The sequence below is a fragment of the Elgaria multicarinata genome, chromosome 3, assembly GCF_023053635.1.
Source record: "Elgaria multicarinata webbii isolate HBS135686 ecotype San Diego chromosome 3, rElgMul1.1.pri, whole genome shotgun sequence".
NCBI classification, from domain to species: domain Eukaryota; kingdom Metazoa; phylum Chordata; class Lepidosauria; order Squamata; family Anguidae; genus Elgaria; species Elgaria multicarinata.
Genome location: NC_086173.1, coordinates 56320286 through 56382429, shown reverse-complemented (window position 1 = coordinate 56382429; position 62144 = coordinate 56320286). Strand labels below are relative to the sequence as shown.

The 62144-nt window shown below is 44.0% G+C and overlaps 1 protein-coding gene across 1 annotated transcript; it reads right to left on the bottom strand.

The window, feature by feature from the left end:
• Nucleotides 1-8401: 8401 nt before the first annotated feature.
• On the bottom strand, nt 8402-40028 carry LOC134394710 (sulfhydryl oxidase 1-like). Its single transcript, XM_063120381.1, has 12 exons — nt 39676-40028; nt 37259-37359; nt 35337-35385; nt 31062-31167; nt 30399-30486; nt 28264-28409; nt 25211-25348; nt 22688-22817; nt 16483-16599; nt 11889-12027; nt 10366-10542; nt 8402-9380 (listed from the first exon to the last, which is right to left on the bottom strand). Exons 1-12 carry the CDS (start codon nt 39950-39952, stop codon nt 9211-9213), a joined length of 1638 nt encoding a protein of 545 aa, XP_062976451.1. The 5' UTR covers nt 39953-40028; the 3' UTR covers nt 8402-9210.
• Nucleotides 40029-62144: the final 22116 nt, after the last annotated feature.

Genomic DNA, 62144 nt, shown 5'->3' with positions numbered 1-62144 from the left:
CTACTACCACTACTACTACTACTTATTTGTACATTAAGAGAAAAACATTTCCTCTGGAATGGTCACTTTGCACACTCTTCCCCAACCTTCTGCCTTATGGGAGCTACAGCCCAGCACATCTGGAGGGTTCCTGGTTGGGACTTATGAGATAGATCATTTTGCAGCAAGTGATATATATCTGGTCCATCCAGTGCTTCTTTTTGCCTGTTTCATTCTTACAAGTGAGTTTACATCTCTTTCTCCCCCTGTATGTATTTGGCATTGCTTTATTTTTTTAACGCATAGATGGAATGTCTTTACAGTATTGCCTATATTAGGGCCTTAGCTAGACCTACCATAAAATCTGTGCCTGACAAGGGGAGAGCCTGCGATACAAGTATTGTGGGATCTTGCCCTCGTCTACATGCAAGGCGCGACGGGCTAAAGGAAAGACCCATTGCGTCTACCATTTTAATTTTTTTTTAAAGGGGTCAGATGCACAGTATTTTTTTTTTAAAAAAAATCGTTCTCCCCACTCCCCCCACCCTGCCCCCGATCCCCCCACCTTGCCCCCGATGGGTGCAGCTTCTCCCGGCTAAGCACGAGCCGGGAAAAGTGGCAGAATGGGCTACACGCTCGCGGTCTCGGGCTCAGCCCAAGACCACAGGGAAAATCGGGCCAAAAGTGGTGCCCGTTATCCCGGGGCAAGGGAGGGATGCACAGGGGCGATCCCGGGTATCAGCCCGGGATAACCCCTTGTCTTGCTAAGGCCTAAGTCTTTCAACCCATGGTCATTGGGGTGAAGTACAAAATCCTATCAATGTCTCATCAGGAATAAGTTCTATTGAGTTCAATAAGGATTGCAGCCTTAGGCCCTTTATCCCAGGAAAGTGGAGGGATTGTCTCTGCCTTCTCCTGGGTTCTCCTGTGTGTCATTTGCATGCACAGGGATGATCCTGGGATGATCCCTGGAAAAAAGGCAAGTGTAGAAACGGCCTTAGAGTGACAATACCGGAAGATGCACACAGGAAAATATTGTATTCTCTTTTTCTTTCCAGTTTTGCTCCTTTCTACTTCACTTTGTCTTGCCCCATTGTCTTCTGTTTTTCAAGAAACAGAAGCTGGTAGTTAGGTTGGACAGAGCCATTTTCATGGGATGAGAGATTGACATTGATGCCCATGTATGATTTGGAGATAAATGTATTTTTAAGAGAATGTAACTGTGGATGTAACATATTTATGATGTGATTTAATTGTAAGGATGTTATTTATGAAAAAAGAAAGAAAGCTGGTAGTTTGCTTAACCATTAATTAAACCATTTTGGTTGTTGTTGTTGTTTTTATTGTTGTTGTTTATGAAACTACTTTTAAAAATCCATCCTTTCCTTCCTTGGCCTTTTCTTTTAAAAAAAGGTGACAGTTCTTGCACGCAATTATCATTCCATGCAAAAATCATAGAGACGGAGTGTGGAGCAAAAACATTTCAAACTACTTAGTAGCTCTGTAAGGGGGAAAGGCCAGTGACGTCTGAATTGCACTGAGTGACTTACAAGAGGGAAGACTTACACCTCAACCCATCCCCCTTTGAAAGTAGTCAGTGCTTAGCTTAGCTGTCAATAGGTCACCTTGAAACAATACTAGTACTGTGAATGCATATTGAGCCAATATTCCATACCATTATTGGTATGAGCAGACAGTGGCCAAGCAAGTGCTTTTAAGGAAGATGAAGAAATACACTTGCTATGTTTACAGAAGGAACACACCAGTATAGGCACAGTGCAATCCAATGTTTATCAGAGTGAAAACAAATCAATAACTAAGTATATGCTTGTGTCACAATGTACTCACCTTTCCCTGATTATGTGGAGTTCCAGAAGACGAGAACAGGACAGAATTCCAGTCACAGTCATGGGCTATAAGGCACACAGAACTTTATGCAATATCCTGGTAAGACACAAGATGCGCTTTGGGCACAGCAATACCTCACCATCTGTTTAGACCTTTCTCTGAACTAGATTGCAACATACTTAGCTAGGAGAGGTGTGGAGGAGTGATCATATGTGACCAGGTCACATGTTGGGATCACAGCTCATATTTTTCAAGTTCCTGGGAATTGATTGGTGGGAGGGGAACCAAAGGCTAGCATCTGATTTTTTAGGTGGAGAAAAAAGTACCTTGTGGTGTTAAAAAGCAACAGAATCTGGAGTTAATACAAAAAGGCAGTGTACACAGAGATTTCCCATCTATTTTGTAGATTTGTACAATGACCTTCTCCCATTTTGGTTTATCTTGTATGGAACTAAGGATTGAAAAATACTAGTTGCTAAACTAGTTACCAACAGTAGTTAAGATTTTATTAATGGTACATACAAATTTAGGGCATGTCAATAGATCCGTTATATAAAATGCTCAAGACTTCTATTAGCTAGTACTGGCATCATGGAAGACTTGTTCACTTGCTGCTGCTATGGAAGGAGATAGAGTGATCCATCATTGAGCTAAACTTGGGTGTTTGGATGTTATATGAATACGGAACTACCTGTACTGCATATTGACTAGACTTTAAAACAGGCAAGAAGCAAAATATGAATCTTCTAACATCTGCGGACCTTTGTCCTTGAATGCATATGGAAATGTGCTTCACTTACAGGCCTTCCTATTTTCCCTGTCAAGATTCTCGGGTCAATATCCATGGTGACACAGGCTAATGGATTTAATAGAATTCTTACACAGTCACTTCCTTTCCTGCTCTCTTCAATCTTTCTCCTGCATATTAAGGAGTTCATTGTTAAATTGAAAACTTCTCTCCCCCACCCCCCATGTGGGATTGCTAACTCAGGTTATCAGATTTATCTATGTTGATTAATCAGGTTTACGCGGATAGTTGCTGTGGACAACTTCTGCCCAGTGAAGATTCAGAGACTGCACTTTGCTCTCTAAGAGTGGTCTACTATAATTCTACAACTTCTGTCCTGCCCAATAAACACTGTTTAACATCCTATCGAGCACACTAGAAGGTTTTATGGTATTGCTTTTTAAACTGCCTGAATTAATTAATGTTTATTCCCAGATTTTGAACAGTTTTTTCCCCATTCGGAAAAGTTGAAATGCCTCACCTAAGGCTTAGTTATTGGCAGTAAGAGCTTTAAGCTAAAATATGCTGATTTTTAAAAAATCTTTTGGGTCCGCCCCTTCTGCTTTTGGTCCCGCCCATCATTGGAATGTGGCCCTCAAGAACAACTCTGAAGTGGAATTCGGCCTGCAGACTAAAAGAGATTCAACATATCTGTGCTAGTGTGAGGTAAAGAGAGAAAGAGAGAGAAGAAAAGAAAAACAAAGCATCTGCTTACAAGTTTAAGCTTGACAGCATGATGCTTTTTCTAGAAAGGAAAAGAAGAAAAGATGCCTGCATGAAAAAAAAAAATTAAGAAAGAAAATCATTATGTGTGGTGCCTGGGCAGCTTCAGACATTTTTGGACGAAACACAGCTTCAACTAACTGGCAGTATAGAAATGTAACAAATAAATAAGTGAACATATTATTGATTCTAGACCATTCCTGTCTGTTTTTTTTTTTTGGGGGGCCAGGGTTTGGGATCAAAACAGCCTTTGTTGCTGTAACAGATGACTGCTTCTAAGGGAAAGACTAGAGAAGTGCAACTCTCTTGTTACTCTTGATTCTTTCAGTGGCTTTTGATCTAATCAACTATGGCAACTATGGGCATCTATGTGCACATGCTAGGGGGCATGGGTTTGGGAATCTTTCCTGTGTGCAGCTGGGCCTGCCCTACCATCAGGAAGAATAAGACAGTTGCTTCAGACAGCTGATTTTGTCTGCCATGAAAGGCAGCAAATGGTTAGTAATTTACTGTATTATTATTGTATTATTATTTTTTACTGCAAGGGAGGGTAAGAGGTGCATGTGAGATTTCCTGCCAACTTGGCTGGCCTTAGGTATTATGCCCATTGATTTGCTGCTCCAATTACATCTCCCCTGCATGTGTGAGGGCTTCTAGAGATAGATTATCCCCTGTACATTTTGGGGGAAAGATAGGTCACCAACTTATGCACACAGAGCATTTTATACTATCCTGATCACAGCTTAGCTGGAAAAATCCTAACAAAAGACATTTTCTCAGCAGCATGTGTTTCTGATTTGCCTCATGCCAAAAATATCTCATGCCCCCTGCTCCTTCTGGTGCACCATACTCCCCAAGGTTGAGGTTTATTTGTAAGGCAAAATGTGAAGTTCACCTACATGTTAAACTTTTAAAGTGTGCCTCCTTTTCAGGTCCCCAGGGTCCCATGCAGGAGCTTCCCAGTCCTAGCCATACAAATGTGTTATTATTTACAGCTACAGCAATCCTTCTCTTTCACTGACCCCACTGCCCAGAATGGGAATTGAATATTTCAGTGGAGGAAAGATGCTGTCTGCACTTAGCAGATAGGGGTTACTGTTTGGCTGTGAATATAAAGTCCAAATGAATAGACTCTCTACAGCGAAATAATGCTGTGAAATTGTTGACGACTCACTTATCTCATTGAAATCTATTTCATGCATCTTTTCTATAATTTAAAGGCATAGGAACAGTGGGGAAAAGGTTAAGTGTCAACAACAGAAGGGAAAAATTAATACCTATTTCTATAGAGCTGCTTGTGATCTTTTCAGATGTACTTGACTCTTTGCATGTATGACCTGTAAGTTGGACTTGTTACTTGTTTTCCCCCTTCCTTTTATGGGATTCTCCCTCCCTTTCCCCTTTCCAAAGACATCTTTGTAAATACCGCTTTCATCACTATGATGCCCACCCTAACCTCTCACGCCTATGCACAGCTTAAAGGGCAGCAGCTGCAACAAAGAAATTTGGGGATGGCAAGAGGGGGTTAGGATCTTCCTCCTCACTTCCCACCCCACCCCACTTCATCTGTTTCCCTGCCCAAAGTCACCTCTGCAGTACTCTCTGTGGAACAGAGCTGTGAAGTCAGCCTGAGGGCTGAAAGAGGCTCCCCACTTCTTGTATAGAATGTGATACTGAGTGTAAAATTCAGATCCCTGAAAATCACGGCTTTTTCTTTCTTTCATTAAAACAAGTTGCCTGTAGATAATGATGGCAGATACATTTCAAAGGCTGTGGCTAATGGCTGGTAACATTCCAGAAGATGGAAGGGTAGTTGAATAGTAGGGCTGTGCTCCGCTTCTCATCAGGTCAGAGAAGCAGTAGCTGATCGGGGTACTTCACCTCCCCTTAAGGCGAAGAGGATCGGGGGATAGCGGAGTGTCATGGAATAGATCGAGATGAAGGCGGATCCTTCGCCTTGATCTGGAGCTCCGAAAAAAGGTAAGGGGGCCTTACCTGGTGCTGCCATTGTCCTTGCGGTGACAGCGGCAGAGCCAGGTAAGGGGGCAGGGGGAGTCTTACCTGGTCCGTCACAGCTTGTCGCTGGCTTCACTTGAGCTCGTGGCTCAACCCGGAAGTGTAGGCCCCAAGCAGGGCCTACAGTTCCAGGTTGAGCTGCCGGCTCAACTGAAGCCGGCGACGGGCCACTATGGACCAGGTAAGTGGTGTGCGCGAGGGTGGGGGTTACCTGGCCCTGCTGCTGCCGCCCATGAGGCGCAGCGGCAGAGCCAGGTAAGGGGGCAGGGGGGTCTTACCTGCTCCGTTGCTGGCTTCACTTGAGCTCGTGGCTCAACCCGGAAGTGTAGGCCCCAAGCGGGGCCTACAGTTCCGGGTTGAGCTGCGGGCTCAAGTGAAGCTGGCGACGGGCTGCGATGGACCAGGTAAGTGGTGTGTGCAAGGGGGGGGGGGGCTTACCTGGCCCCGCCGCCGCAGTTTGTGTGGCGACGGTGGCTCAGCCAGGTAAGTCTATGGGTGGGTGGGGGAAACGGAGCTCCAATTCGGATCCGGAGCTCCGTAACAAAGCGGACCAGGCCACAGGCAGATCGTGGCAGGGCGGATCAACCCGATCCGCAACTTCCAGATCAGGCCGCAAAGAGGATTGGAGGGTCCATGCACAGCCCTATTGAACGGGTTAAGCTACACGTGAGGGTGATGCCACATACATTGATGCATGTGTCTGCCCTTCATGGATGCTTCAGTTACACTTTGGAAGTTATGGTAAGATTGATTCTCTATTGTGAGTATTTTAAGGGAGCTTTGGCTGGATCTACACTACTGCTTTAAAGCGCTTTATAACAGTTTTGACAACTGTATATGGAGTGTGTCCTGGGCCCCAACAGTTGTCAAACTGTTATAAAGCACTTTAAAGCAGTAGTGTAGATCCTGCCTTAGATTATGCTACTTTGAAAAAATTAATAAGGTGTGTTTTTCATTCCCCACTTATCTTAGAGATAGGGGGGACGCGAAGTCGCCCGTTTTTCTCTAATGCATCCTCAAGCGGATAGACACAGATAAGTTTCACAGGAGCCAACGCTTGGTAAAATATCTACTACCAGTTTAAATTTGTGGGTTTAATTTGGGGAAAGTACCAATAGGTGATAAGCATGAGACAGGCTCTGGTGCTATTGAAAAGTGTAAAACCTTTAATCAAATCTTTTTTGTATTAAAGGCTCGACGTTTCGGATTAAAACAAAATCCTTCTTCAGGAGCTGACACTAGACACAGGTTGCTGTAAAACAACCTGTTCTTGTATATTAGAAAGTCTTAAGCTTTTTTTCTCCAAGGCGTTCTGTGAACGAGCTGCGTTGTGCCGAAAAGTTCTTTCTTGTGAACACGTCTTTTATTTGAAAACAACAGAGCGTCTTGTAGCACTTTATTGATTTATTGTGTCATAGAATAAAACAGTCCATTTTGTGGACTAGAGCTCACTTTATCAGATGCATAAGTATTCTGAATAGGCAGATATATATGGATACAGAAAATAAATTGTAACCAGTGGGGCCAATTAACTATGAAATCCATGAAATCCATGGCTATTCTATGTAAAGCTTAGTGTATATAATAGGGATGTCCACTCCGCCCTGGAATTATTTGGTAACTGCAAACATCTGCGGAGCATTCGATCTTCCAGAGCAGAGATTGGCTGCTTCCAAACCCACTGATTAATATCAGAGCAGAGACATTCCTAATTGGAGCTTCTAAAGTCTCAGGAATTATCCTGCTCTCTGTGTGTGTCTAAACTGAATCTCCATATTTGGAAGATACTGAGTGGGATGAGGGGGGAGCTTTGATATTGACTTCTGCGGTTAACCAATAGGAATAGCCACAGCGCTGTCCCTGACCGTGTTCTCCTCCAATCGCAGTGTTTGGGGGAGTGGGAAACACTAACTGGCTGCTGATTCTGGCCATGGGGTGTGGGGAGGGAGAGAGGGAGCAGTTTCTGCTCGGACTCATAGAAGTCAATCAACCACATTTCCACAGTGTGAAAGTGCTGCTGGGCTGGCTGGTGAGTGAGAAAGCTTCTACACCTGAGTAAGGCACAGACAGGTTCTTTATTTCAGTGGCTGGGTGTAGGGGGTGGGCTCTGTCCAATAGGTTTGGAGGGCACCAGATTGGAGAAGGCTGGAGTGGGGATTTTTTAAAAAAACAAACAAATAAAAAACACAAGAGTTATCTCTGTGCCAAGATTTATCTCTTTATCTTTAAAAATGAGAGATCTGTAAGCATTTCTGTTAATTCTAGTTACCCGAATACTGAATGGTTCTTCGAGGGTAATTCAACGAAGTGGAGAGAGGGGGAGGGGCTCCGAAATAGAGGTAGAGAATCACCTCTACGAAGCTCCAGATCAAATATCGAGGCAGAGAAGACCCACTTTGCACACCCCTAGTATATAAGGTAAGCATAGTAATCATTCACAACAGCAGTAACAGGTGACAACAAAAGCATTAATACTTGTCAGAGAGAAAACTATTGGCTATTCAGGCCTAAACTAACAGAATCTAACTTCCTGATTCAGTCACTCACTGAAGCCCCTTTGTAGAAGAACAGCAACTTTCAGGTCAGCAACCCACTATCTTAGGAGACTGAAATTTGAAGTGAAATTTGAAAAAAGGACTGACAAGGCCATTTTGGTTCCCAGGAAAAACCTACTACAGGACAGATGCAGACAAGAAAATGACTGAATGCCAGTCTTTGACCTGAAAAGGCAGTTTTACAAAATTATGGTTTAATATTTCAAATGAGCCATTTTGTTCCTTCTCCTAAGTAACTGTCCACAAGAACTACATTATACTCCGATTCACTAAAGATTAAAATGATCTACCTAAAGGGATCAGGATGCTTTCAGCAAGCTGCCCCTAAGAACAGACAGAAACATAGGAGTTCTCCCACACTCCCCAGAGAATTAAAAACACTATCAGCACATGGCCTGAAATATAAACCCCAGCTGCCAAAAAGTAATGGGATTTGGCTATATATGGGACTTCTTGAGAAAAAACATGCCAGAGATGAGGAGGATAGCCATCGTGTGTTTGTGAAACTGCTTTATTATCTTTTAGGCACCGGGAGAAAATTTCAGATTCAAATGGAGGGCTGAAAACAAAAAGAGCCTGTGGCACCTTAAAGACTAACAGTGTTTTATTCTTAAGGCATGAGCTTTCTAAACCCACTTTGTCAGATGCAAGAATGGATAGAAACAAGATGGATGTCAGTTACAAGCAGATAGAAAGCAAACGTTTCATTTCCACTTAAACATCTACAATATTACAGTAAACCACGAGATGGAACTTGGACTCTACAGACTGGAATGACGAAGCCTTTGAGACAATCGGTTCAAGCCAAGTTCCAAGGTGTTAAATTTAACAATGGATGTCAACTCTAAGGTCTCATGCTGAATTCTGTATAAAGTTTTTCTGTTGCAAGTCAGTCATTTTGAGGTCTGTTACCGAATGACCTGGATGGTTGAAATGCTCTCCCACAGATCTGTCGATGTTATCTTTTTTGATGTCAAATTTGTGCCCATTTATTTTCTTCAGCAAGGACTGTCCAGTTTGCTCTATATACATGGCAGAAGGGCATTTCGGACAAATGATAACATATACCATGTTTGAGGATGTGCAGTGAAACCGAAAAACTTTAGAGACAGAAATCAGCATGAGATCTCAGAGTTGGCATTCAATGTTAAATTTAGCACCTTGGAACTTAGTTGTTACAATTTGCAGAGTTCAAGTTTCATCTTGTAGTTTAGGTGAAAATTTGGTTTTTTTGGGGGGGGGTTGGCTTTTGGTGATTTACTTGTCAGTTAATTTGATTATGGTTTGAACTGCTGTTACAGGCTAGTCTCTGAAGTCCATAGAAATGTTGTCCACTGAGAAATGCTTCTTGAAGAATTCCAAAACAGTTAAATTATTCCATGGATAATCCCCATCGGTTTCATGGCATAGTGGACATAAATTGTTGGGAGGCCACTGGATCTTGGGAAATTCTGGATCATTGCTTGCATCATCTGAACAAAAAGGTAAAGTGATATTCAAGATATTACCATCATGAAACACAAAGGATGTCCTCATGTAGTCATCTCAGAAGATATATTAGGCTCCAGCAACGGGGCCCCCATTGACAGAATTCAGAAGTGTGGAAGACCACTACCTGGCTCCCAAGGTGGGGTTAGCAGGACTGGTGGTTCTGCAGGTCTTTTGGAGGCAGTGGTAGGAACTGGACTGGACAACTGCAAATCTAGTTGCTGACAATTGTGAAATACGGATGAGTGATTCTTTGTATTCACCAAGGTGAAAATTTGCCTCACAGCCTTAGCATGCCCTCCTCTCAGTTTGTGTTGTATTTTTTTATTAATCTAATCTTTCTGCATAAAACATCTAAGGTTGATAACAGTAATAATAAAAACACAATAAAACATTTTAAGATAATGATAAATAAAATAAAACAGAAGAGCAAAGACACCAAGAGAAGCCACATGGAATGAGAATTGCAAAGCATCTTTTGCTTTGGATAGAGCTATAGGAGTGTTAGCCAATTACTAAGAGCTTCTCTAAATGAGTGATTTATTGCACACTCATGATTGGCCAGTCACAGAAGTTTATGGATCCATTATACATCAACATCAATGTCCAGGACATCTCCTGTGCTATCCCTTGGAAATCTAGCTTTTAAAAACCCCAGAGATAATGTAATATCTGGGAAACAGCGGGATCCCCCAGTGTATAAACTTGGTGTTCTGCTATAATTCCACCACTAGATGACACTGTCTCATTAAAATGAATGGAAGTGAATGGAGCGCGCAGATAGAGGAAGTATTTTATTCAAACAACATGGCTGCCCATGTAATGGTGCCGATCGTAATCCCAGAATGAAAGTGGAATCAGAAAACCCTGGTAAGGAAGCGGGATTTTCGATTTAAATGTAGAAAAGCTCTAAGAATAGCCTGAGATAGCTGCAGTCAACATGCACGCCAACATCAGTGAGACTCTTACCTTTCAAGCGAAAGTTAACATTGTTATGCTTTGACCAAAGCCAAAGAATAGCCTCATCTGTGCTCTTGACTTCATTCATAGATTCACTTGCCATTTTCTCAAAGTGTCTTACACATTTTGGGCAGCCATAGAAGTTGTTCATGAATTTTCTCAGTGTAGAAAGGGCCTCTGATGGTTCTAGGGAAAGACAGAACAGAAAGGAAGGGCAGGTTCATTACAATGAGAGTAATGAATGGGTAAGAACCCCCCCTCCCTTGCAGTCTTCTCAGCATTTGCAAAATATTTCTTTATTTATTACATTTTTATACCGCCCAATAGCCGAAGCTCTCTGGGCGGTTCACAAAAATTAAAACCATAATAAAACAACCAACAGGTTAAAAGCAAATACAAAATACAGTATAAAAAGCACAACCAGGATAAAAACCACGCAGCAAAATTGATATAAAATTAAAATACAGAGTTAAAACAGTAAATTTAAATTTAAGTTAAAATTAAGTGTTAAAATACTGAGAGAATAAAAAGGTCTTTGGTCTTTCAGAGTAAATTTAAATTCATTTCCCCATTACTTTTTGCAGATGTTAGCCCTCAGTGGAAAGTCAACTGAATCACTAAGATGGATGGTAAGTAAGTGAAGAACTTTATTGCTGAGAACTTACTGGTGGCATAAACTACCACTGTTTGAGGGCACAGATGTAAACACACTCACTATTTACATAAGCATCTTTAGTTATATTAATTTTTATTTCTGTTTGGCTCCCCAGAGAGTCTGCCTCTCAGTAGCCGGGAAAAACAGCGGAATGAGCTAGACGTCCTCAGTCTCGGGCTCAGCCTGAGGCCGCGGGTAATAATGGGCCAAAAGAGGTTCCGGTTAGCCCGGGCCGAAGGAGGTTTCAGCCCTGGCTCACCCTGGGATCCCCTGTGCATCATCTGGATGCACAGAGGTGAGCCTGAGGTCAGCCCGGGCTGAAACTTCCATCTAGCAAAGCCCTATAACTTGGAAATATCATCATCTGGACCTTCACCCTCCTGTAAAATTTTGTGAATCTGGCAGTGTGATTGCACAATAACAGCCTTGTCTGGAAACAGCTGAACCTAATATTCTAGTATCTGAAACACTGGTTGAGAACTAGAATTTTGGGCTTCCCTGAACAAGAGATTTATAGCACGCTGGTGACTGGCCACTCACAGAAGTTTGCAGGTCAATTACATAACGTTATGAATGACCAGAACATCTCCCCAAGTATCTGTTGCAAATTCCGCCATGAAAAGAACCACTTTTAAAGTGGCAACCTCCTGAAAAAGCAGGATCTTTTCTCACTAGATGGCATGGTCTCAATTGAAGTGAAAGGAGGGGAAGTATTCAATTCAAAGCATGTGGTTGACCCTTTCCGCCCATGTAATGCAGCCTGTAACAATTGAACTAAGAAACAGGAAGCACAAATGCCCTGGATAAGCAATGTGATTTCCCCTTAACGTAAAGACACTATTAGAATAGAAAACCAAACAGAAGATACATTACTTACCGAGTTCCTTATTGTTTGGCAGTCCTTCCTGCACAGTAAGGAAGTGGAAGAGAGTCCAGAGAGAGCATGGGTAACCTCGAAACAGAGTATTGCTTCCCTGGCATCCCACCCAGGTCCGAGTATCTGTCTCTCCTACAACCTAAAGGACAAGGTGGGTAAAAAATCTCATGGTACACCAATCTGGAAAGGGAAGAAGGAGACAGAACAGAGAAGCTTGGATTCCTGCATTGAGCAGGGGGTTGGACTCAATGGCCTTATAGGCCCCTTCCAACTCTACTATTCTAGGATTCCTCCATATGAATATTGCAGATTGATTATAGAAGAAGAGCTTTACCCTTACTCCTTATCTCCCTTACGAAGTGCATAGGGTGGGAGGATATTTCATTCTTTTTTCTCCGTTTTACGAGTGAGTAAAAAAACATAATACAAGAAATATCACAAATAAATGTCCTGAGAAAGAACAGCACAAAATTATCCCTTTATCATTTTAATTAGGGATGTGCTCCGCTCCGATTAGGAGCGTAGAAGCAGTAGCGGATTGGCCTGCTCCGCCTTACCCAGAGGCGGAGTAGGAGCGGACCGTGGACCCCCTAGAAGCAAGGCGAAGAGAAGCGACCATTTTTCGGAGCTCCGAGTTCAGGCGGAGCGCTCCGGTCGCCATCTTGAAAACATTTCGCCATAGGATTGCATTGCGGCAAATAATCGCGCATAACTACGTTGTTTTTGAAGCTATCGCTCTGGAAATTCTTGTGCTCAGAGAGTCGTGGATGGGGGTCATTTTGAGACCACTCTCACCTCTCTGCGTTGTCCGTGTCGCGTGCTATATTTTTTTGAAAATCGGGTCAACCGCGCGGCTCAAACTGCGTTTCGGCTTTTCGCCCATAGGATTGCATTGAGGGAAAGAATCGGGGATAACTGGGGGGGGGTTAAGCTATCGTTCTGAAAATTCTTGTGCACAGAGAGTCGTGGATGGGGGTCATTTTGAGACTACTCTCAACTTTCTGCGTGCTGTGGTTCACGTGCAATGTTTTTGTGAAAATCGGGTCAACCGCACGGCTCAAACTGCGTTTTCGGCTTTTCGCCCATAGGATTGCATTGAGGGAAAGAATCGGGGATAACTGGGGGGGGGGGTTTAAGCTATCATTCTGAAAATTCTTGTGCACAGAGAGTCGTGGATGGGGGTCATTTTGAGACCACTCTCAACTTTCTGCATCGTACGGGTCGCGGGCTAGAAGTTTTTAAAAAATCGGCGGGAAAAATACCTTTTTCAAAGGGCTGAGGGGCAGAGTCAGCTCCCGGTCATGATGATCCCAAAGTTGGAGGAGGGCATAGGCAAAACAGGTAACTTGGGATTCTGGGAAACTTCTCTTTCTTCATCTGAACGGGCTTTTCCCCGTGTTTTTTAACACAGTAGCCCCACCAAATGCACAAACACAACCTGAAATCATATACTAAGCCAAGAATAAGAGATAGAAACACAGCACTGCTCCCCACCCTAACCTTGGGGAACAACTGAATCGATGTGGTGCAAGGGGATGAGCTCCCCTAGGGCATCTCATCGTGGACGTGCCCCCACTCTCTCCTGCACTGGAAGGCCATAGAGCCTTCCAAAGAGAGTAAAACGGTGGAGCAATGCCTGTTCTGAGTCGAAGTGAGCGTTTTACTTCTTCTCGGAGCTGTTGGTGGCTGTCAGTGTCTTGAACTGGCAGCTACTTCCCCCTCCCCCGGGCACGTCCCCCTATTGCTGGTAAAAGACAGATATAGCCTTTTTAAAAAAATTCTTCTTGCTGTTTATTGAGCAACACTGCTGCTTTTAATTCCACCCCTCCTTTGTTTATTGATTGATTTATTCCATTTTATATGCATTACTGGCTTATCCTTGGCTCACTTCCTTATGCCCCCAGAAATGCCAGCTGCATGCCTGCCTGCCTTCCCTCCCTCCTCCCCTGCCCACCTCGCAGGGATGTTGTGTGTGGGGTGCCCGATTTTCAAAAATTCGCCAAAAATCAGGGGATGATGGGATTGCTTTGAAACTTGGCATGCGTGTGTATATCCCCATGAGGTGTCATGGTGCCAAACATGAGGTTTCTAACTTGAACAGAAAAAAAGTTGTATAATTTTTTAGCTTTCAATGCAAGCCTATGGGGGGGGGGGAAACGGAGCTCCGGATCCGGATCCGGAGCTCCGGGCGGAGCGGAGCGGAAGTGGGCGGAGCGGGGGCGGGGCGGAGCGGCCCGATCCGGAAAATGGAGGATCTGCAAGTGAAGCGGAGCGGGGGGTCCGTGCACACCCCTAATTTTAATGCAGTATGACGATTGACCAATTCTCTGTATATTTTTATTAGCTATTTATTTTCCTGTCTCTTAGGATTAAGAGATAGGCCCTTATATAACAAACTGAAATAATAAATTATAATTTTCATCCTCATATATTCTATACATTTTAAACTATTCACAAATAGTCTGGGCAGGAGGTTATGTGTGATTTCGCAGCTAATAATCTGACAGTGAATTTTTAAATAAACAATATTTGGACAAGGAATAGCTAGAGCCATCGTATCCTTACTGACATTGCCAGTAAGGAGCTGCATCCTTACATGAGCACCCTAGTACAGGAGTGGGCAACTTCAGAGGGTCCAGGGGCCAATTTCCACCCTCTGCGCCCTAAGGAGGCTGCACACACCACCAAAATAGCTGCCATGCTGAAAAATAATATAGTACAAAATTATTCCTTCCTTCCTTCCGTCTGTCCGTCCTTCCAGGAGTACACATAGAAAAGGATGATTTGCCATTAAAACAAGGCCTGTGTTCGCCACCTTGTTTTAAAGTGGAAATGAATCTTATTGCTGCTGCTATGCTGCCAGAACCTGGCGGTGCAGTAGCTACATCTTGGGGAGCAGTAGGCTTGCAAAGCAGGACACTCTGCCCTAGAACATGCCCCAGAATCCCTATGCATTGAAGAGGATATAGCACAATAGAGATACAACACACATACTCATGGAGAGAAAGTGCTCTGAAGATGACCATTTTAAAGGTACTTGAAGAGAACAAAAGCTGCTGGTTCAGATAGTGAACCTTTTAAATTTATTTATTACTAATTGCTGTTGTTCTGCTAGTACAATCATCCGGAACTCTCCTCCTTCTATATAATAAGAGTAATTCAATACATATTACAATATATCCACCTATGACATCTCTTCTCTGAATCACTTAACTAAGGTATGTACCATGTCACACTCAGGTATGTTTGTATTATATGTTTCATAGCTTTCTTGTGCAAAATCCAAAGTAATGATAAACAATTTTCATCTTTATATATCCTTACAGTTTATAAATAACTAAGTTGAGTTATTTAAAACAGATCTGAATAGTTGGATAGATTGTTTTATGTCTATAAAAAGTAAAAAAAAAAAGAGAGATCCCCAAGTTTTCACAAATGTATATCCTGTCTGGCTTTCACTGCAATTCTAACATAATAATACTAATATAATAAGTTAATTTTCACACACTTTTCATATACTTTTCTCCAACCACGCCTGCCTAGATGTTATTTGTCCGCTTTTATTTACAGTATTCTTGCTGAGTCAATTTATTTTAACCAGTGTTATACTGCCTTATCATCACCTTATACAGATTTTCTCTAACTGACAGATTTAATAATAAAAAAGGCTCTTATTCTAAGTTTCCCCAAATTTCTATTGGTATAATCTTTCCAATACATTTTACCCACTTTACCATATAGTTCTGTTTCTGTTTCATATTTTAAAAGTAATGTATAGATCTTAAATGATACATGTTCTTTGCCTCATTATCAGTTTGCTCAAACTCTATCATATTTCTTAGCAGTTGGTTCTATTTAAGATACTTGGTGATAATTGATCTGATTTGAAGAAATTTGAATCATGATAAAGAAACATAATTTAATTTCCTTTTTTATTTCTGAGTCCAATATTGCAATATTCTGCTCCATAACATTAATCTACCTAAAAAGGCTCTTTTCCTTCCTATTATTATTATTTATTTATTTATTATTATTATTACATTTTTATACTGCCCAATAGCCAAAGCTCTCTGGGCAGTTCACAAAAATTAAAACCATGAAGCTTACCCTGCTTTTAATTTTTCTGTCACTGATCTCAAAGGGCATACTATTTTTTTATATCAATCCCATACCCTTAATGAACTCTGGGGGGCACAGGGGTGCAAAACATTGGCCCTGTTCAGACAACATGCTGAACCATCCTGCTTAACCACAAAATGGTTAATGGAATGCATTGCATTAACCATTTTGTGATTAAGCAGCATGGTTTAGCGTGTTGTCTGAATGGGGCCACTGTGTATGTGTATGTGTGTGTGTGTGTGTGTATGCACGCAAGTGGCACAAAGGCTGTGTACTGCCCACCCCTGCCCTTGAACATGCCCCAGAACATTGCACAGGAAACATAAAAAGGTTCTTTGGCACATGGTCATGTGAATAGTGTGCTCTGGAGATGACAATTTTAAAGCTATTAGCGTTTTTTTTTTTTTAATAAAAAGGGGCAGGGAAACATGGCTGCTTCTTAGTTGGAAAATAACTTCTTGTTGAGATGGTGTACCTCTTTAAGAGAAGTCAAAGCTGCTGTCCAGTCGCTACGAGAAACATTTCTTCTCCCCTTAAGCCAGTCATCCAGTTTGTGAAGGTCATTCTTGACCACGGAGTATGCAGGAAAATACTGATGTAGAAATAGCAAGCAACAGGAAACAAGATTAACTGAAGGTGCCTGTTAACTCCTACTTGTGAGAGAGGAGAATGAAGAGGGAGTCAAGGTTTGAAGATTATGCCCAGTGCTGTGAATATACTGCAATGTTATGGGAGAATATGATAATGGATGCAGAGCACACATTCTTGAGAACCTCAGTTTTATTTTTTGCAGTCCAGAACTCCCCCTATCCCTAGGTAGGTTTATGGCTGCCCATACTGAGAGATCACAAGCATAAAGCAACCCTTCCCCAACTAATTTGGAGCAAGACATTTTTGGAGCTGAAATTCGTTCTCCCTGGATCCTGCTGGAGCCAACACTTTTAAAGTCTTACTGCAGTATTTACAAACCCATTTCGGCCTTCCGCCTCTCGTGGTGCCACCTGAAACAGGTCATACAACAAAAGGATAACTCTGAAGGGAGGGATTTGGGGAGGAGATGCATAGGCATACAAGGGTAAGCTACACTTTGCACTCTAAGCCTTCTGAGATTACTCTGGGGATGGGTGGGTTAGGGGTTCATAGAATAAGCCACTCCATCAATGGCTAGGGAAGCGATATGAGTAATTGTCTCTCCCCCACACCCACCCCGGTTTTTTCTCTTGGAATGCTCCTTTCTTTGCCTAGAAGGAAGTCCCTCCTTTTCCTACTTCTCTGCATGATGGGGCTAAGAGAAACCCCTCCATTTTCCCTCTCTCTGTGTGTAACAAACAGAAGCCATGATTTTAACAAGTTATGTCCTTACAGTTAAAAGTCATTTTTCTCCAAACTTCATCTCACGTTCATCAGTCTGATTCTGTTATCAGCTTCACCCTGCTGCATGCCAAGCTTTCTGAAGGGGAAGTGCAACCCCGCTGAAAACAGGTCAAAACCCACCATCCCTTTAGCCAATTCAGCCACCTACTGTCAGCACCCCTTTCTTCTTTGTATTGGCTATTCTATTTGTTTACCCTCATCCAACCCATTACTCTCTCCAGGTACTTCTCTAGGATAGTTGCCACCGCACCTGGATTAGATGAAAAGGAGAAACAGAACTGGGCACCATCAATATGTTGACAGCACTTCTCCCCAAGCCCTGGATGACCTCACCCAGCTGTTTCATGGAGATTGGGGTAGCAGGAAACTGTCAACTGAGTCAATAGTGAGGTGATTCTGAAGGGTGAGGGAGACATTCAGCCTGACAGACCAGTCTGATGAAGAAAAGAGGAAAAGGAAAACAACCATGCTGGAATCCTGTACAGACTTACTTAGAAGTGAGCTGTTCTGAACATTCAGCAACATCTCTATTCAGTTGCACAGAGCTACTAATTTAATGACTTGTTTGTGTTTGTTGTTGTTTTCAGAACATGCTAATAATACATTTTCTTTTTAAAAGCCAGGGAAATTCAATGATCTCAAAACTGCCGCTTTAAGTGATTCAATGATCACTTAACTGCCGAGTTAAGGCCATCTCTAGTTGACTCCAGCTCCTCAAAGACAGCAAATTCAAAGCTAAGGCTGACAGATGTGCCGTGTGATCTGTTATGGTGTTGTGCAATGTCACAAATTGTGCTTGCTTACAAGCAGCAAACAGGCCAAGGCCATCTCACGGGAGGATTTCTCTAGCAATATAGAAATGCTCAGAAGCTTCACAAAGCAATATAGGACCAGGACAATGTAGGGCACCTTCGCTTGTCCCAGGTACTCCACCCTCCCCATCTGGATTTGGGCCAGAAAGACAGAACAAACATGTGGGTGCATGGAGGGTACTGTACGTTGTAAACAAGCAAAATTTATGACATTGCACAACATCATCATTTATTATGGGGCATGTCTATTATTTATTTATTTAATTACATTTATATACCGCCCCACAGCCGAAGCTCTCTGGGCGGTTTACAACATTTAAAATAGTAAACATTAAAAGTATACAATTTAAAACACACACACACACACACACACACATAAAAACAGTATAAAAACAACAGTATCCATTTAAAAACAACAATTGTGGGGTCCATTAAAAACAAACTTAACGTTGTTAAATGCTGTTAAAGTGCTGTTAAAAATGCCTGGGAGAAGAGAAAAGTCTTGACCTGGCGCCGAAAAGATAACAATGTTGGCGCCAGGCGAGCCTCATCGGGGAGATCATTCCACAGTCGGGGGGCCACCACTGAAAAGGCCCTCTCCCTTGTTGCCATCCTCCGAGCTTCCCTTGGAGTAGGCACTCGGAGGAGGACCTTAGCTGTTGAGCGCAGTGTACGGGTAGGTTCATGTCGGGAGAGGCGTTCCATCAGGTATTGTGGTCCCAAGCCATGTAGGGCTTTATAGGTTAAGACCAGCACCTTGAATTGGGCTCGGAAGCATATAGGCAGCCAATGCAAGCGGGCCAGAATTGGTGTTACATGCTCAAACCTCCCTGTTCCAGCTATCAATCTGGCCGCCGCATTTTGCACAAGCTGCAGCTTCCGGACCGTCTTCAAAGGCAGCCCCATGTAGAGGGCATTGCAGTAATCTAATTTGGAAGTTACCAGAGTATGGACAACTGAAGCTAGGTTATCCCTGTCCAGATAGGGGCGTAGCTGGGCCACCAACCGAAGTTGGTAGAAAGCACTCCGTGCCACCGAGGCCACCTGAGCCTCAAGTGACAAAGATGGTTCTAGGAGAACCCCCAAGCTACGAACCTGCTCCTTCAGGGGGAGTGCAACCCCATCCAGAACCGGTTGAACACCCCCCATCCGATCAGAGGAACCACCCACCAGCAGCATCTCAGTCTTGTCTGGATTGAGTTTCAGTTTATTAGCCCTCATCCAGTCCATTGTCGCAGCCAAGCACCGGTTCAGCACATCCACAGCCACACCTGATGAGGATGAAAAGGAGCAGTAGAGCTGCGTGTCGTCAGCGTACTGATGACAGCGCAGTCCAAAACTCTGGATGACCGCACCCAACGATTTCATGTACATGTTAAACAGCATGGGGGACAAGACCGATCCCTGCGGAGTGAAAACTCTTTCTTTGATAACCCATTCTTCCCATCCTACCACATTTATCTATTAAAAAGCCTTCAGCTGCTTTTCAGGCAGCATAACTCCCTAGCTCCTGCACTTATCCTACTCAAACTTTGCAGGTTTCTTGCCTGGGGACACCTGTATGGCCTTAGCTTTCAATTTCCTGGCTTTATGGAACTTGAGTCAACATGAAATAACCTTAACTCTAGTTGAAATCAGATTTTTTTTTAACTGTTGAAAGGTCCCATAGAAAAATGGTTCTGTAAACAAGTGGGTGAAATACAAAAGTTACAGCCTGACAGTTCTATGTAAAATTCCACTGTATAGCTCATATACATTTTGTATACATTTGAGCTGTTGAAGAAATTTTGTATACATTTGTGCTTTGTGAAGAAGTTTCACAGAATATAGCTCTTGGATTTGATGGCCTTTTGACCCCACTTCTTTACATTTTAAAAACCAATGTATGTATTAATATTAAGGTGCTACAACACATTTTGTTGCTTTTGGTTTGTAAATTGACAGTCTTGCTGGGCTGCTCATATCCAGTGCTAAATCATTCATATTTTACCAAGAGTACTAAGCTTCCGAGCACAAAACAGAATATAAAAATAAAAATTTGTGTTTTCCATTCCAAACTAGATTATTTGATTTTGCAGAATTTAAAATTTCAGAGGAAAAGGTTATGGACAGAGAAAAATAGGATGGATTCTAGAAAGCTAATATAGATCTATGAGTAATCAAACAAAATTGAAGATATGAAAAGAAATTATATAGTGGAAAATTCAAACTTTTGAAACCCACAAAAGAAGAGGGCTAGAAACTGCACTCAACGCAAGATGGGACTCTGACTGGGTTCAGACAGCATGATAACCAGTGGTGGTTTAAATAGTTGACAGTTGGTTATTTAACCCACCATGGGTTATTTTATTGTGTGGAGGGAGTTTTTTAGCTAACATTTGGTTATTTGACTGAAATAACAACACAAATAACCAGTCCTGTGCAGGGTTGGCTACTTGAACCACCATTGGTTATCGTGTTGTGTGGAGGGCACCATTGGTTACTTCCTTGGCCATTGTTGGTTATTTTGTCAGCCACAGAGTTGCATGACAAGAGCGGTCAAAGCATTGGCTGCCGCTCTAATCCACCTGGCAGGATAGCTTTTCGGCAGCAATGGCTGATGGGATACTAGTGGGAGGACTGAGGGGGAGGGAGGGTGGGGGATGAGTGAGCCTCAGTGTGGACTAATAGTCAACTCAATGCTGATCTTAATCCACACCACAGTTGATTATTATCATGTTGTGTAGGGAGTACCCTCTAGATAAACAACTCTCAAATTGATTATTACCCGACCGTTGACTATCATGCTGTCTGAACGCAGCCTGTCTCCCATTCAAAAAATGGTCTGTTTCAGCTTGGACTGAGTTGAGATTCAGAAATCTGAGTGTTTGTTACTTGTTTCTGCTAACTATCATAAGATATTAAAAAAGAAAAGGCTATAACATTTTTTCTCTTTGTTAGAATTGCTTGAAATTTGCAAGCATAGTAGCCCTTGGAGAGGACTAACACTGCCAAAGTAATAAAAATAGATTCAGATTGTTCTTGTTTTTGCTACGCACCTTTATATCTTGTGGGTTTATTTTAAGGGAACTGTTGACAACTTTTTAATGTTTTGGCAGAACTGGAAGAAATTTGCAAAGGTAATTGACCCTGCAGAGAGGATCCAGCCTGCCAAGACTCAGATGATTAGGTGCAGGGGGTTTTGTGCAAGAGCAGTGCTTACGTTTTGATGGTATCCAAACAGGGCTTCCTTGTGCATCACTGCTCTGAAAATAACAGACACTCTAGAGCTTCCCTTAATTAAGAAACCTGCAAAGTTACGGAAGTATAGGAGCAGCAGCTTATGTAGAAAGGGAGTCCTCAAATTCTGGGAGTGATTCACTTCGCATTCCTTCCCTCACTGCTTTTGAACAATTTGTATGAAATTAGCAAATGCCATACAGGTGTCCCCAGGCAAGAAACCTGCAAAGTTTGAGTAGGATAAGTGCAGGAGCTAGGGAGTTATGCTACCTGAAAAGCAGCTGAAGGCTTTTTAATAGATAAATGTGGTAGGACGGGAAGAATGGGTTATCAAAGAAAGAGTTTTCACTGCAGGAGAAAGTCTGAGAGAAGGATCCAGGTAATATCTGACAAGGAGAAAGGACAGTATTTGAAATAATTAAAGAATTTAGAACTTAAAGCCACTCCACCCCCAACTCCACCCAGAACCTCTCATTTCCTATTTCCTTCAACTTGCTACAGTTAACAACTGAGAGAAATGAAATAACAGACACTATTATAATTCACACCATTCACACCTCTCCCCCGAAGTAGTGATTGGAAAGCCCCTGGTAAAATGTGCTCTAGGATTTGAAGGTGGACCTGTCACTCAATCCCACTCCTTCCCTCTTTCATTACTGTTTACAGAAACAAAAGCAAAAGATGGTATTTTCAGAAGCAGAACAACTATGTCTCCAAAGACCAAATGGTTAATGAAGCTTGTTGCAAGTCCTGCTTTGATTATGGTTGCTTTGGAGGGAAGCAGGCATTGAGTTGGGAAATAATAGAACTGGTCCAAAAGGCCAAATCCACTGCACTTTCCTACTAGAAGAAACCAATTATTTTAAGGAAGAATAATGTGCAGATTCCAGACTCCAAATTATGCACTAGATAATGGAGTTCATGCCATAAGGGTAATCCAAGGTCAAGCCCCATCACAGTTACCCAGGAATACAACACATCATCGCAAACATATGTTTTACAAACCTAATGACTGTTTCTAAACACCACTGAACAAATTGCCCAAGGAAATTGCTTTTCCCACTCCAACTGGTTTTTACAGCGGGACAAATATAATTATTACTTTTCTGAGCAAAAGAACAAATTGATAACTCACAAGAGGCTTTTAAACTATGAGAAAACCCAGAACGTAATTAATAGTGTTTGCAAAAGTTTAAACATGGCAACAGCAGACATGTACACATGTGTGTAGGAGTCAGGTGAGGGAGAAGGTGCAGTGGGATCCTGTGTGCTTACCTTGTCAAGTACATTGACATAACTCTTCAATGTATCAAATGTCTCTTTATCAAGGAAAGGGTATCGTAATTCAATTTGCCGTAGGCTACAAAACACTGCAGACTCTAGGTCAGCCATGTATATCTTTGACCTGTGGCAGAAAGAGAGAGAGAGAGAGAGAGACATTAGCTACACTGCACAAATCAGCAACTGGCATTCAAAGGGACAGATCCTCCTCCTCTTCAACACCACCAATGGTCATGTCAGAGGAAAGAGGGTGTGTATAGAACTAGCAGCTGTTGCCACAGAATGGCACCCCGGCTGTGGAATGAGCTCCCCAGAGAGGTCCGCCTGGCGCCTACACTGTACTCCTTTCGTCGCCAGCTGAAGACCTTTTATTCTCTCAGTATTTTAACAACTAATTTTAACTTACACTTAAATTTTACTGTTTTAATTCTGTATTTTAATCTTATATCAACTTCTGCTGCATGGTTTTATCCTGGTTTTATCCTGTATTTCATATTTGCATTTTTAGATTGTTGGTTGTTTTATTATGTTCTTCATGGTTTTAATTTTTGTGAACCGCTCAGAGAGCTTCGGCTATTGGGCGGTATAAAAATGAAATAAATAAATAAATAAATAGAATATGGTGACAATCCACAAGAGAAGGGAGAGGAGACTCTGACCTTTGATTCCCCAATACTCAAAGTGGATTTCCATTAAAACTAATTCCTGATCAGGGGTTTAGAGAGTTACTCCAAAGCATACACCAGAAGCCACCCATGTTCATCTGCTGGAGAAAAAAAACAATAGCAAGTGAAGTTTGTGGACCCCTGATGACTAATGAATGTATTGCAACATGTTTTGTTGGGCTACAGCCCACCCTCCCCATGCATCTGACAAGGGGCTGTCTATACATTGTCTTTGCCCGAGGTAGCTCTGAATCCATGCTGCATCAGTTATATGACGCAGCTGGCAATTTGGAGCCGTCCCAGGGTAAAAGGCCAAAGATGCAGAGTGGATTTAACCCAGAGAGCTTCGGCTATTGGGCAGTATAAAAATGTTATAAATAAATAAAAAAAAAAACTTTTCCTGGCCAAGTGAGGTTAGTGCAGCTCTTCCCCATCTGTCCTTGCTTGGGTGCTGCTCCAGGGGGCATTCCTGGGTGGAAGGCAACCTGCCATTGGTCACTGGAAGCTATGGGAGGGGGCAGGTCCTGCAAGCCTAATGGCCGCCGGAAAGCCTATGCTGCCTCCTCCTTCTCGCTCATCCCAGTGATAAAAACAAGTCATTTTTGCTTGTGACTTTTAAGAACATAAGAAGAGTCATGCTGGATCAGACCAAGGGTCCATCTAGTCCAACACTCTGTTCACACAGTGGCCAACTAGCTGTCGGCCAGGGACCAACAAAGCAGGACAGGGTGCAATAGCACCCTCCCACCCATGTTCCATAGCAACTGGTGCATATAGGCTTACTGTGTCTGATACTTTTGTCATCAACTCCTCCTCAACTGAACCATGGATGCTTTGTGTACTACTCCTACATAAGTTTGGAAATAGTACAGAAGTTTGGGCAGTAGAAAAATGTAATCAATAAATAAAATCAAGGCGGCAAATTTGAACCTTGAGGTACCCCAAACGACAGTGGTTGAGGGGTGGAACAGAAAATTGCCAGTGCCACCTTCTGGGTCCATCCTCCCTCCCCCACTGGAGCCCCTGCAGCACCATGCACCCCTATCTTTCATCCCAGATAGATGTTCCAGCAGGATACCATGGTCAATGACTTAAAAAAAATATTGTGACGTCTAGAACTAATACGGTCGCACTCTCCCCATCCTTTGTAAATACTACATACTTGGTTGTAAGGGAGGAAAAAGATGCAACAGATTAGGCTCTGCTCTGCAATGGCTGGGAAGAGTTTACTAAAGGGCTGTGCCTTGGTAATTAATCTGTCGGTCTTAGGATTCTCTCACCCCAAGTCTAGGAAAATAAGAGAGTGGAGAGAGCATCAAGTAAATAAACAAAAGAATGTATGTTCTAGACTAGCTGACATCCCAACTGAGATAAGCAGCTTTATTTACATTGACCTATCCTGGAAAGGAAAAAAGAAAAAAAATGGTAGTATTCTTGCAGCTCCACAAAATTTTCTGTGGCAAACTTACAAAGATTAGTGCCTCTGCATAATTCTTTTACCTGTTCTGTGTTACTCAATGGAGCTGCAGTGTTGTAAATTTAAAGGACAGCCACTAATGGGGATAGTGGGGTTAGGAGGTTAATAGAAAAGTCTCTTGTCCCCCATTCTTCTTTCATCAAAATGCTCCCATTCAATCACTCCCAAGTACAGGACTTGTCTCATGCACTGTGGCAGCCATTGCAAAAAAATTAAAATTTGCCATATACTTTCTTGAGCCATGGCTGGACTTTATTTTCCACTTCTCTCAAAACTGTGCCTGATGCAGTAATCGAGTATTGAGAGTGGCCAGTCTACATAAATGCAGAGAGGAGAAGAGTAAAAAGAAAGAGCAGCAGCTACGTTGGTTCTCACTTGTTTGCCACCTTCCAAAGTGTATGGTTAATTGGTGGTTCTGCACTTGGTGGCTCAGGATCTGTGAAGCTGATTTTTCTGTAGACCCCAGGTAGGTTCAGCAGTTGATTTACAAAATTGGTTCTCGATATGTCTCCCCTGTAAGGGAAGTAAAATATAAGGTGAGACTCTTATAAGACAATGGCCAGGTTTAAACTTCTAAACTAAAGTATATCAAACAGCCCCTCCAGTTGTCAGAAAATCTGTTTAACCCACATACAAGATATTCAAGGAAGAAACTGCACTTTTTCAGAGCGTCAACATGCACTTTTGCAAACAGCTGCATCACTTCTGCACTACAACCAAAACCATTTCAGATTTTGTCTCAAGAAAGGAAGGAATTTTGTCTCAAGGAATCAGCTCTCAAAATGACAAATGCCACCAATGATCTCAAAAGTAATTTACTCAGAATTATAGTGCTGGAACCCCAATTCCTGGGTTTAAAAGATTTTGCATCAACCCTAAAAAAAATCTCTCAATATTAATCTCACCCACAACTCTCACTGATTTGACCTGCAGTAGCCAGAGGATACATGCTACAATCCATGAAAAGAAACAGGAAAAATGTCGAGCCAGTTACCTATTTATGGCCCAGTAATAACTATTTTCTTCTGCAGGACATTGCATATGTCAAACAAGTTATCTCTGGCTAATGGTGACTTGTTTGTTATCCTACTTTCTGTCTAAACTGGACCTTAGGAAGCTGCCTTATACTGAGCCTGAGCCTTGGTCCATTTAGCCCAGTATTGTCGACACTGATTGGCAGTGGCTTTCTGGCATGCTGGGGACTGAACAAATGACTTCTGCTTGCAAAGCCTTTGGTGGACCACTGAGCTACAGCCCCTCCTCTTGAGCTCCACCTCTGAGTGACAGCTCTTCTCAGGTTGTGTGCAGAAGCAGCAGGGGGAGTTGGTACGACCTCAGAAAGAAGGGTTTATCCAGCCTTGTAGAACTGAGCTCCACCTGAGCTCGCATCAGTCGCCCAGGTGGGCTCTTACATGTCCTGGCATTAGGCATGCTTTTACCCAGCTCAGATTTCAAATGATGTCCATGGAGTATCCGACTGGAAGATTTTCTAATAGACCTGCAAAAGAGCGCTTTTGCATATGTGAAGCAGGACATATTGAAGATCTCATACATTATTTCCTATACTGTCCATTATATTATTAACCCAGGGCTAAATTTATTCTCTCTTTCCAGACCACCGCAGAAGGCCAATCAGACAATTTTAAAATTAGATGGCTGTTGGGTGATGTGGACAAATTCATCAGCTATAGGACAGCTTTTTTTGCGCTAGCTGCAAGAAAAATAAGAGCAGCCTTTCTAAACCATACCACTGTCAAATCCTAAGGGGGTTAAACAGGAGGAATGTTCTAAATCCTGATCATTTTATTGTATTCTTGTATCAAATGTTTCTCTGTTTTATACTTGTATGCTTTGTGTTTGTATTGTGATGGCCATTGGCTATAAACAACAAAATCTTGAGAGATGTTCCGGCATCCTCAACACTGTGTAAATTCCCTTGCTTGTTCCCACTCCACATGCGTCTGCTCCTTTTCTACCATCAGTACTGTTAAAAAGTCGGGATATAAATATAACAACAACAACAACAACAACATCCATTACACTCACAACAGCATTCCAGGAGACTCACGCCAAGCAAAGGCTTTGTTATTGTTATTCCAACTACTGGCTGGGCTGTCTCATCACTGTTGATCAACTGGGCTTGTGGGTTATTGCAGTAATAGTTTCAATTTTACATGGAATAGGGTGCCCGTCTGGAAAGGAGGACAGGGCTCCTGGATCTTTAACAGTTGTATAGAAAAAGGAATTTCATCAGGTGTCATTCATATGCAAGCAGCACCTGGTGAAATCCCTTCTTCATCACAACAGTTAAAGCTGCAGGAGCCCTGCCTAGCATGACCCGATACAAAAGAGGGCAGGGCTCCTGCAGCTTTAACTGTTGTGATGAAGAGGAAATTTCACCAGGGGCTGCATGCATGCAAATAACACCTGCTGAAATTCCCTTTTCTACATAACTTAAAGATATAGGAGCCCTGTCATTCTTTTTATAAGGTCACCCTAACATGGAGGCCAGATCTGGAGCTTGATTTGGAGTTTGAGGATCTTTGTTTCAGTTAAAATACACAGATTGTCCAATTTGGATGTGTGTTAAATCCCTGCTCATTCAGTGGCCTTGGGCATATCTGTCCTATCTAACTAGGGTTGTTGCAAGGATAAAATAGGATAAGCCCCATCCTCTCCGTAGGAAGGGCAAGTTACAAAAAAGATACTTTTTTTCCAAAGCATTTATTTTTAGTTTTCATGATTATGCAAGTGTATTGGAAAATAACAGGCAACATTTGGAAGAGCTCTGGTGTCTAAAGGGTAGAGCTTTTCATGGCATAGCTTCTCTCTGATTGGGTTCAATTTTTTATGCAGAGCCAAACATGTAATTGGTGCTACTATTTAATGGTGACCAGTCCCAACTGAATACCAACCAGACTACCAAGGCATGCCATGGATCTCCTGTTTGTCCCAATAAATAACTATGTTCTTTAAAATTTAATAAAAAACAGAATTAGTAAAGAAATAATCCATTCCCCTCTTTAATTAACTATAGCTTTGAAAAAAAAATGTTTAATGTGCCTACTTTCTTACAGGGTTAGAATTTGGTCAAATTCAGATCATTTAGTTCATATTCTGGAGTACTCAGAAACAAAACATGAATCTACCAAATATAACAATAATTTCTATGAGGTTTGCACAGCAATGCTATCCAAGCCCCACAAAGATGGAGTTTTTTTCACAGCAACGTGTGCTTGATGGGCTTCATGCAAATTCCCTTGGATGAGCCTTTATCAGTCATCATCTGTGAGCCTCAGTTCCCGGGCGATGTTGTAGGAATGGCGAATAGGCACGGGGCTTTAAAACATTTGTGGATTATACAAACACAGTAAAAACATTGTTATATAAACCAGCAAATAAGAAAAGCAAAAACAGCAGCTACTCACGAAAGGATGGGCACACAAGAGTCTTTGCTTGGAAGCAAGAAGAGAGAAGGGAAGGTGGAGACATCACATCCACTTGCTATCTTCTCATCACCCTTTAAGACTCTCTTCATGGTAATGTTCCCCAACTGGGACAGGTCTAGTATCACCTAAGATCAGAGGTATATATCACATTAGTCATGATTATGAATAGAATTGTTCTCATATAGCTATATGCCATCTGTCCCCCTCTAATACCCTGACTGCAGCACTGTAACCTTCATGACACATGGTGGAAAACGTTGCTTCTGCTCCACATTGACTATAAAGGGACTATAACTCCCAGGACCTGCATGGAAAATGATACTGGGGATTCCTGACTTTGGGGGAGCTCACCACCTCCTGCTACACGGCACATAGGAAGCTGTCTAACAATTGGTCCATCTAGCCTAGTACTATTGGCAGTGACTGGCAGTGGTTCTCCAGAGTTTCAGGCAGGCCTTTAACCAGTCCTACCTAGAGATGTTGGGGACTGAACCTGGGACCTTCCGCATGCAAAGTATGCACAGCAACAGGCCCTCCAAGTGGACCCCCTTTGAGGGTAGCAGGCAAAGGATGTTGTTGTTGTTGGGCCATTCAAGCGTAGGCAGCTAGTGCAGTTATTTTAACGCCGGTGTAATATGTTCATAGTTAGGAGTCTCACAGAACATCAAAGCTGTTTCATATTATATTAGCTTCAGCTTTCGAACCTGGCACAAGGGCAGCCCCAGAAATCCCCTAGACATTTTATTTATTTATTTATTACATTTATATACTGCCCCACAGCTGAAGCTCTCTGGGTGGTTTGAACTTTGCTCCTTTACTTACGCAGCACTTGCCAAGAACACTACACAAAAAGAGGCTTTTGAATTAATCTCTCCTCCTTCCACCCTTCTGATGGCCGTATTCCCACAGAGAGGCATCCTTCTGCAAGGCAGCAGAGAGAAGATGCAAAGCACCCCCATAATGCAACTTTGCAAATATGCTCTCAGATGTCACAAGCCCACCATGTTGTTTTTCTTCACTGGTTTGTTTACATACGCAACTGAAGTCATTTGTGGTATAAAATGAAAAGTTTTGTAAATTGTCACAATCTGGTTGAGTAGAGCGGCCAGATGCAAAGGAAGGCTGGGCTCTTACATCTTTAATATTTATGCAGAAGATGGAATCTCAGCAGGTACTGCTTGACATGAAAGCCACAACTGCTATAACTGTCTCCTCTGCATCACTATTAAAAGGTCTGCATCCCTATTAAGAGGACTTCCTGCCCTCTTTTGCATCTAGCCATTATAGCCTGAGAGCCAGGGCCTTGCTAGACCAGGCGTTAGCGCGGTGTGAGGCCCAGTTTCCCTCCTGTGCATCCAGATGATGCACAGGGGAATCCGGGGTCAGGCCGCGCTGAAGCCTGCCTTAAGCCGGCATAAGCAAATTCGCTTATGGCCGGGGCTGCGGAAAGTCTAGCAGGGTCCGTGGCTTTTTGCGGCTGCTCGCTTACTCGCGAGAAGCCGGGAAAAGCCACGGACTGGGCACAGTGCTCATACAAGCGCTGTGCCCATTGGGCTGGGGGGGGATCCCAGGGGGGCGAGAGAGGGGCGGGGGGGGGGAAGGCTGGACCCGGCAGGAGAGAGGGAAGGAGAGCCAGGGATGGCGGACGGGGGCGAGGGAAGGAGAGCCGTGGATGGCGGATGGGGGCGAGGGACGGACAGCCGGGAACAGGGGCGAGGGACGGACAGCCGGGGACAGGGGATGGGGGTGAGGGATGGACAGCCGGGGACAGGGCATCGGGGATGGGGGGAGGACGGCCGAGCGGGTGGGGGGGGTGGCGTCAGGAATTGTGTGTGGGGGGGATCAGGGGCAGGTGGAGCGGGGGGGCCCTTAATTTTTTTTAAAAAGCCCCACTTACCTTGCCTGACCGACGCTACAGGGCTTCCCGTTGCCCCGTCGCGTCGTGTGTGTAGAAGCCGGCGACGGCCTGTGCTAACTCTAGCACGCCATCGCCCCTCCTCCCTGCCGGCTTATCCGGCAGGTCTAGCAAGGCCCCCAGTCTTCATTCCCACAGGTAACAGTCAAGTGGCTTTTTGCAAGCCTGCTGAAATGCTTTTATTAATATCAAGAGTCACCTCTTTGCCCAAAAGCGAGTTTTCTTCCTCAAATATCAGAGCCACATTACTTTCCTGGAACTTCAAGGAGCCAATAGATTCTGCTGCACTACAAATGACAAAAAACAAAACAAAACCCGTATCATGAACAAAAATTGTGATAAATCCTTTCATCTTTTCAATCTTTGTATTGGAACAGTCTTTTATATTTACTAAATTATCTACCTGCTTCCTGAAATTTAAAGTACAATAACAACAAATGATTTTCACTCCCTTTTGACAGTTAAAAGACTAATATTATAACATTGGAAGAAAAAAGGCTTACCTCCAATGATGCAATGGCTTGAAGATCTTACAATGCTTTCAACATTTGAATGGGTGGCAAATAGACACCACCTGAGATTGGTAACTTATTTGGATATTTGCTTTTGTCAAAGTTTATGTATAATTCCTAAAAAATCCCCATATATGCATGCATATACCTACAATTTTTTATCTCTTTCTTGTTTGCTGAAATTTCATAATAAAAATTAATTTGTACATCTAACTGGTTTTGATAGGCTGATGTATAGCCCAGTGAGAGAGAACTAAACAGCCTTTAGAAATTCAGATTCTGAGAGAAAATACACTTTTGGAACTTGCCTAAAGTATTCTATTTTCTGTCATGTTCTTCTCTTACATTACCTGATTGGTTTCAGTGATGGGGCATCTTCGGACCAGAATGCTTTTTCATGACTCTCTACAAGTGTAATTATGGCTTCCTTCAGACTTTTCAGATCAACCCCAGTCTCTGTGTGAGGAATGAATGCATATTATGATTAACACCCAGGTCAGCTACAGTGCACTATAAATCTTACATGCCACTGACAAAGAGCTACCATGCACTACCAAAAACAGCAGGTTCTATCATTTCTCATTCCCAATGATTGTTATAGGGCAGAGTTTCTTAAACAATTGAATGTGAGCTCCCACAACAGCTTTTAAACTTTATACACACAGCTTACAGCTGTATATCCAAATCTGTGTGTCAGGTGAACAGATTTTACAGATTTCGGCATAAGGGTTAACCCTGTTCTTCACACAACAACAACACTCCCTTGTCTTGCAAAGACAACCCACTTAGCTGTTCTACACAATGATGTGACAGACATAAACAGAGCACAATTTTCCTCTAGTTGCTACTTGCAGAGTTCCTATTAGAGGCAGAGAGAGAGAGAGAGAGAGAGAGAGAGAGAGAGAGAGAGAGAGAGAGAGAGAGGCCTTAGCTAGACCTACCTCATAGTTTGTGACAGAGGAGGGAAGATTTCGCGTTGTGATTAACGCGAGATCCCTCCTCCGTTTACATGTGAGGCGCGACGACCTCAGGAGGAGAGGCGTCGCACCTGCCATTTCCCCTATTTTTTAAAGACACAGGAGCGCACGAATGCCTGTGCGCTAAAGTTAAGCTTTTTTTAAAAAAATTAAGTACTTTTCCCACTCCCCCCACCCTACCCCTGATGGGTGCAGCGCCCTGTGCATGGCTCCCGGCTCCGCGTGGGGAATTGCGAGGAGCTGGGTCAAACCGCGGCATTAGGCCACACGTTCCGCGGTCTTGGGCTCAGCCCGAGACCACGGAAAAAGCGAGCCCAAAGGGTAGGGCGAGATCCCGGGGCAAGGGAGGGATGATCCCTCCCTGATCCCGGGATCCCCTGTGCGTCATGTGGACGCACAGGGACAATCCTGGGGTTTGCCCCGGGGCTTTGCCCGGTCTAGCTAAGGCCAGAGAAGGAGGGGGGACTACCAGTATGTGCTTGTCTTCAAGCAGCAGCAGTGGCAAATCATTTTCCAAGGGCATGACCTTCTGAAAGTACCATTTAACCTGCCCCAGGTGACACAATCCATAGTTTGGGATTGAACCAAGAGTTTAGTGGGAAAGTTACTGTTGTCTTTTGGATATGAGATAGCACTAGGCTGCAAAAGCAACAATACCCTTAAAATACAGCCAGTGAACTACTCCCAATTGTATCCCATATAGCTGATAGGAAGCTGCCTCATGCTGGGCTGGTTCACACAACATGACAACCCACTGTGGCTGCAGGGGCTGTCACACTGCATTTTTCTATGGTGACCATGGGTGCCCGGCTGGCTGAATTATGGGAAGCCAGGCAGCATGGCTTGTTGGACTGGGTGGTAAACCAGCAACAGCCCATGGCTTGTTTGAGAGTTGCAGCCCACTCCAACAAGCTATGCCATCCAGGTTCACACAACACAACAACCCATGGTAGCAAGGACAATAAAGCAAATTCCACCATCACACCCAGCGGGGGAAATAAGCCCGATCTCCTGCTGTGACCATGAGAACTCGGTCACTGAGTCAGGTCATTGGTCCATCCAGGGCAGTATTGTCTATACTCACTGGCAGCATATCCCCAGGTTTTAGACAGGATTTTTTCCCGTTCTACCTGGAGATATTGGGGATTGAACCTGGGACTTTCTGCATGCAAGCAGGTGGAGTCCCTTCCTTATTGATAAGTTATTATCACTCCTCCTTTTCCCTCCTGCATGGGGATTCCTCACGTGGAGAGCACGAGACAATGTGGAGATATTTCTTGAGCAGAACTGTGCAAACTATGGGACAATTTAAGGGGAAAATAGCTGCTTGATCCAGTTCAGGTGTAGTTATCGGCTGCTGGGCTTTTCTAAGAGAGGGTAGCTATGCGCTGGCCTCCAGCTTTACAAGCCCAGTCATAATAAGGAGCTAAAAAAAAAAAAGCAACTCGAGCCTGCTAGAGAAAGAGGAAACGCTATATGTGCTCCTGCAGTGATTGTTTTAGATGATGGGATGCTACAACTAGCATTCCCAGTTGCTGACTGGCTCCACCTACTGGCCAGGACTAGTAGCCATTGATAGACTTGCCCTCCAGAAATGTATCTAATCCCCTTTTAAAGTCATCAAAATTGGTGGACATTATTACATCTTGTGGTACCGAATTCCATAGTTTTATGTGCTGTGTGAAGAAGTATTTCCTTTGATCTGTCCTGAAACTCCCATCAATCAGCATCATGGGATGACCCAGGATTCTAGTATTTTGAGAGAGGGAGAAAAATGTCTCCCTATCCACATTCTCCAAACCATGCATAATTTGAACGCCTCCTTTTTTCCAAGCTAAACGATCCCAGCTGTTGTAAACTTTCTTTACAGGGGAGATGCTCCACTCCCTTGATCACTGTAGTTTAACTGTTCTGCATTTTTTCCAGCTCTACAAGAGTCTTTTTTTCCCCCCGCCTTAACTTGCATCATTTTACACTTGCTTACATTGACCCACATTTGCCTTTGGATGCCCATTCTCTCAGTTTGGAGAGATCCTTTGGAGCTCTTAATAATCCCTTCTTGTTTGGTGTCATTGGCAAACTTGGTCACTCCTAATTCCAAATCACTTATGAACAGTTTGAAAAGCAGTGGTCTTAATAGAGATCCCTGTGGAACCTCACTATTTACTTCCCTCCATTTGGAGAAGTTACTCTTTATTCCTACTCTCTGCTTTCAGTTCTTTAACCAGTTACTGATCCATAAAAGGACCTCAACTCTTATTCCATTACTGCTAAGTTTACTCAGAAGCCTTTGGTGAGGGACTTTGCTTCCCATGCAAACTACACCTGCTGAAATTCCTTCTTCTACTCAGCTATGCAGGAGCCCTGTCCTCTTTTGCAACTGGCCACCCTACTATGCCTTTTATAGTGGCCTAATATTAGAAAAATAAAGCATCTGGATAAGTTATTTCCTCAAGGAATCTTCCTGTACATTACTATCATACACTAGCTAAATCAACTTCCTCAAGGAATTTACTTTTCTAGAGGAAGATACTGGAAGACATCTTGACCATAAGGAAGACAGTTATCAAAATACAAAAAATGTTGAAATAGTAATAAATTTTTATCTTTCTTTTGAGCATCACTTTTAGGTTTTTTTATCTTTTCTTTCTTTCAGGTGCTTCCCCCCCGCCCCCAATTTTCTCTGCACCATTAATCAATCTTAAGGCTAAGGTGTACATATACTTAAAGAGACCATGAATGTGCTCCTCAGCATCACAACATATCTAGAATCACCAGACCCAGCCACACACATTGGTCAATGCTAGATTTTTATAAAAAACAATATAGGATACATAGTTTTATCAAAACATATGCACAAATCAGTGTGTGTGTGTGACTATAATGCCCACATCAGGACTAGAATTCACATCTAATCTTCTTAAACATGTTTATAAGGGCTAGAATTATGTCCCCATGGCTTGTATTAATTTAGAAATGGATTGGGGGAGTTTACATATATGAATCTCTGTACCCCCCAATGAGAGTATGAATTAATTCCAAGTGACTGCTTTATTGAAGAGAGATATTTTATTATTTCAACTGGTGACCAAACAAGAAACAACAAGAATAGTAGGCACCCATAGGATCCTCAGTAGTAGGTAGAAAATTAACTGAGGCCATAGCTAGATGGGGCTTTATCCCAGGGCAAACCCCGGGATCGTCCCTGTGCATCCACATGACGCACAGGGGATTCTGGGATCAGGGAGGGATGATCCCTCCCTTGCCCCGAGATCTCACCCTCCCCTTTGGCCCTGGTTTTTTTGCGGTCCCGGGCTGAGCCCGAGACCGCGGAATGTGTGGCCCGTTGCCGCGGTTTGACCCGGCTCCGCGCGATTCCTCACATGGAGCCGGGAGCCGCGCTGCGCCCATCGGGGTAGGATGGGGGGAGTGGGGAAAATAATTTAAATTAAAAAAAACTTATCTTTTGTGCACGAGCATTCGTGCACTGCTGCTCCTTTAAAAAAAAAGGTGGGCGTGATGCCTCTCCTGAGGTCATCACGTGTTGCGTGTAAACAGAGGAGTGATCTCGCGTTACCCTCCTCCGTTGCAGTATAAAAGGTAGGTCTAGCTAAGGCCGGAGATAAAAATTCATTTTAGGATACATACCATTAATTTTTATGCCTTGACGAGAAAACGTGGCAAATGGCTCGAAAAACTGGAAGGAAACAGATCAGAATATCAGTTTTCACAGTTAAAGATCACTATAACTCATCTGACTACATACATTAGGTAGGCAGATGAGCTGATGGATTAAAAAGTCACGAATAGACTATACAGCGAGAGTTCCTTTATTGAACCCTAATTCCAGATATGTGAGAGCTAAATTGTTACAATTTAACTAGATGCTGCCTGGAAGCTTTTAGGAACATGCTGAGTAGGTTTTTTCAGATGAAAATAAACAAAAAAGAGAGAAAGTGAACCCTCAGAGCCAAAGAAGCACGAATCAACTTATGCTCGACATCACCTCCTGGCACAACTCCTGGTGAACAAACAGATCTTATGCAAATGCTGAAGGTCGTACACCTACACATTGGACTTTGAAAAGAAGTGTAGGATTTCTACAGCTGTAGGGGCCAAGCAGGGGGTGGTGGTGCACATTCCAGATGTTTGTCTGGTCTAGCCCAGGCTGCAAACCTAGTATCATGACAAAAAAATGGAGATTATGCTTGAAATGTTTATACAAACCTATTTCTATAGGGGGTATTCAGACCTAGTGAGCAGGAGAAACAGAAACAGGTATAGCTGTATTTTTGAGCTACTCTTAAGGACATGCCTCCTTATGTGCATCACCAAAAAGAAAAAAGGAAATGCACTATCAAAACAGGGGGCTGGAGGGGTCAGAGATAGGCATAATATCTGTGTACACTAATTTATATGTACTGTAGAGGTGCAAATTTAGAAACCATTACTATAATTTGAATTGGAATAAAATACATCATATCATAGTGGGGGAGACTGTGAGAATCATCACATAGGGGGAAATGGAGTTTCCTTACGGCAAACTTGCACGTGGCCCGTTCTGTGGGCCGTTTTGATCACTCAGCTTCTCCTGCACACAGCAGGAGATAGCAGCAAGTTCCATCTCAAAAATTAAGTCGGACTTACTGGGGTGGTTTTTTTTCTTGCATGAAGAAGTCTAGAAAAGGCGGGAGGCGCGTGGGAGGCAGATGATGTCATGAGAGGGACCCACGAAAATCCTTGAGTGCCCAGCAATGAGCGTGCAATAAAATGCTCATTTGATGATGCCCTGTGACCAGTTGACCCGTGAGCCTGCTCAGTCTGTTGTCCAAGTATTAACAATTGATGGGCTACTTCAAGGCTCTTGCTACTTTCTCTTTTTATGGATCTTGATTTTTAAACTGGACTTGGGCTGGGCAGCCTTTCAAATAGAGGACTGTCCTCTGTAAAGTAGGTCAGGCGGCCACTTTATCTTTCAAGAACTACATATGCTGAAATGTCAGGACTGAGCCACAGGCAGCTGTCAGAGGGGGACCAGGAACTATGCCAAGAAATCAGAGCTAAGAGACCTGGCCAAGTGTCCGAGCTGAAGCACACAATAAAAAACATCAAAATCTGGAAGACTGCTGTTGCTCAATAGGGTCTCAGCCCAACCAGGAAGTCTTTTATGGGCCCAATGGCCAGCATTGGTAGGTGGGGGCAATTCAAAGTATGGTGACCATTTAAAAAGAAGGACGGGGCTTCTGTATCTTTAACAGTTGTATTGAAAAAGGAATTTCAGCAGGTGCCATTTGTATGCATTCAGCAGCACCTGGTGAAATTCCCCCTTCATCACAACAGTTAAAGCTGCAAGAGCTATACTAGAGTGACCAGATACAAAAGAGGGCAGGGTTCTGTAAATAAACAGAAAAAAACATAATGAGAGAAAAGTCAACCCTGAACAATAACTGGACATTGAATTATCATCTCATATGCTATATTACAGCAGAAGGCAGTAAATAAAGCACTAGGAGGATCCCACTGAACTAGGCCTATCATTCTGTCATCCCCACATTTTCCTTAAACTTTACCATCAAAGTTGGGTAATTAGTGATTCCAAAGTTTGAACAGATTTTCTTATTGGACATCTCACCGCAGTCTATCACACCCAGCTTCACAGTAGGCCTCCAATCTGAAAAGAGAAGCATACATGAAGTCACATGGGTTAGACAGGGGAGGACTGAATAAGCTATAGCTGATTATTCTTTCACAAAAGACAAATTAAGAACAACCAATAACAAATCAAAATTTAAAACAAGCACACAAGAATATTAGCCCTGGTGTATTTTTTTGTTGATAGTGGAGCTACTGGCAGAAATTGATTGGCTGAATTGCCTTAATGTCACAGAGAGATGAGCAGAAGGAATTTTCAGCCATTGTGTGAGCTGCTCAGATCCTGCCTGACAAAAAATGCCTTCCAGATGTTTTGGGTTACAATTCCCCAACATTCCCGACCATTGCCCATGGTAGCTGGGGCTAATGGGATTTGAAGTCCAAAACATTCGTAGGGCAGCAGGTTGAGGAAGAGCAGTTTAGGAAAAGAACCAGGGCCATAAGAATAAAGTAAACAAGAGCCTGAGATGGCAGCCGGTTAAACCAAGTAAAGCAAAGGCAGTTTGAAAGAGCGCGTGGCCCAGCAGAATGAGTGGAGAAGGCAGAGGGTGGAATTTGAGAGGAGGAGGGGAAAAATGGCAGCCAAAACGGGCAAAGAAGAAGATCTGAGGAGGCAAACAAGGCTGAAATTCATATGTTGATTTGAAATAAATTCCCAACTTCTAATTAGAGTTTATATACGTTGAAACTGATTGCACAGGTAACTTGTGGCAGAAGTAATAATTGTTAGTAGTGTGACTGAGGTGTTTGGGATGGTGGGGCTCAATGCCTTGTAAACATAGTTCTTATGATGAAGTCCATTGTAATTGATAGAGGAGGTTTGGACCTTTAGTTCCCATGTTATGATCTTCCGCAAATCCAGCCAAAGTGCAATGGAGAATGCTTGTGTGCATTAGTCCACCAACTCCTGGACCTCAGCACTACCATGAGCACTTTCCAGACCTTCATGAAGTGTCAATGCCCCTGATATTTTGCAATTGCAAGTAGTTGAGAAAGAGCAGCAACAAACAGAGGGTTCTCATATATGTGCGCCCGGCATTGTTAACACTTTCTAAAGGACGAGGATTTGGCTGCAATTGACAATTAGCCTGACCAACGTAAGAGGATCTTGTGGATTTGAATACTGTGGACTTGAATACTGTGAAATCTTGCAGTAGTGTGGATCCTGCCTCTTATATACTGCTTTCATACTGCTTCATAGTGCTATATCCTGCTTGGTGTAGATCTGGCCTCTGTGGGTGTAGTGGGTTGGTGAGTATGTATCATACTGTTTAAAAAAAATCTTTTTAATTCTTTCCCATTCAGTTCCCATGTTCCACTTCATTGCCCAGAGTACCTGGGGGGGGGGAATTCCTGGGGGACTTCTCTCACTCACCTTTCCTACAGTAAGTGATGAGAGAAACTGTCTCCATTAGGAGCCACCACCTTAGGGAGAGAGGGTGTGTGTGTGTGTGTGTGTGTGTGAGAGAGAGAGAGAGAGAGAGAGAGAGAGAATGCCTGAATATTTGCTTGTGGGAATGGGAGCGGGTACCTGTTTGTGTGCAGAGGGAGGGTGACAGTCTATATGAAGGATTATGGGTGCCTCTCTGTGTGAATGGAAGTCTGACCATGTAGTAGTAGTAGTAGTAGTAGTAATAATAATAATAAATTATTTCTTACCCACCTCTCCATTTTGATTGAGGCAGGGAACAAAAATAAATGATAAATGCGGGGAGGTTACGTCTGTCTGTCCATAGGAATGGGGAGCCGTCTGTGAATGGTATGTGTGTGTCTATCTCTCTGATAATGGAGAGGAATTTCCTATATCCTTAGTAGATGAAAATATAGCAATCAGCGTTACTGGCTACATCCCTGGGTGTACAAACAAAGGACCACTCCAAGGGCAAGCTAATACTGGGATTGTTTATTCAAACAGCAAAGCAAATGGAAGGGGTGATTCAAACAAGAGACATGGCAGTGTCCTCAAGTGCTGGAATGGAATCTCAAGGGACAGAGCATGCTGGCATCCCAAGCACTGAGTGAGAAGAGGGAATATGTAGCTAAGTGTCTCTGAAGATGCAGCAGCAGCCCAGTTCTCTTGGGGTTGGGGGCTGGGTGGGTGGCAACCTTAGCTTCTTTAACCAAAGCTTAATTGCAGGCACAATCCTGATTATCCTGTGAAGCAATTATAAAGATAGAGAGCACCTCTGAGCATGCAGAATATCTTGACTCTCATTCAGCCACCGAGGGCACCTCTGATGTTGGAGGATGAATGTGACAGAGAAGGGCTCCATTTCCCAGGCAGCAAGCCGGCCTTCATGGTCCCACCCTTTGGAAATCCAACATGAGTACTTACCCTTGATGTCCTTGGCCAGCGCTCGCCAGGTGGGGGCAATTGCGACGGTGTCGATGCACCAGTGGGCGTAAAACTGGATCACCCAGGCGCTGCGGGAGAAAAAGATGTTGGCTTGCAGCGTGTCTGCATCCAGCACCTTCGCCAGGTCGTGGGGCTGATATTGGATGAAGCCACATGGCTGGGAAAGTGGCAAAAGCAGCGAGACGGAGGCGGCGAGGAGGAGGAGGCAAGCGGGTGGCGGTAGCCCTGGCCGGGCTCGGGAGAGCCACCTTAGCATGTCGGTGGGGAAGAGCGTGGACGATTAATAAGGGAGGGGGGAGCCAGTGGTCGAATGGTGGCGGGAAAGATTCAAGGGGCCTTAATAAAACCCGCAAGCCCCACCCCTGAGTGGCTCCCCGCTCTCCAAATAAGCCAACCCCCTTTTGCTGGAGCCTTCTCGAAACAGTAGCTAAGGGGGCTGGCTCAACCAGTAAGGGGGCTTACTGACCGCCCCCTCTCAAAAAAATGAATAAAATAAAAAACGGAGTGATGCCAGAAGCTCGTCCACTGCCTAGCGCCTGGCCAAACATTTGCTCGAAATGCGCAAAGCATTCTCGCACACCCCTTCCCAACCCCAGTCTTTGCCCCCAAGGCATCTCAGCTTCCGCAGGGGGGTTGTTGTCAATGTTGTGAATGCAAAGAAGGCAGGACGAGACTTCTGGAAGAAGCGGCCCCACACATCAGGAGCAGCGTTGCCGGCATCATAAGCAAAGAGAACAAAGTACAACATGCCTCGAATCAGGCTGTAGAGAAGAGAAAAAGAACAGGCGGCCCAGAGGAAAGGGGAATAAGCCCCATTGAAGTCAGTGAGAGGACTCTTTTTTCTTCTTCTTCAAGAAAATGAGCCAAGGATTGGGCAGCATAGTTTAAAAATATAGCTTGGTGCAAACAGAGTTACAGCAATAGATTTCTATCCTCCTGACCTATTTACACAGGGGGGAGTGGGAGAAACTGCTATGTTGATTATTGTCCTATTTTTGCTTTTGTTACTAGATATATTGGATGTTGTTGTTTATTCGTTCAGTCGTTTCCGACTCTTCGTGACTTCATGGACCAGCCCACTCCAGAGCTTTCTGTCGGCTGTCGCCACCCCCAGCTTCCCCAAGGTCAAGTCTGTCACCTCCAGAATATCATCCATCCATCTTGCCCTTGGTCGGCCCCTAGAATAGTGATGTGACAAGTCATCAAATTCTATATGTTCCCAAATTCTTGGCAGAGTGACACTTCGCAGGTGAAGAAACTTTGCAGTTTATTAAACCAACCATAGATGACAAACTTATATTAATTTTATACCTGTTTAATTATCATGAATTGCCAAAGTGCCCTGAGAAGTGCAGTTCGATTGATGGTTTTACAAAGTAAAAGATGAAACAGGTTAATCTGTAGAAACTGTATAGAATTTGTAATATAAACTAGAATAATGGGATTTGGGTTCAAACTAGTGAGAAAGATGAGAACGAGCCTGGGGTGGGGGCGAAATAGTGCATGGTGCCTCAAGCCCCTGACATTTCCTGAAAAGAGGTTGGGGGGAAAACAGTGGGCAACTTAATAGAAAAGGAACTGAAAGAACTAGGATTTTTTTAACAGTGAAGGGGGAAAGGGGAGGAATGCATAAGTGGGCATTCTCTTAAGAGTAACTCACATATATAGATGCACCTTTTTCTGTTTCTCCTGCTCATGAGATCTGAACACCCCATATAGATACAGAGAAATAAGTATGCATAAACATTGCATAAACAATGCAGAATGTATAAGTTTTCATCATAATAATATAGGCTTGCAGCTTGGGCCAGGCCAGAATTACACCAAGCAGGATATAACACTTTGAAAGCCATTTGAAAACGGTATTTGGAATGTATCATGGGCCCCAACAGTTGTCAATACCAGTATAAAGCAATAGTGTAGATCCTGCCAAACCTGTAGAAAGTACACCCTTTCTCCCTCACCCTGCTTGACCCCAACAGCTGTAGAATTCCTTCAACTCTTTGAGGTTGTTTTTTTTTTCAAAGTCCAGTGTGTAAGTCTGTGACCTTCAGCATTTGCACAAGAACTGTTTGTTCACCAGGAGTTGTGCCAGGAAGTGGTGTCAAGCACTAAGTTGATTCATGCTTCTTTGGCTCTGAGAGTTCTAATTCTCTTGTCTTTGTTCATTTTCAGTTGTATTTATTTATTTATTTATTTATTTATTTATTTATTACATTTCTATACCGCCCAATAGCCGGAGCTCTCTGGGCGGTTCACAAAAATTAACACCTGGGCTAGATCTAGAGCTCCATCAGACAAGAGTTTTATTGCACGCTCGTTACTGGGCACTCACTGATTTTCGCAGGTCCCTCTCACATCATCATCTGCCTCCCCAGTGCCTCCCACCCCTTCTAGCCTTCTCCGCAGCCTATTTCTGGCCTTAGGCCTGGGCAGCAGTTGAAGCCGCCGCACAGACCGCGGCAGACAATGAAACCAGGTAAGCCCCCCTCTCCCTTACCTGGCTCCGCCGCCGTTGCTGCATGGACCGCGGTGGATGGGGAAGCCAGGTAAGCTCCCCTTCCCACTTACCTGGCTCCGGAGCTTCAGAACGTTTCGGGCCAATCTGGACCTCCTCTACTCCACTCCGGAACTGGGCTTAGGAGGTCTGGATCAGCCTGCTCTGCTTTGGATCCGTAACAGAGCGGAGCACACCCCTAATTTTTACTGTTTCCTGTTGAAAACCCCACCCCTTTTAAGAAAAATAAGATCTAGTGTAAAATATCCCAGGCCACATCGGGAGGAAGAAAAGTCTTAAAATTTGTACAGTAACTAAAAATAAATGTTAATTTTTGATACAGTGAATGTCTCACTTGTTCTTTATTTCAGTGATTTTAATATTAAAATATTATGTAGAACAGTTTTGTCTTAATTGTAAGGTGTAGAATTAGACATGTGACCAAGGCCATGCCCCTTTGGGGGCCGGACTTGGGGGTCCTTGGGAGGTGGGCATGTTGGGGTGGGCATGCCTCCTTGAGGGCGACCATATTGTCCTCCTTTTTGGTTCCAAAATATGGTCAGCCTATCCTCTGAGGGGGATTCCTCTAGCAGGGGCATTGCTCTCTCTCTCTCTCTCTCTCTCTCTCTCTCTCTCTCTCTCTCTCTCTCTCTCTCTCTCTCACACACACACACACACACACACACACACACACACGCACACACACTAAACAAATTGTTAATTGTAGGATTATTGTGCTGGAAAGGAGAGGAAATTCTCACTAACATCTCTCACTCTCCCCCTTCCAAGGTTCGAGGCAGTTTTAAAAAGGCTACAATCCCCTACACACTTACCTACATACTAAGGAAATGTCTGTGCTAGAGCAAGCAGGTGACCATTTTATTTTCAACATTCTAATCTATCTGAGGCAGGAGGGAGGGGGAGAGCAACGCTACTGAGCATGTGTTGTGTTATCCCTGAAGAAGGCCTCTGTATTCACTCTAATAAGATGAATAAATATTAATTAAAAATCAACTGAAGTGAATTTTAAAAGAAGCAAAGCCACTCCACAAACTACAATGGAGGAAGAAGACATCGCCACTGGATTAATGGGTAAGGGGCTAAATACTCCAAATGTTGTGGATAAATTGCCAGCCTAAATTATCAAAACCATTTCGATTCAGAGATTTTTTTTCTTTTGTACTTTAAACTGCCCTTCTTCCCTCAATCTTTCCCCAATCTTCTTGAAATATTCAGAATATGTAAAACCAACTCCTCCTCCTGGCACATGTACATTTCAGGAAGATTGGTGAAACATTTTAGATTTCATGAACGTTAGAATGACACACACACACACCCCGCGCAATTACCCCTTTATAATGGTAGAATACTGTATTTACTCTCTGACCTTAACTACAGGGACACTCCTGTGTCCCTGTAAATAATTGAGCCAATTGCAATCCCAGAATGAAAACGGAAGCAGAAAGCCCCTGGTTAAGATAGGGTGTTTTGTTGTTGTTGTTTTTTGATGTAGAGAAGCTCTAACAGCCAGTTTTGTATACTTTCTAGAGGGCTGGATTTGGCTGTTGGAAACCCATCTTTAATCCTTGCTCAATCATGAAACTCATTGGCTTTGCCATGTCACTGCCTCTCAGGCAAACCTACTTTACAAGGTTGTCATAAGGTTAAAACGCTGCTCTGAGCTCTTTTGTACACCCTGGTGTAACAAAGCAGTTCATAGGTCAGAGAAGCCTATGTGTTTTTTCATGTGGTGATGTCACTGTAAATTGATTCCACCTCCCCTGCTTGCAATGTTCAGGGCCAAACTACCCATTGGCACCTCTTCCCATTTCTGGTATCATCCTTACCTTTGTTTCTATCCTCTGCTCCTTATCTGATGGCATCAGATTCTATATACAATATAACATTGATGTGTCAGGCTTTCTGCCCTGTGGTATCTGTGCTATTGCACTTCTTCCTTCCAGGCCAGCTTCTGCTGCAACAAACCTTGCAATTCCCAAGAGGTTCCTCGCTGAGCAATCTCAAAACTGGCTCATCGTACTAAAATCTGCCCAAATGTCAACTACTGGTGACTTTGCCACACAAGAAACAGGCACATTTTCCAGCCTGTAGAACTAGCTGGAAAAACTCCATCTGCAGGGAACACCGGAGTTTGCCTCTGGCCAGCGCATTGTCCCTTCCGCTGTGGTAGTATGTGCCATTGTACACTATACAAACAAATCCAGTTGTGATGTGGAAGAAAATAGGATAACCATGGAGAGAATAATTGCAACACAGCTCCAGAGTCTGTCTGACTCTTTTGAGAAAATGGCTCAATGAACCATAAGAGTCCAAATACTCATTCACATCAAAGGAGTATTGTTTTGATGTGTGCATCAAACACACATAGAATAACTAAGTAATGGGAAGTACGTCCTCATATCAAAGCCATGCATATGTTTCAGAGTAGCCTGCAGCTCTATAGGAAAATGTGCATGTTTCTATGAGAAGCTTACGAACTTCAGATTGGTATGGTTTTTAGGGGTGTGCACGGACCCCCTGATCCGCTTCTCTTCCAGATCCGCAGTTTGCGGATCGGGCCGCTTTGCTCCGCCCTGCTCCACCTATAGTCCGCTACGCTACGCTACGGAGCTCCGGATCCGGATCGGAGCTCCGCTTTTCCCCCCCATAGGCTTGCATTGAAATCCAAAAAACCCTACAACTTTTTTTCTGTTAAAGTTAGAAACCTCAAGTTTGGCACCATGACACCTCATGGACATATACACACGCATGCCAAGACTCAAGCCAATCCCATCATTCCCTGATTTTGGGGGAATTTATGAAAATCGGACACCCCATTTTCAGACATGGACTGTTCTCCGACATTTTGACAGATAAAAAAATTGGAGGCAGGCACCCTCACAGATGCCATCTAGATCCATATTCATTCCAAGTTTCAAGCAAATCCCATCATCCCCTGACTTTTGGCAGGGCTTAAACCTCTAACGCACCACCCATAACCCCAATTCACACCCCTTTCGATATCTCCGTCAAATTTCACGTTAAAAACCTCAAACTCGGCACCATGATAGATTATCCATGGATACACATGCATGCCAAGACTCAAGCCAATTCCATCATCCCCTGATTTTTGGGGAATTTATGAAAATCGGACACCCCAGTATCTCAGGGATTTAAAGCTGCAGACAGCTCAATGGGGCCATTTCAAAGGAAATCCCAACATGCCATGAATTGGGGAGTAGAGATAAACCTATATGAATCTTCTTCCACACTTGAAAAATTGATTTGGAACTTCCAAAAGTCTAAGTGAGCGCAGGAAGGACTTATCCCCTGAGTCAAAGCAAGACACACACAAACCATCCCTGCAAGGCGGGCAGGGGAGGAGGGAGGGAAGGCAGGCAGGCAGCAGACATTTCTGGGGGCATAAGGAAGTGAGCCAAGGATAGTTTCAAAGCTAGTAATGCAAACCATCCCTGTGAGGTGGGAGCAGCACAGAGAGATGCCTTTTCTTTTGCATCCCATAACTAACTAGGAGGCTAGGAGGATAAGAGTAAAGCTTTGTGATCCTTGCTTCAGAGTTGATTGACTGCACTGTGATCACAGCCATTATTAAACAACAACAAAATAATAATGTTAATAATAGCAGTACTAATTAATATTAATAGCAATAATAATAACAACAACAACAATAAGGAGTTGAACCACAATGAAAGCCTGCCTGATTCCACTGAAGAGGAAAAGCCAGGAGAGCTTGGGCTATGGGGTGTAAATATAAAATGGAATAAATAAATAAATAAATAAATAAATAAATAAACAAACAAAGGAGGGGTAGAATTAAAAGCAGCAGTGTTGCTGAATAAACAACAGGAAGATTTTTTTTTTAAAAAAAAGGCTATATCTGTCTTTTACCAGAAAGAGGGAAGTGGACGTGCCCAGGGGGAGGGGGAATTGTGCCAATTTTGACTGTCCCTGTCTAGGGACCAGTCTTTAAGAAGCAAACTTACGCTTCAACTCATGACAGGCATTAGCTTCAGTGTTCAGTCTCTCCACGGGTTACTCTTTGGAGGGCTTTGATGACCCTCCAAGGGTGGGAGAGTGTGTGCACTGGGCACGTCCACATGCCCTAGGGGACCTCATTCCCTTGCACCACATCTATTCAGTTGTTCACCAAGGTTAGAGTGGGTAGCAGTGCTGTGTTTCCTATCTGTTATTTATTTGCTTAGTATATGATTTCAGGTTGTGTTTGTGCATTTGGTGGGGCTACTGTTTCAAAAAACACTGGGAAAAGTCCGTTCAGACTTAGAAAGAGAAGTTTCCCAGTATCCCAAGTTACCCGTTTTGCCTATCCCCTCCTCCAACTTTGGGATCATGTGATCATGACCGGGAGTTGACTCTGCCCCTCAGCACTTCAAAAAGGTACCTCTCCCGGTTTTTTTACCCGATTTTCCCAAAAATTCTAGCAAGCAAACCGCACCACGCAGAGAGCTGAGAGTAGGCTCAAAATGACCCCCAGCCATGACTCTCTAAGCACAAGAAGTTTCAGAAAGATAGCTTAAAAAACAACACAGTTATCCCCTATTCTTTTCTGCAATGCAATCCTATGGGCGAAATTTTCCAAAATGGCGATCGGATCGTGCCGCGAAAAGAGAAGCGCTCCGCCTATGGGCGCTTCTCTTCGCCGTGCTTCTAAGGGTCCGCGGTCCACTTCTTCTCCACCTCTGGGCAAGGCGGAGCAGGCCAATTCGCTTCTGATTCTCCGATTCTAATCGGAGCAGAGCACACCTCTAGTTTTTATGTATCCGGATTCCCCTTTTAAAATGGCTGCAATTCTGAAACAGTGGTTCATTGTGCTAAGTCCCACACAGAAACAAAAGGAATCACCTACAAAACCATAACAAACAGATATGGTAAGAAATCCATGTGTTTGTTTCCAGAAGGATCTTCCTTGCCACACATTTGCGGCACACCCTCTATCCGGCTTTAGCCTCTTCTGTGGGACCTGCCACAGCAGCACCATTTCCCTGAGGTGCAATCTGATCTAGCTGTGGATGTAACCAGGGCCTTTGACGGGGTGACTTTTACTCTGCTTAAATGGTTGAGTTTCTATGTATGGGAATGTTCTTGCAAAGCTTTGATCATGACAAATTAAGCAGGAATCAATAAAAAAATTAAGTAGCAGATGCACTGAGAGAAATTCTGGCCCTGAACCCTAAACTCTAATACCTGTCAATGTTTGATTCAGTGGATGCTACAGGATGGATGCTTTGGTCCTACTTGCCTGGGGCTAGCTTCTGGGTTGAAGGGTATCGTGATTTTCAGTGACAATTCAGAAACAGACCATTCAGATGGGAGGACTCGTAGTTTTACATTATATTGGATAGGCAGACTACTTGCAGCAGTGGTGTGTCTTCTTTTTAACAAATTAATCTCCCAAATACAAAAAAGAAAAATAGTTGAATTTAAATCTAGTTATTGATGGAGGGTAGTACATTTATTCCCCCCTCCCCAAACACACACTTTTTACTTTACAGACAAAAATAAGGTGGAATTCATTGGCTGCTTATAGGTTTTCTTTATTGTTCTTCATAATAATAAATCGTATTTAGCCCCTTTCCCATAATCTGCAGAAAGGCTTTGTCAAATATTGTAGTGTATGTGACATGTGTTTTAATAGGTATATAGGTAAGAAGCTGCAGATGGAAAAATACGATGATAAACTTTGCTGGTTAGAAACAGGGAGTAGAGTGACCATTTGTGCTGGTGTGTGACCTATGAGGAGAATCTTTTCATAGTCCATTTGGCATGACTTTGCCTATCCATTCATGCCAGAGTACATCTTGGAGTTCTCCAAAAACTGAATGAACTTTCAGCACTTCAGTACAGGCTCCCAGATGGCATAAGAATTTTGCCAAATATGCGCCTCTTGACCGTTAATATCCATAGAGTCAAAGATTCTTTCTCATTATCCGGTTGGTGTTCCCACCACAGCAGTAGAGCATCTGCACAAGGCCACCTGTTGATAAAAAAAAGTTGATGTAGACTTTGGAGATAGTGGGTAAAATCCAACTTTATTTATTTATTTATTTATTTAATTACATTTATATACCGCCCCACAGCTGAAGCTCTCTGGCAGTTTGCAACAATTAAAAATGGTAAACATTAAAAGTATACAAAATTTAAAAACCATCAAAAACATAAAAAAGGTATAAAAACAACAGTATCCATAAACCCTACTTAGAGCAGACCTATTGAAATGTCATGACTAACTTGTCCCATTCATTTCAATGTGTCTACTCTTATCTAGGATGTTACTCATTGATTATATTGGGACTTGTAATTATGTTGTCATTTGTTTCCAAGTAAAAAAGTGTTAAGAGCGGAACTCAAAGCTGTTGAACATCCTGACATTAAGTTGTTTAACTGGGAACAAGTTTAACTGAAATTAATGAGTTTTACCGCAGAGGTAACATTTTTTAAGTTCAAGGGTGTTGACTGCAATTGCAATCAAATTTACTTGGAAGTATATTAATTCAAATATCAAAATCCTTGAACTGTTCATTCAAGGATGCATGCTTGGGATCAGGACATACAGGTATCATATTGCTACAGGTGGCTTCTTATTAGACACCAGTGAATAGGAGTGTCCTGACAGGCAACTCCTGGCAAGAGCCTTGGGCGTGACAAAATAGTGTAAATAGTCTGGTGATGTGTTTTTATGGGAACTAATTGATAGAGCATTTCCCTTATGTCCTCTGAATGGCTACGAAATATCTGAAAGGGGACAAAGGCAGCTTTTCCGCCCACCAAGCTGCTGTAATCATTAGCTGTGTCTCTGTGAGAAAAGAAGAAATAAGAGGCTGCAGTTTCAATCAGAGAGTGTCTCTACATCAAGGGAAAACACACACATTCTTACCAAGGTTTTTCTCCTTGGGTCTTTTCATGTTCATTATTGGCTTCTTTAGAAGGTAAACAACAATGACCATGCAATTTGTAATTGAAAACTTCCCCGAAGTCCAATGTTCCATAAAGTTAAATGAAAGGGTGACATCTAGTGGCAGAATTAATCTCATGACTATTTTAAATACTCTGTTACCCCCGTGGTATATTTTATTTATTTATTTAGGGTAAATAAAGCTGATTCCTTACAGCTGTCCCCTCTTCTAGTCCTTCCCCCAACCAGATGGTTCCTGGCGGCCTTATCAGCTTGCTCTCGGGTCTGGTGGTGCTGCTGCTGAATGCCAGGTCAGTCCAAAACAAAATCTCTCTCATCCATGATCTGATTGTGGATGAGGGGGCTGACCTGGTATGCATCACTGAGACCTGGGTGGGGGAACTGGGAGGGGTTGCTCTCACCCAGCTCTGCCCTCCTGGGTACTCGGTGCAGCACCAGCACAGACTCGAGGGCCGGGGAGGGGGGGTTGCCGTGATCTATAGGAATACAATCTCCCTCTCTAGGCTTCCTGTTCAGTCGAGTGCTGATCTTGAGTGTCTGTACTGTGTGTTGGGTACTCGAGACAGATTAGGGATTCTGCTGGTGTACCGTCCACCCCGCTGCCCCACAGTCTCCCTGCCTGAGCTGACGGAGGTTGTCTCGGACCTGGTGTTGAGAACCCCCAGGATGGTGGTTCTGGGGGATCTCAACTTCCATGCCGAGGCTGCTGTCTCTGGAGCGGCTCAGGACTTCATGGCTGCCATGACAACCATGGGGCTGTCTCAACATGTCATCGGCCCAACACACGCAAAGGGACACACGCTTGATCTGGTTTTCTCGACTGGGCAGGAGGATGGTGATCTGGAAGTGGGGGAACTAACATCTACCCCCTTGTCATGGTCAGATCACTTCCTACTGAGGTTTAGACTCTCGGCGGCCTTTCCCCTCTGCAAGGGTGGGGGGCCTATTAAAATGGTCCGCCCCCGGAGGCTAATGGACTCCGATGGATTCCAGAGGGCTCTGGGGGATTTTCCTGCTGGTATGGCCGGTGCTCCTGTCGAAGCCCAGGTCGCTCTGTGGAATGCAGAGATGACTCGGGCGGTTGACACGATCGCGCCCAAGCGTCCTCTCCCTCTGAGCAGAGCCCGGTCAGCTCCTTGGTATACACCTGAGCTGAGGGCGATGAAGCAAGAGGGGAGACGGCTAGAACGCAGGTGGAGGAAGACTCGTGCTGGGTCTGATCGAACACGGGTTAGAGCTCACTATCGAGCCTACTCTGTGGCGGTGAGGGTGGCAAAGAGGCAGTTCTTTTCCACCAGCATTGCGTCTTCTCAGTGTCGTCCGGCGGAGCTTTTCCGGGTGGTTCGCGGCCTGTTACACTCTGGGCCAGGGCGAGAGATGGTGGAACCCTCGGTAGCACGCTGTGACAAATTTGCACGGCACTTTGAAGATAAAGTCGCTCAGATTCGTCATGAATTGGACACCACACTTAATGCAGCTCCACTAGTAGAGGTGTTCAGAGCGCCGTCCGGTTCAGTTTTATTGGATGAGTTTCAGTTAGTGAGGCCCGAGGATGTGGACAAGGTGCTTGGCCAAGTCCGGTCGACCACCTGTGTGCTTGACCCTTGCCCCTCATGGCTCATTACATCAAATAAGGAGGGGATCGCCGGCTGGGTCCAGGAGGTTGTAAATGCCTCCTTGAGAGAGGGAGTGGTGCCGGCCTCTTTAAAAGAGGCGGTAATTAGACCACTCCTGAAGAAGCCTAATCTGGACCCGGAGGATGTTAACAACTATAGGCCGGTGGCTAATATCCCTTTCCTGGGCAAGGTGCTTGAGCGGGTGGTTGCAGGACAACTCCAGGCACTCTTGAATGAAACGGATTATCTAGACCCATTTCAATCGGGCTTCAGGCCTGGTTTTGGAACGGAAACTGCCTTGGTCGCCCTGTGGGATGACCTCTGTCGGGAGAGAGACAGGGGGAGTGCGACCCTGTTGGTTCTCCTGGACCTCTCAGCGGCCTTCGATACCATCGACCATGGTATCCTTCTGGATAGGTTGTCTGAGCTGGGAGTTGGAGGTACTGCGTTGCAGTGGTTCCGCTCCTACTTGGATGGCCGATTCCAGAAGGTGGTGCTGGGGGATTATTGCTCTGTGCCGTGGCACCTAAGCCATGGGGTTCCACAGGGCTCTATCTTATCCCCTATGCTGTTTAACATATACATGAAGCCGCTGGGGGAGGTTATCCGGAGATGTGGACTGAGGTGTCATCAATATGCGGATGATACCCAGCTCTACCTTTCCTTTTCATCAAACCCAGGTGAGGCAGTGGCTGTTCTGAACCAGTGTCTGGGCACGGTAATGGACTGGATGAGGGCTAATAAACTGAGACTCAATCCAGACAAGACGGAGGTACTGTTAGCGGGTGGTTCTTCTGTCCGGCGAGGTGATGTTTGCCCTGTCCTGGACGGGGTTGCACTCCCCCTAAAGGATCGGGTCCGTAGTTTGGGGGTGCTCTTGGATCCAGAACTGTCACTTGAGGCACAGGTGAACTCAGTGGCAAAGAGCACCTTTTATCAGCTTAGGCTGATATACCAGCTGCGCCCTTATCTGGACAGAGATAGCTTAGCTACAGTTATCCATGCTCTGATAACCTCTCGTTTGGATTACTGCAATGCGTTATACGTGGGGCTGCCTTTGAAAACGGTCCGGAAACTTCAACTGGTGCAAAACAGGGCAGCAAGGTTATTAACAGGGACTGGCCGGCGAGATCACATTACGCCAGTCCTTTTACAACTTCACTGGCTGCCAGTCCAGGTCCGGGCCCAATTCAAAGTGCTGGTATTAACATTTAAAGCCCTAAACGGTTTGGGGCCAGGTTATCTGAAGGAACGCCTCCTCCCATATGTACCTACCTGGACCTTAAGATCATCTACAGGGGGCCTTCTCCATGAGCCCCTGCCAAAGGAAGTGAGGCAGGTGGCTACTAGGAGGAGGGCTTTCTCCGCTGTGGCACCCCGGTTGTGGAACGAGCTCCCCAGAGAGGTCCGCTTGGCGCCTACACTGTACTGCTTTCGTCGCCAGCTGAAGACCTTTTTATTCACTCAGTATTTTAACACTTAATTTTAACTTAAATTTAAATTTTACTGTTTTAACTCTGTATTTTAATCCTATATCAACTTTGCTGTGTGGTTTTATCCTGGTTGCGCTTTTTATACTGTATTTCATAATTGTGTTTTAAACTGTTGGGTGTTTTACTGTGGTTTTAATTTTTGTGAACCGCCCAGAGAGCTTCGGCTATTGGGCGGTATAAAAATGTAATAAATAAATAAATAAATAAATAAATAAATAAATAAAATTATTTATTTAAAACACTTGTATCCCACCCTATATCACTAGGATCTCAGGGTGGCATATAGATGGATAGATGGATAGATATATAGATAGATAGATAGATTAGAGGATGAAGGGATGGGAGTTGTCCTGGAGGTTGATGGCATCAAGTAAATGACCCACAAACTTCCATGAGTGGCTCATCATGAATGTGCAATAAATCACTCATGTAGAAAAGCTCAGACATATGAAAATCTATTACCAAACAAAATCTATTAAGGAAGGAAGGATGGAATAGCTCCACTGCATAGGGAGGTGGTAGGCTAGCCATCACTGGAGGTGTTCAAACAGAAACTAGGTAGCCATCTGTCAGGGATGCTTTAATCTGGATTCCTTAGCAGCTCTAAATGGCCCCTTCAGACCATATGATTCTTTTATTTTAACTGTTCATCTGGAAGCATCGACAGAGAGCTGACTTTTGGCTATGTAGGCTAACAACTACAGATGTTGCAGGTGTTCGATTGGAGCTTGAGGTTTGGTGATTTCTTGATGGCTCGGCCCCTCAGATGCCAGTCTGTGGATCCCTGCACTTGCCCGATTTGGCCAATGCCAAGTCGGGCAAGTGCGGTAGGATCTGCTGCTCTGCCAAGCGGTTATTTGAACAAAATAGTTACTTGGCCTTTTCTGGAAAGGCTAATTTTAAATGGCTGTCATAAAGAAGCAAAATTACAGGCATAAATCCTATCTAAATAGGATTGGGTGGCCAGTGGGGGTCCAGCAAGCAGTGCGTAAGATAGGCAAAGATAGGTTTGCTCATTCCTACTAACAACATTTTGGGTTGCTGTTTGCCTCTTGAAAGAGATCTGATGTGAGACCTATAGATTTGGTAGCTGTTTGTTGGAGTGTTTAAGCTATATCTCCGCTCACATCCAACTGTATATTTGTAAATTCACTTGAATACTACAGAACGTCATGTGCCTCCAATGACCTCCTTCCAAAGGAAACTAATGTCAGATAAGCACAGTACTCCTGGAACCTCTCAGATGTGGGGTGAGTGTAACAGTATACTTCTGAGAGTAGGTATTTCCCCCACTGATTTCATTTCATTTATTACATTTCTATACCACCTAATAGCCAAAGCTCTTGGGATGGTTTACAAAAAACTAAAACCATTTACCTGCTAACAGACAGACAGCATAGACACATAGATCTAAAACAATTATAAACAATAATCAAAAAAGCCCAGGAGCTGATTAAAACCTCATCATAGGCTGCCAAATACCTGAGAGAAGAGAACCTCCACCCCAACCTTCCTCAAGTGCAGCTGGATGGCTACAATGGCATATCTTTGCTATGCTAGTATAGTTTTATGCTTTGCTTGTTGTATGAAGGGATTTTCCGCAGTTTTATCCTTACCCAATTGAAATAATTTGGGGACAGGATTACACTGTAAGTCCTTTAATTCTTTTCTTCTGTATTTCTTCCTTGTCTATGCCCAGAATTCATATTCTGGAGATAATTAACAAAGGGGAGGGCTTCCCAAAGAAACCTACAATGCAACCCAGCCAAAACTTTGATTTGAGCATATGTGTAAATCTCTACCTCTGAAATCAATGGGACTTGCAAAAGAATCCTTTACATGTACACTCAAAAGTAAGCCCATCTGAATTCAGTGGGACTTTACTCCCAGATAAGTGGGTATAGGATTCCAGGTTTAAAGATACTTAATCTTGTCTGAATCATGGCCATTGGGTTTGGAAGTGGTTCGATTTTGTCATTACACTTTCTTGAAAAACATGTAATAATGGCAATGCCAATTATTCAACATTAGATCTGAAAGGAGTCCAAGATAAAAATATAGAGTACAAGATGTACAGAACTAACATGCTGTTCCATGAAAAACATTCTGTAAGAAAGAATGAGCTAATAATAGCTTTCATGCACTCTAGAAATGATCAAAGGATTTCTTCGCAGTCAGATGAGATTTGCTCTCCATCACAGCAGCTGATAATTCCCACACATATCCAATTGGACAGTTCTCAATACTCAAAAGTTCATGATGATGCAATGAGCCAACAGGCTGCTCAAAAGGATTTCTGGTTTGTTTGTTTTTCTTTCTATTGATTTCAGAAGAGACAGCTTCTTTACTGCTGCTAAATTAATAAAGAGCCAAATGATTCAGAAGTTGGTTTTGCATCATGGCTGTGTTATGATTTATAAAAGATATTTTTCATTTCCAGTCATGGCTGCAGAATTTCAGCATTAGGTAATACTTAGTCAAAAATATAATTTGAGGGTATGTATCCTGGAGAGCAGAGTTTTGTTACATTAAATCTGTGGTCTCCAATGTGGTGCCCAGGTGCACCTCCTTTGGTACCTGACAGACTAGACTCCCTGCCCTCCCTGAATTTTATTTTATGTTTTAGGGTTTTTAAAAATTAAAAACAGTTTTAACTGGGAGGCTGACACAGAAACATCCAGCAACATCTTTATTTCCAAGGATGTCTCTGGGACCCATGTGAGCCCCAGAGGCATTCTTAGAAAATAAAAATCAGAGAGTTATGTACATGTTCTGGAGGTCTCGTGCTGTGATGTAACCCCTCACGTACCTGGTGGAAGTCTCTCCTACTGATCAGAGATCAGCAAGTCCAAACTGCAGCTTCCTTGTTGATCTTCAGCTTTTGTTTAGTCAGCTCTCTCAGACAAAGCAGAGGTGTAGGCCGAATTCGGATGCCACAATAGTCAACGTTGGGTTAATAAGCTACTCACAGTAGCTTACTTTGAAAATAAGCTACGGTTACTCCCCATATGGACAGATGAATAAGCTGAGCTACTAATAAACTCACACCCACGTCCTCCTCAGTCCACCAGTTCATATCATGTGCTACAGAAAATATATCCCACTGACACCCCCTCCCCCAAGTGTCACCATTTTTCCCTGATTGGTCGACTTTGGTCCATGGGTGTTTCCTTCTCCTTCGACTCTCTGCCTGGGTGGGGTGGATGAAATGGTGGATTTCCATCATTTGCTGCTAATTCCAGAGTGTTTTCATAGCGGCTCACCTGCTTCCTCACAAGGAGGGGCTGCCTGTTAAGTTTGGTTCCAGCCCTGCAGGTTTTCACAGAGTTATGAGCCTCCCCCGGCCCCCCAATTTCCCCATCTCTGGCTGCATGGCCCAGACAGCCTGCCCATGAAGTTTGGCCTGGTCCTGCAAGTCTTCAGGGAGTTACGAGCCTCGCTTCCTTTTCAAGGCAGCCATGATCTCTCCTGCTGCCTCCTTCCCCAAGCCCACAAAACATCCCTTGCACTGGTGCCCTCTTCCCCATCGCTCCCCGCATGTGCCTCAGCTCAGCCATTGCTGCATTCCCCAAGCCTACCACCAAGCCCCTTGCTATGGTGCCTGCCTCCCCCTAGCCCCCCCAACACCTCAATTACCACCCTCCCACCCACACAATCCCAAAGGAATGTGCAAGTGGTAGCAGTTGAAATGTTGTTTATTGAATAAGTTGTACAAATGCTGTCTTGCTGTTTCTTGAAATAGTTCTGTAAAGGAAACCACACTCAGCCAAACCGGCTGTCCACTGGATTTTGCACAGATCTTGGAATAAAGCACACAGCTCTCACATTGAAAGGGTTAGGCCCAATCCTTTATTGAAATTGGAAGGGTAAGAGGCAAGCATCACATCAGATCAGCTACTAAAATTGATACAGAAATAACACCCTGAACCCCAATACCAGCAATACTAAAACATTGTTACAGAATATACTTCCCCAGCCAGGTGTCCTTCAGCTCAGGCCCCAGGCCCCACGTTTGGTAAACTTTTATGGCCACTCCGCTATTCTACTCCCCCCTCCCTCCGGATGGGCCATTTTTTCCCTTCACAGATGCAAATTGCCCCAAGGCCACTTCTCTCGCCTTGACAGAGCCAGGAGATGGCCTCATGCCCACGGCCAGGTGGAGAGATAAGCGGTACTTCTGCAATTCTATAACAGACAATAGACAATGAGTAAAGATTCTTAAAAACAGCAATTCTTTGTACACTTAACCCCTTCCTTACAAGTTCTACAACTGCTTCGTGAAGCCTGGAAGTGTGTGTAAAAGGCTGAGAGCCAGCCTTATGTGAAGCAGGAGGAAGCTCCTGCATGAGGTGGTGGGGAGTGGAAAGAGTGGAGGATCCTTGCTCCCCACCTCGCACACCAGGGGGGCTCACCTGGTCATCCTGGGAATGGCAGCCTCAGCACAGGAAAGCAAGGGTTAGCAACTCTTGCTGAAGGTGTTCTTCAGGGCACCTGTGCAAGTGGTAAGTGCCTCTCACTGGCAACCCTGCCAGCCAGCTGGCTTATTGCCCTTAGCAGGGACACATGCACCCACATCACCAGTGCGTTGCCTCTGTGAGATCTTTCTGCCTTCAGGATCCACGCAGCACACCGGTCCAGTGTGGCTTGGTACAAGTAATTCAGAACCTGCACTGTCTCCCGGAAAATCCTGCCGGCACTCAACTTCCTGGTGTAGATGGGAAGATTGTGGCTTCCTCAAAAAGGGGGCAAGGCTCATAATTCTGTGAGGATCTGTGGGACTGGGCCCAACCTTCATAAATAGCACTCCCAGGTCAGGAATCACCTGTTCCTCCCTGCAAACTCAATGGGAGTAAACAGAAAGTGGTGTGTGTGGGGGGGGGGAAGGGAACCGGGTGTCTGGCACAAATACACTCTTGGAGGTTTGCAGTAATCCAGCCTCAGCCACACAACTGTGATGGTATTGGACATTTGTGGAGCCTGCCATTGGAAGGTGTAATGATTGTGTGCTGATTGGGTTAATTGACTTGAGTGAGCGTTCTAGTGATTTGTATAAATGCATTCACCTGACATGGGAGAGGCAGTTTTTTTGTATGTGACTCACTTGAAATAAAGGTTATTCTTCGTATACTGGCTGTAGGAAGTTCTTCAGATATATGAAACCATAAATACTACAGAAGGGTTAGGACGGGATCCAGCTGTGTGTGCAATCAGTTGCTAGGCAGAACTTGGAACAGAGATCTGCCAGCTTGATGAGAATGGAAGCAGTGACTTTGATCTCTCTTGCCCAATGACTCTGTAGGTGACCAAAACAACCACTGCGACTGCCACATGACACGCTAACCAACAATGGTTTAAATGACCCACTCTACAGATTGTTGGTTACCAGAGTGGCTTTTTTTGGCCAAATAAGCTATAGTGGGTTAAAAACACCCCCCCCCCACACTACATGACACGATATCCCATGATGGGTTAAATAAGCCATGATGGCTTATTTAACCCATCATGAGTTATCATGTAGTCTTACCAACAAGATGCTAGGATGATTTTTTAAATGGTGGTGAAGCTGAAAAACTACTAATCATGAACTACAGCTGATATGTTTTGACTCATAGAGATGTGAGCACATAGAATCTCCAGCATGGGACCCCCATCAGAACTCCCACTGATGGAAGATAGTGGTGGTGGTAAGGATGCCAATTTCAGCTGATTCCCCCTACGATCTCCTGTGCCCTCCAAAAACCTGCTCCAGAGCATTGGAGGACCCTCTGGAACACCAAGGGAAATATATTTTTCTCTCTATTTAGGGTCAGATTAATTCACAATTCTTTTAGTTAAACGCTTTGCCACCTACTGTCATCCCCAATGGCTTCTTTAAAATTAGGGATGTGCTCCGCTCCGATTAGGAGCGTAGAAGCAGTAGCGGATTGGCCTGCTCCGCCTTACCCAGAGGCGGAGTAGGAGCGGACCGCGGACCCCCTAGAAGCAAGGCGAAGAGAAGCGACCATTTTTCGGAGCTCCGAGTTCAGTCGGAGCGCTCCGGTCGCCATCTTGAAAACATTTCGCCATAGGATTGCATTGCGGCAAATAATCGCGCATAACTACGTTGTTTTTGAAGCTATCGTTCTGGAAATTCTTGTGCACAGAGAGTCGTGGATGGGGGTCATTTTGAGACCACTCTCACCTCTCTGCGTGCTGTGGTTCACGTGCAATATTTTTTTAAAAATCGGGTCAACCGCGGGGCTCAAACTGCGTTTCGGCTTTTCGCCCATAGGATTGCATTGAGGGAAAGAATCGGGGATAACTGGGGGGGGGGTTTAAGCTATCGTTCTGAAAATTCTTGTGCACAGAGAGTCGTGGATGGGGGTCATTTTGAGACCACTCTCAACTTTCTGCGTGCTGTGGTTCACGTGCAATATTTTTTTAAAAATCGGGTCAACCGCAGGGCTCAAACGGCGTTTCGGCTTTTCGCCCATAGGATTGCATTGAGGGAAAGAATCGGGGATAACTGGGGGGGGGTTTAAGCTATCGTTCTGAAAATTCTTGTGCACAGAGAGTCGTGGATGGGGGTCATTTTGAGACCACTCTCAACTTTCTGCGTGCTGTGGTTCACGTGCAATATTTTTTTAAAAATCGGGGTTTGGGTTTTTTTTTTTTATTATTATTATTTTTTTGGAAGCGATGACAGGCACATTCAACTCCCAATCCTGATGAGAATTCATCTCCTCAGAAAGCATCCTCCTCCAATCCCAGCGTTGGAGGGGGGACTAAGGCAGACCCACCCTGAGAACTTTCTGTTTTGTGTCTCTTTGTGGGTTGGCGTTCGTGGAGGGAACACTTACTTAGCTAGTGCTCCTGCTTTGGAGATAGATTAATTTAATATAGGTTTAGTTTGGCGCGTGTGTGTGTTTGTTTGCTTCTTTCTGACTTGTAGCTTAGTTTGCCCTGTGTTTTCCCCTTACTTTGATTTAATATAAACTTTATTTTTGAATTTTGGAGTGTGTGGTTGGGTTGGTTGCCCCCCCCTTCCCTGTATTAAAGCCTGACTGTTCTGCTTTTGTGAAAGCTTTCTTTTGAAAGCATACACACACTTTTTGTCCCATTTCCCTACATTTATATTCTTAAACATATTTTATTATATTCTTTCACATAGTCCATTAGTATATATTCTCATACATATTATATTAGTATTCATATTTTGTTCTTCTTATAGTAGTGGTTGGTTCTTTTTCCCCCTCCCCTCTCTTAAATCCTGATTGTGTTTCCTTCTATCTTCTATATACCAAATATACCAAAAAAATTGGATTCTCTTTTTCTTCTCTGTGTAACTTCGACGGAGTGGGCTGCTTTTGTCAAGTTCAACAGGCAGCCACAGATTGAGCATTTTGGGGAAAGCATACGCACACCATTTCCCTATTCTTAAACATATTATTATTATATTCTTTGACATAGTCTTAGTAGTCTATTAGTATACATTCTCATACATATTAGTAGTAGTATTCATATTTTGTTCTTCTTATAGTAGTGGTTGTCCCATTTCTTGTCCCATTTCCCTACATTTATTAGTAATATTCTAAAACATATTATTATATTCTTGTAGATATTCTTAGTAGTATATTCTCATACATATTAGTAGTAGTATATTTTATTGTTCTTGTCCCATTTCCCTACATTTAAACATATTATATTCTTCTTATACATATTCTTAGTAGTACCTTATACATAGTATTAGTAGTATTAATATTTTGTTAGTCATCATGAAAAGAGAAAGCAGGCGTGCTGAAAGCAGCAAGGCTCAGTCTGCCAGCAGGGCTTCCTCTCCTCCTGTGAAACTCAAACGGGCAACTCCTTGGCTGACTGCTCCAAAACAGAAGCAGGACAAGCAGCAGGCAGAGCCACTCTCTTCTGCAACTTGTGCCCGGCGTTCTCTTTTTGAGGGTGGGAATGGGAAAAGTGCCCGTTTGCAAGAGGCACGTGGCAGCAGTGCCATTAGAGGAGGAGGAGTATCCCCAACTCCTTCATTCTCCTTTCAGCCCACGAGCCCGCTGATGGACCTAGACGAGGTCCTCAGCACAGTGGAGGGGGGGGAGGAGGAGGAGGCGGTGGGCCTCCAGGATGTGGGGGCTGAGGAGGAGCAGCAGCAGGCCGAGGCTCTCTCCCCAGTCTCATCCCACACCCCTGTTTCTGTGGCAACACCAGAGAGCTCAGGCGGGCAATTGGTGGTGTCACCACAGAAACGAAAGACAAGCATCGTGTGGGACCACTTTGAGTTGGGAGCGGATCCCCGCTTTGCTGTCTGTCGCCACTGCAAACTCAGCCTAAGCAGGGGTTCATCGACAGGGCATTATGGAACCAGCAGCATGAAGATGCATCTTCATAGGCAGCACCAGGCGATCTTGCTGGGGAAAGAGGCGGGCAAGGCGACTGGTTCCAGGGGAAAGCCGAAGGCTGCTGCTGGCACTGCCACTCTAAGCTCTCCATCTCCCATCCCCACAAGGGTTAGGCAGGCAACCCTGCAGGACATGGGGTGGGGGAAGTATTGACCCACAAGATGGCGTTTTCCAATGCCCACCCAGGGTGCTACTGTGTTGGGGCATCTGCCGGGACTGACTCCTCCCCAATACTAGATCTATGACATGTCACTCTGCCTGCCCCTCTGCTAGCCTGTCCTCCTCGGTGACCGACTCGCTGGGATGGTTTGCGTTTGCAATGCGTGACTAACTGCAATGCTGGCTTAGAAACCAGCCATCACTTCCTTGTGCCCCCAGAAATGCCCGCAGCCTGCCTGCCTGCCTGCCCGCCTCCCCCGGGGTGCTGCTGTGGTGGGGCATCTGCCAGGACTGACTCCTCGCCTACTCTGCCTGCCTCTCTGCCCGCCTGGTGCCTGGTTTGCTCCCAATCGTCCTCCTCTGTGCCCCTCAAGGCGTAACTGCTGGCTTAGAAAGAAACAACCAGCCATCTTTGCCTCACTTTGCGCCCACTTATGGGTTGGTTTGCTATGCGTTAGTGCTCAAGCCATCCTTGCGGCACTACAATGCATGCTGCCTGCCTGCTTTCCATTGATGGTGCTATATAAATAAATAATAATAATAATAATAATTCTCCCCTTCCCGCCTTGCAGCGATGGTGTATGTGTCTTGCTTTGACTAAGGGGAGAAGTCCTTCCTGCGCTCACTTAGACTTTATCAAATTCAATAATCCCTTTTTCAAATGTGCCAGAAGATTTAGGGTTATCTCGTGGCATGTTGGGATTGCCTTGGAACTGGCCCCATTGAGCTGTCTGCAATTGCAACTTTAAATCCCTGACATACTGGAGTGTTCAAATTTCAAAAGTTCCCCTAACATCAGGGGATGATGGGATTGCCTTGAAACTTGGTGTCCATGGGGACACATGGGTAAGCTGTCATGGGACCAAAGGATAGGTTTCTAACGTGCAAATTGACGTAGTTGTAGAATGGGACTTGATTTGGGGTGAGTTAAAAAGTTTAAGCCGCGCCAAAAATCAGGGGATGATGGGATTTGCTTGCAACTTGGCGTGCATGTGGACACATGGATAAGCTCTCCTGGTGCCGAGTTTGAGGTTTGTAACATGCAAATTGACGGAGCTATCCCAAGGGGTGTGAATGGGGTGCCCGATTTTCATAAATTCCCCAAAAATCAGGGGATGATGGGATTGCCTTGAAACTTGGCGTGCATGTGGACACGTGGATAAGCTATCATGGTGCTGAGTTTGAGGTTTCTAACGTGCAAATTGACGTAGTTGTAGAATGGGACAATTTGGGGTGAGTTAAGCCATGCCAAAGATCAGGGGATGATGGGATTTGCTTGCAACTTGGCGTGCATGTGGACACATGGATAAGCTCTCCTGGTGCCGAGTTTGAGGTTTGTAACAT

What these genes read in the sequence shown, in the direction of transcription:
- LOC134394710 (XM_063120381.1), bottom strand. Translation starts at nt 39,952, where the DNA reads ATGCTAAGGTGGCTCTCCCGAGCCCGGCCAGGGCTACCGCCACCCGCT. An exon ending in GCTGGCCAAGGACATCAAGG is followed by an intron (nt 37,360 to 39,675) that starts GTAAGTACTCAT and finishes TTCTCTTTTCAG; the next exon opens with ATTGGAGGCCTACTGTGAAG. An exon ending in ATGTCAATGTACTTGACAAG is followed by an intron (nt 16,600 to 22,687) that starts GTAAGCACACAG and finishes TTTCTACATCAG; the next exon opens with TATTTTCCTGCATACTCCGT.